Consider the following 70848-nt stretch of genomic DNA (forward strand, 5'->3'; position numbering starts at 1 on the left):
TGTTTTTAAAATAAATAAATTAAAAATTGAGCTCACGACACTTTTTTTTGGAAAAATAACTCCCGCACCTACTGCACCCCCCCCACCTACACCAGTGGTAGCTAGGTGAGGTGGGGGGCACTGGGCGCCACACTGTGGGGCCTGTTGCATGCCTGAGCCATGTGTCTCTCCTGAGGGGGAGGTGGCGGGCAGACTGCCTGCAAGCTCCGCACTGCTTTTTCGAGCAGCGCAGGGCTTGCATCTACCCACCGCCTCAGCTGCCCTACACCTCAGGGGGAGGCTGTGGAGAGGCTCCACACAGCACTCCCTGCCTTAGCTCGCCCCGCCCCTGGCTGCAGGACATGCATACCGCACCAGACACCCTAGCAGCTAGCTATGCCACTGCCCCTGCTACCCCCTTGGCTACACCCATGGTCCTTTGTCATTAGTTCAGCCCACTGGGGAGAAACTGGTTGAGGTGAATAGTAAGGGGTTGGTGAGAAGCCTTGGGGTAGGAGGAAGAGAAATGATATTCCAGTATGCCAGTTAGGATATAGGAAGAACCAGGCTGCTTTGGACCAAGGTGCATCTAGTCCAGCATCCACATTTCAGTAAAGCAAGCCCAAAAACAGGACATGGAAGACAACAGACATCCTCTATTGGTTGCCCCTTCCCAATGCAGTATTCAGATATATAACTTAGAGCAGCGGTCAGCAAACTTTTTCAGCAGGGGGGCCGGTCCACTGCCCCTCAGACCTTGTGGGGGGCCGGACTATATTTTGAAAAATAAATTAAAAAGGAACGAATTCCTATGCCCCACAAATAAACCAGAGATGCATTTTAAATAAAAGCACACATTCTACTCATGTAAAAACACCAGGCAGCCCCACAAATAACCCAGAGATGCACTTTAAATAAAAGGACACATTCTACTCATGTAAAAACACACTGATTCCTGGACTGTCCACGAGCCAGATTTAGAAGGCAATTGGGCCGGATCCGGCCCCCGGGCCTTAGTTTGCCTACCCATGGAGGTTCCATTTAGCTATCATGGCTTTTAAAAATATGCTCTATCCTTGTTGTCACTGTGCTCATATGCATTTTGGAAACTTCTTAAAGAATACCATCTTTCTAATGTCTAGCCCGGTGGTGAAGAAGCTGTGGCCTTCAAGGTAATATTGGACTTCAACTCCTATCAGTCACAGACACCAAGGCCAAAGGTCAGGAGGGAGGGGAGCTTGAGTCCCACATCTGGGGGGTGAGTACAGGCTCCCCACTAATGTCTTAGACAAATAGAAACTGTTCTGATTTCCCTCTCTGAGCTGTCACATGCTTGGCAATTACTCTTCGGGGGCATCTTGTCCTATTACCAAATTTTAACCCAGGTGGGAACCATTTCCTGCTGTCCAGTCTAAGTCTGCTTTGCTGCAAACGGAGCCCATCAACTTCAATCCATTTACTATTTGCCTTGCCTAACTCCCTGTATTAGGTCAAAATTGAGCACAGCCTGATTCAGATGCAGTAAAATTGATTCCAGCTTGCTTTAATCTTGGTGTCATTGGCCTTTTGTAGAAACATTTCCAGAGGGCATCAGCCAATTCACGTTTGATCACTGCCAGGCAGAACCTCAGACAGAGAAAAACAGGATTTATTTCTGAGGTAAAGAGGAAGCAACAGGCTGGAAAAGAATCCATTTACTCCTCTTGGCACAGCTGCCAAGACTGATTTTCCAGAGCCTACAGTGAACTAAGAGATACTTATTCAGAACCTCCAGTCTTCATTTATTGTGCCAGTATTTAAGAATTTGCGTGGAGACCTGCTGTCTTAATCAAGCTTAATATATATTCTAGCTAAATGTCAATTACACACATGTCATGTATTCTTGAAAGAGCTATTTGGTGAGTTAGTGATTGCTTTTTTGATCCTGGATAAATGGAAGATTAACGCTATGTTATCTGAAATGAATGTGGCTGTTCATAGTGGGCCTGTGTCTGGACTCTACCATTTTGGACTGCAAGAAGGGGCTCACATGATGAAATGGCTTTCATGGGGCTTCCAGATTGAAAACAAGCATTTACAGAGAAAGACAGTCTAGAATGTTTGTCTTCTTGACAAACTAGGTCCTATTTGTGGGCCACTGTGGGGATGGGGATAAAATTTGATTCAGGTTTGCTTGAAGCCACTCTTTCCGAAATAATACACAAACTGAAACACAGGTCTGCTCTTCTCCCAGCCAGCCAGGTTTGCATAAGCCAGCCCAGGAATTTCCTGAATTCCCTGTTTGACACAGTTCTATACATTGGTACCTTGGTTTACAACCACAATCCGTTCCAGAGGTCCATTTGTAAACCAAAACAGGTTGTAATCCAATGTGCACTTTCGCCTCCAAAATTTTTTTGTTCGTAATCCAAAAGAAATTGGGTTGTAATCCCAAAAAAAAGGTTGCACATCGGGACACACACTTCTGGTTTTGATGTGTTTGTAATCCAAAACATATGCAAACCAAGGTACCACTGTACTTTAATCCGTATCCCAATTAATCAAAATCCTAGTATTTATTTGTTCCTAGTGTTTGGGGGGGACACCACCCAGTTCTATAACAATACCGTTTCTAAGTTCCAAGGACCAACAGTCACCTTTGGGTGGAAGGGAAAGGGTTATTCCAGGCTAGACGGTGCACTGGAATATCCCTTCCTGTCTTGATTGTGATATTTTGGGCTGGCACACTCACCAGCATGCTAGGTGATCATTCATTTCTTCCATACAGACTCAGCAGAGGAAGGTCGCTTGGAGATGGCTGGCTGATTTGTGATTAATTTTTTCCTCTTCAGTTGAGTTGCTCAGAGCTAGCCCATGAGAGAGAAAACTCTTTAAGTCTTTGCTGGAAGAGGACATTTTTTCCTATACAGTGGTACCTCGGGTTAAGTACTTAATTCGTTCCGGAGGTCCGTTCTTAACCTGAAACTGTTCTTAACCTGAAGCACCACTTTAGCTAATAGGGCCTCCCACTGCTGCCGTGCCGCCGGAGCACGATTTCTGTTCTCATCCTGAAGCAAAGTTCTTAACCCAAGGTACTATTTCTGGGTTAGCGGAGTCTGTAACCTGAAGCGTCTGTAACCTGAAGCATCTGTAACCCGAGGTACCACTGTACCACAGGGGTGCCAACAATAGCTGTCAACATTTCCCCCTTTTTTAAAAGGGAAATTCCTTTATTCTGAATAGGATTTCTCGCAAGAAAAGGGAAAAGTTGACAGCTATGGTGCCAACTTGAATAAAATAGGGGGAGGGCAGGTAAGTCAAACTCCCACATGATTGATCGCATGATATGATGCATGCAAACCATTTGAATGCCAATGCCCATCAATGGAGGGGGGCTGAAATATTTTATTGGAGGGGGCTGAAGCTCCCTCAGCCCCTAAGAGTTGGCTCATATGTTTACAGAGTAGCAGGGAGGAAAGGGAGCAATAGAGAGCTAGCCCACTTATATTTGTGCGGGAGGACAATCTGGCTAAGTTATAGGGAAATCTAGGCTGTTTTTTATTTTATTAAGAGCTGATCTTATAGGGATTATGGAATGAGCTCCCTACTGATAATACAGGAGGCCCCGTCTGTATTGACATTCTGCTGGCTTTTGAAGATGCACCTGTTTGCAGAAGCATTCCTTTCATCTGTCAACCGTAGTACCCTTTTTAATTGCTGGGTGATTTTTAACACATATTTTAATTATGGGTAATTATGTTTTGATGTTTTGATGGGATTGTTTTATTGTGCATTTTAATTATGGATGCTTATATTTTAAGGTGTGTGTGACTGGTTTTTGTACTTTGTAAAACTACTTAACAGCCTGTTTTGGTCAACTGATGGTGATGATTTCCACATTGCACTGATATCTAAAGATTTTTAATGTGTTCGGGAAATCATCTGCAGAACTGTTATGAGCGGAGGGCCCAAATACCTGCTCCCTTTTTGTGTTTGTTTTAAGACTAAGAAAAAGGCCGTGATACTGGGAACTGGGCATCTTTAGCCTGGATAAGAGAATATTGTCGTTGTTTAGTCGTTTAGTCGTGTCCGACTCTTCGTGACCCCATAGACCAGAGCATGCCAGGCACTCCTGTCTTCCACTGCCTCCCGCAGTTTGGTCAAACTCATGCTGGTAGCTTCAAGAACACTATCCAACCATCTCGTTCTCTGTCGTCCCCTTCTCCTTGTGCCCTCCATCTTTCCCAACATCAGGGTCTTTTCCAAGGAGTCTTCTCTGCTCATGAGGTGGCCAAAGTATTGGAGCCTCAGCTTCATGATCTGTCCTCCTCTAGGGATGGGCAAATCTGTCAATTTTCATTTCTCTTTCTTTCAAACTTTAAGGCACCAAAAAGATTGCCATAAAGATGCCTGCCTGACATTTGTTCTTCTTGCAGTCCATGGGGAATATAGCCATCTTCAAATATGTGAAGGTCTGTCGCATGGAATATGGAGCAAGCTTGTTTCCTGTTTCCTCCAGAGGGTATGACCTGAACCAATGGATTCAAATTGCAAGAAAAGAAATTCCGATTAAACATTAGAACTTTCTGATATTAAGAGCTGCTCAGCAGTAGAACAAAACATATTGGAAAGCGGTGGACTCTCTCTTTCACTGGAGGTCTTTAAAGAAAGGTTTGATGGCCATCTGTAAGAGCTTCTTAAGCTGAATTTTCCAGTATTACAGAGGGTTGGACTAGATGACCCTTGGAGTTGCTCCCAACCTTACAGCTCTATTATTCTACTTCCCTTTTTTTCTCTCTTCTTCACTTACAGTCATATTCCCCACATACTCATACTTCCCCACCCGCAAGGAGGAGGCCAAGGCCATCTGCTGGCACATCTCTCTCAGTAAAGCTGATTCTCTAAATCCAGAGTAGGTAATTAGAGTTTCTCGCATACTCATTGACCCCTCCCGGCCCCATGTCTGTCCCTCCCAGCAATCTACTGGCACTTCATATAGTTTTCTTAAGCAAGTGCTTACAAATTACACAGTGGTCTCATAGGATTGTATGTGATGGATGGATTCTGAATGAGGGTCAGAAACAGCTGGGAATATTGAAAGGGCTTTCCCCTAGATGTTTGCAATGTGTCCAAGGCACTTTTACTCCTTTGCGCAGCTTTACAAACTTCTTCCAAGGCCCCCCAAACCCTTGAACCACCTGTAACTGTGTGGAAGATGATTTATTGTTCTTAACTATCACTGTGTTGCCATGGTTATTTCAGGTTAATCCATGCTATTAATTCCAGAAGTCTACAGGAACACACAATTTCATTATATGACGTGCATCTCTCTGAACTCCCACACCACAAACTCAATTAGTTGTTTGGTTTACAGCTTCTGTGCTTGCATTAGCAGCTGCTTAATATTTTAGTCTGGGTTTGGGGCTCCCTCCACAATTGCCAGACAGTGAAAAACAAGTTTTGCCAGGCAAAGGTTTGCTGTTAGGGGAACTCTCAGAGCTGATGGATGAGGTGGTGTGAGCAGAGATTGATTTTCAGCTTCTCCAATTTACCTTGCACAAGTAAGCAGTGTGCCGTGTGGGGAGGAGTTCTATTACAGTGTGGGGAATAGATCTGGACAATAGAAAGGTGGAATAAAACTGCTTATTTTGCAGTTTAATCACTGGTGCTTGAGAAGCAAATGCAAACAAATTGGAATTCTCCACCCAGCCATGGTATTTTCACTCCTTTCTCTGGAGAGGAAGTATCTAATGCTGGAAATTAGACAATTGTAATGTGCTCTCCATGGACCTATGAAGACAGTTCAGAAACTTCAGCTGGCACAGTATGCCACTACCTTGAATGGTGATGGGCACAAATTAGCATACTCATATTCAGTACTTTTTTCTGGGTGGACATAGGGGTACACATACCCATAAACATTTTGTGAATCTAAGTTTGGCCTCATTGAGGGGCAGTATTTCAATATGAGTAGGAAAATTGGAGTACAGTGGTACCTCGGGTTAAGAACTTAATTCGTTCTGGAGGTCTGTTCTTAACCTGAAACTATTCTTAACCTGAAGCACTACTTTAGCTAAAGGGGCCTCCTGCTGCCACTGTGCCGCCGGAGCACAATTTCTGTTCTCATCCTGAAGCAAAGTTCTTAACCTGAGGTACTATTTCTGGGTTCGCAGAGTCTGTAACCTGAAGCGTATGTAATCTGAAGCGTATGTAATCCGAGGTACCACTGTACCCCTAAACATTTTTTCAGGGGAAAGAAGCACTGCTTATATTGATTGCCCCAGTATTGACTGATTTATTTCTAAACCCAATTCAAGGTGCTGGGTTTGCTCTTTAAAGCAGGGGTGAAAAATAGGCCACATTATGCCAGTAGAAAATTGCCAAGGACCTAGTACTGCATCTAGGTCACCCAATGAGCTTCATGGCTGAATAGGGATTTGAACCCTGTACTCCCGGGTCCTAATTCTAACCACTACACTACCACTGGCTCCAAACTCTTAAGATTCTGGGGGCACCACTGACATCACCCCTATTGCCATCTCTGTATCATCCACAATTTTCAGAGGTTAGTAAATGCAGGCAATATACAGACTGGGAGTTAAAAGGACTATTCTTACTTTGGGACTTGTTCAAAGATGCCAGTCCTTTGAAAAGCTGGAAGAAGTGTGCACCATCTGACTGTCACTGGGGCAAGTTCAAATGTTCAGCTGGCCAAAACTGTTGAAGCAATCAGAGGTTTAGGATTTTTTTAAAGGTATTTGTTTTAACCCCAACCTCGATTTAAAGGGGGTGAACTCAAGGTAATATATGGAACTTCGGCCAGAAATAGGAAATACAGTGGGGCTGGAGGAGGTGTGGGAAGCTGATCTGTGATATGTGCCACAGGATGATATATGGCTGAAATCACCAATCAAAACTATTTTAGTTCAGATAAGAGATACATTGTACAAGGTGATAAGCTGGTGTTATACACCAGTACAACTAGGATTTTCTTCCTATTGTAATTTCCCAGGAACATACTACCATATGTGGTGGAGGTGCCCTATGATGTGTTCTTCTTAGCATAGAGCACTTCAGTAAGTATCAGCCACAGTAGATCAAATGGTGGTGATGGATCCAGCACCTGCCCTTTTGTCAGTAATTCCATAGGTCACATTAGGGCTTTTTTAAAAATAAAGATTTAATTATATTTTTTGTTGCTATCAGCACAATTATAAATAGAACAGGGCTGGAGCTATTCCCCACCACTCCAATGTTTTAAATGTTATTGAACAACAGAAACAGACAATACACACAAATGGAAAAGCAAGCATTAACAAGAAATTCAACACGAGAAGCTTTTGATAACACAGTAAAAATTAATTTCAAAAAATCAGGTGTGGATAAAATGGATATGATTATAAAATTACAGATAGGGTTTAAAACACAACTTACATTGTACAATGAGTGAAACAGGAAAAATGAAAAAGTTATTGCCTGACTATAGACTGCCAAAAAAATCATTTGGCTCCACAGGGCAGATCCTTATGTGGCTCTACCCCCATAAACCAACTTCGACAGGTGGCGTATCTCACCTACCTGTCAAAATCCATTGTGCAGTGCTTGGGAATCTCTTGTAACTGAAAAGGGCAGGTTTGGTCTCCCCATACATCAACTGTTGCACAAGAGGGTCAACCCTGCTTTCTCTTCTATCCTTATTTGGGGCCATAACTCCCACTTATCCCATAGTGAAGAACAGACTTAGGATAAACAGAAATGAATAAATTCTAGGATTGAGATTATTTGGGGTGGGAAGGGAGATAGATATCTATGATTCAATATATGTTGCAAAGGAATTCTTTCGTAGTCTGGCCAAGGTAGGGCAATTAAGGGAACAATAGAAAGCCATTGAGGGTCCATTGAGGGGTGTTAACAAGACAAGGGCCCTAGATATTACCAGAGATTGGGGATTTGGGAGGTTGCCAGCAGGAATGCTGACTTATCCCCAAATTGAGGGGACACGGTCACATGATGTGTCACCTGATGCCGCCAGGTGTGCCCCAGATGAGGGCAGGACGCTTGCTCGTCTCAGCTGCTGCCCGGCTCCTGGGCTGTCGGGGTGGAGGCTGGGGCTGGGGCACGTGGAGGGCACCCGGCGATGGCACTGCTCCCTGCTCAAAAATATTGGAGCTGAAGCCCTCTCTGCACCCAATACCCAGTGCAGCTAGTTTCCAGGGTAACTGCTCTGGGGGAGGGCAAGGTGTTTCTGGGAAGAAGAAAGGAAAAAAGGCTGGGATCCATTTTTTGAGGAAAGCAGCCTGAAGGTTACTTGCGCTGCTGCCTCTGGAAAGGTGCATGCTGTGAGATCTAGACTTCCTCCATGCAGACTGAAGAGGCAAATAGGCGAATAAACCCTATTTCTTAAAGCACGACAGACTCTACCGTGTCTTCTATTCTCCAAAGGGACACACACCCTGTAGGCATGCCTCTGATCCCATGCTCTGTTGCCACTGCTTGGCAGAGAGAGGGGCAGGCACCGGGTTTTTGTCAAAATATTATTGACTTTAGAATCCACCCATGACTCCACCATCTCTGCAGCAAGCCTCCACTCCTGTTACACTTTTCTATCACATATGCAAGTTATGGCTTGCTTTTGTTTGTGCTCTGTCAATAGAGTAGGAGTGTAACTCAACACTTTTGTTCAGTTGCCCTGTAGTAGTATCCCAGTGGTTGAAGTACTGATGGGAGGAGGCTAGAAGGGCAAGGAAAAGTGTTGCTGTTGCACAAAATAATTACTGCTCCCAGACAGAGTAATATTAAGGTGGCAATGGCAGGTGGTGGGATAATGCAGCTAATGACTGCAGCATCTGAGCTGCTCAGTGGCTGAAGAATGGATGAGAACGGGTTGTGAACTGTACTGCCATTCCTCAGCGTAATTACAGCTCTGTAACAGTTAAGGGTGGAAGGGTGGAATAAAGCCATTAAGGACTGTAGCAGTAGAACAGAGTGGTAGAATTTAGACTTAGGAAACTGTTGTTTCAACTGTAAAGACACACTGGCGTTTTTTTGACAGAGTGAGGGGAGGGAATTAGTCATTAAAGTTGGTGGTTGAAGATCTCTGAGAGGATTTCTGCACAGTTGCTCTCTCAGCTGGCCAATGAAAATGATGGCACAATGAGGCAGTGTCAGTTGCAGGACCCTGCAGAGGCACTTAGGTTGTTGGGAAACCATTGAAAGGCAGGCACAAAGTAGGCAGAAAGAAAACAAGCCAAGCTTTCAAGAAGAAAGGCCAAGGTCTCTCTAGTAGTCTGTGGAGCAATTTGTGGTTTTATTGTGCTTTTATTAGTTGAAGTTTGGTTTAGTGCAGGGATGGGGAGCATGATCTCACTGGCAGGCCCAATTGTTATCTCCCCCACCCTTTTCAAGCAAAGTGTGGGGAGAAAGTGGCTGCTGTAATACTGGGTTGTGTTTGCCATTGTGATTTTGCTGCCTAGAGTGTAATTCTGGGTTGGTTTTGTGTCGTTACTTGGAACAAGTCAGTCGTTGCCTCAATTCAATGTCTCTGATTTGAGGGGAAGCATCTATCCAAGTTAGTAATAATGAGATATATTTAAGAAGGCCAACATCACCAAACTGTAGATTCCAACTTCTTAATCAGGCCCTAATATAACCTTTAGAGAGCAAGTTGTCCTGTCCCATTTTACACTTCTCTCATAACCATTGAATGAATAGGCTTGCTTTGAGTGTCAGTTCTGGTCAGACTAGAACCAATGAAGCTAATGGAAACAACTAGCTTAGGTCCATTCATTTAAATGGGTCTATTCTGACCAAATCTAGATTACTAAAGACCCTTGGCCACAGTCAGGAAATATGAATGAGGGTGCCCATTCACTTCTGCTGTTTTACTCCCACTGGTGTTCCTCAACTCTCTTAACAATTTGTGTGTTATTATCATGCTCATCAATCCAGATCCGTCAGTAAAGTGCTGCTTTTAACCTTTAAAGCACTGAATCAGGGGTTCAGAACCTAAAGTCTGGGAACTAAACGTGGCCTTTGGGGCTGCTTTGTGTAGCCCTTGGGACTCTTCCTAGGCTACACCTCCTCCTGAGCAAGACCACATCTCTCTGGCCCTACTTGTGCACCAGCCTTGAATGCTTTTGCCTGTCTGGAATATGTCTCTTGAACTCTGATAATGCTTCTTGCTTGCTTGAATGGAGGACAGAGAGGGTTGCATCAATGGGTGTTGATGCGGGACAGGGCATTCACTACAGTAGCACCAAAGTTACAAAGCTCCCTCCATAGCAATGTCCACCACGCTTGTTATTGACTGTTGGATACCATAGTAATGTGGCTTTTTCCCTGGGTCTTTTGGGTTGCCAATAACCTTCTCTCTCCTCCCCCATTCTGATTAATGTGGCTACTAATTAGAAGTTTAAAAAAATTGTTACATGTTTTATACAATTTTGTGAATAAAAATTTGTGTATATTCCAGTACTCACCATGAAGTTATTACAGTAAGTGGCACATTTTAAAAAAATTTTGGGGGGTGGGGGAGGCACTGATTATACTGCTCCCAATATTTTTCTTCTCACCAAATTACCCTTTCCATTCATTATCTTGTGCAGTGAGAGAATTTCTATAACTCCCACCCACGACAGGGAAGTACATGTGCTCTTGATGTCAGTACACATCTCAAATGTTCCACAAAAGGCACCCAAAGTGCATTAAAAAAACAAAATGGGGGGGGGAGACTCCTTCTTTAGGTCGCTGAGTGCCCTTCTCCAGCTTCTTCAGGCTGGAGCTGAATCTGATGTGCTACATACGAAATCCTCTGAAATCTGATTAGCAAAGAGAGCATGTTGGCTCTGTGTAAATGGGGTCATTTCTAACAAGCTGTTAGCACACTTTGCAGCTGCAATATAATCTAGCATTAAACGCCGGGGGCTGTGGACCATGTGTTGTAATGTTTCACACAGACAATATTTCTGCTTCATCTGTTGTTCTTGAACTTAAGCAGAATTACAACCTTCAGACCTCAGGTTTAGTATTTAAAAGTGCTCTGTGTACTGTGTACTGTTTGCAGTTTTTGCTTTTTCAGCTGAAGTACAGTGGTACCTTGGGTTACATACGTTTCAGGTTACATGCGCTTCAGGTTACAGACTCCGCTAACCCAGAAATAGTACCTCAGGTTAAGAACTTTGCTTCAGGATGAGAACAGAAATCATGTGGTGGCAGCGCAGCGGCAGCGGGAGGCCCCATTAGCTAAAGTGGTGTTTCAGGTTAAGAACAGTTTCAGGTTAAGAACGGACCTCCAGAACAAATTAAGTACTTAACCCGAGGTACCACTGTATTAGTTTTCCCAATATAATTCCAGTGCTTCTGTCCCATTTTCTAATGTTCCTTTCATACTGCAGTACCTGTTAGAATTACAGTAGTACCTTGGGTTACATATGCTTCAGGTTACATACGCTTCAGGTTACAGACTCTGCTAACCCAGAAATAGTACTTCCGGTTAAGAACTTTGCTTCAGGATGAGAACAGAAATCATGCTCCGGCGGCAGCAGGAGGCCCCATTAGCTAAAGTGGTGCTTCAGGTTAAGAACACTTTCAGGTTAAGAATGGACCTCTGGAAGGAATTAAGTACTTAACCCGAGATACCACTGTACTTATGTTTAAACCAGCAGCGTAGTGTCGGTTGTCAGTGCTCAGGGCGGGCACATGTGCGTGTGCCGGGCAGGGTGCACATGTGTGGGTGGGTGTGCACACACCGGGCAGGGGGGCACCAGTCCCTCCGGTGCCACTGAAGCTGCATTAAGTGACCCCACTCCCACCAGAGCAAAGCAAGGCCTCCTTAAGCTGCCTGCCCACCCTCACGGAAGCCCAGCCAACTGACAAAGCTCTCGGCGGGTGGATAGGAGCACCAGGCTGGGCCTCACTGTGGTTGCCTGCGTAGGGGCATTTGGTTCACCCCCCCCCCAAAAAAAAGGTGTGCCTGGGACCACGCCCTCCCTGGCACCCGCTTCTTTCTCCCTTGGTTTTAACTGCTGTTTGGTGGACACTCAATAGAGAAAGCTTACACATAACTGGGAATCCCAGGCCCATAGGGGTGCTACAGACAGTGGCGTAGCGTGGGGGGTGCCAGGGGTGCCGGCCGCACCGGGCGCAACTTGGGCAGGGGCGCACTCACACTAGCAGCTCTCTGCCCCTACTAAAATCCACTGGTTAGGGAGCCCGCGCTCGCTCGGCTTGGCGAGGAGGTCGCAGAAGGGGGAGAGCAAAGCCTTCTGCCACTGGCAAAAAAAGGAGAGGAAGCCGGGCGGGCGGGCGGGCGGGCTGGCTGGCTCGCGGGGGTCTGGCTGCGCCTGCTGCTGCCGTTGCCGCTGCTGCCGGGCTTTGACAGCTTGGCGAAGCGGAGGGAGAGGTAATTGCGTCTCTCTTTCCACTGGCCGCCTGGGTAGTGAGCCGAGCGGAGCAGGGAGTCTGGCGAGGGGGCGGGAAGAGACTTTCCCCCCTTTTTCCCACCTCGCCTGGTCAAAAAGGAGAGCGGAGTCTCCTCAGGGTGCCCTCAGGCAGGGCAGGGCAAGGCAAGCAGAGCGAGGAGGAGAGAGAGGGGAAGGGGGGGGGAGCAGCCAGGAAACGACGCGGTGTGGAGGGGGAATCAATTAAGGAGAGAAGCCTCGCTGCTGCTGCTGCTTGGGAGAGTAAATTACTGTACTTGCCTTGCCCCGGGTTAGGGGGCGCAAATTATTTGCCTTGCCCCGGGTTGGGGGGCGCAAATTACTTGCCTTGCCCCGGGTGCTGATAACCCACGCTACGCCGCTGGCTACAGAGTAGGTGAGTGTTGAGCAGGGGTCAGCAACCTAAGGCCCATGGGGTGGAAGTGGCCCACAGAGGTCGTTTGACCGGCCCACGAGTCGCCCCTGAACTGAGCTGTCCGCTCGTGCACTGAGCTAAACCAGCGTAGCGCAGCATGGGGACTCACTTCCAGTGGCGTAGCGTGGGGGGTGCAGGGGGGCCCGGCCGCACCGGGCGCAACATCTGGGGTTAGGGCAAATCCACAGGTTAGGGGGCGCAAATCCACGGGTTAGGGGGCGCAAATCCACAGGTTAGGGGGCGCAAATTACTTGCCTTGCCCCGGGTGCTGACAACCCACGCTACGCCACTGCTCACTTCCGCGGATCCTGAAATCGCTTCTGCGCATGTGTGCAATCTGGTCCATGGAGGAATCTCCGTGGGACCGATCCAGCCCAGGCAAGATAAACCTTGCTGACCCCTGGTGTTGAGTTTCCCTATAGTTTTCCCAAGGGGGGGTGGGGAGGTGAACTTCAGAGCAGACATGTATGGAATTGCACTATTTACAAATTAGTATCCTTCAGTATCTCGCAGGCATTTCACACCAGCATGGTTTAGGCTATATCCAGCTATGGCTTCCCCCCAAGAATCCTGAGAGCTGTATACTGTAGTTTCTTGAGGGAGATGAGAGTTTAAGTGATCTCTATTCCCCCGCCTCCAGCTAAATTTTCATAGTTCCCCTTGCAGATGGATTGTTAAACCACTCTGAAATCTGTAGCTCTCTGTGGGAACTAGGGGTCTCCTCTAACAACTCTCAGCACTCTTTACACACTGTATTTTCCAGGATTCTTAGTGGGAAACCATGACTTTTAAAAGTGGTATGACACTGCTTTCTGATTGTGTTTGAAGAGATCACTATTTTGGACAATTATAATAAATGAAATTAAATTTACAAAGGATATGAATTTCCAGTAGAACATTAGCTATATTATTTGGATATGGATATGGTTTAACCAGCAGACACAAAATTAAAAATAAATTTGGTAACAGCTGCTTGTATTACAATCCGCTATGTTTGGGGAAAATGTATTCCAGCATTAGAAGATGGGATAGTAAGATTATGGGAATTGCCTGATATGGTGAAATCAACTCATATTGTAAGAGTGAAGGATGGAAGACAAGCAGATAATTTATTTATTGAAAAATGAAAGTTTTGTTATGTACTGGTGCAATAAGACGCAAGAATGTTTTCAACCATATATAGGGTTGTAAGCAGTTCAATGAACAAGCAATACACTTTTACATATCCTCCAATATTTCTCCGATGAAAATAAGGACATCACATTCCATAATGATACTTTTACTATTTACTGTATACCCCACACATCTTACTGGGTTGCCCCAGCCACTCTGGCCAGCTTCCAACATATATAAAAACATAATAAAATGTTAAACATTAAAGAACAACACTTCCCTATATAGGATTGCCTTCTGATACGGAGGTGAAGCATGTCTTCTTCACCCCTTCCGCCGGTCACCAGAGGGTCTGAGGCGATGACCTCAAGGGCACCCAGCCCCATATGGACCCCTCAGCCCCCACACTGTTACGCAAGCACCACACTTAACTCCGAACCCCATAAATAAAAGTGCCTTTCTCCTCTCCCTACGTCCATTCGCTAGAATAAATAGACCGGGCGAAAATAAGCCCAAACCGCCTTATGTCTCCCTTTCGCTATACCCACCGTATTGTTTCCATTAGTAGACTGTGTATACAGACATTTTGTATCTCTTGAATGGGTGCATTCTACCCAATCAGAACAATGCATTTCCCTCTGGAATCGAAACTTGTGAACCCATAAAAACTGTCAAATCTCGCTACAATGTATCCACTTTGTTTCCGATGTTAATTGTCAATATAAAATGGGCTGAAATCTTTAAAAATTCATATAAAATCAACCACAACACCGATTTTCTTGCTTTTGGTGCCAATCGGCTCAATTTCTCTAGGACTCCATGACAGCTCCCCTGTCCTCCATAATCCCTCAGGTGAGGTGTCACGTACTCTCAGGAAAGACCCTAATCCCGTCAAATCACTCTGCCAAGCCTTTCCTCCAGGCAATGCCAGGTGGCAGACTATGCATACATGGACCATTGTCTTCTCATCACCGGTACTCAGGATGTGCTTATCTGTGCACATCTCCAGCTCTGCATATTCCCCCCTCCCTCCTCCATATGTTAATCCAGTGTAACCCAACCTCTTCCTAATGTATTCATGATGTAATCTGTGTAGCCCAACCTCTCCTTAATGTATTCATGATGTAACTGTGATGTATTTTGCACTGTATTCTGGGACATGGAGGGAAGTTTCAAAAGTTCATGTCACCCCTTTCTCGCGGTTCAATCTCGTCTTGAACCTGTTGCGCAATAAACTTGGATCTTCTGCTGCTTGCTCCTGTCTCCGGCTGAGCTCATTTTCCTCCGCAGGGACCCGCGGACTTAGTTTGACGAGCTGGGTGGCAGAGCAGCCTCGCACCCAGATTTTACCGTAACACTTCAGACACCTTGAGAGTCAAATAACTCCACACCCTCCAACATTTCTCCCATGAAATGAGACATCCTAAGCTTCTCTAAATCAGGAATGTCCCTGGAAAATAGGGACACTTAGAGGGTCTGCTTTTAGGGTTGTATTTGGCTATGTTCTACTCAGAGTAGCCACATCAAAAATTAATGGACATGAGTAACTTAGATACATTAATTGAAATGGGTTCACTCTTAAGGGAAACTTGAATTGAATACATGGTTTCTTGTTTTTGTGATTGCTGCTGTATTAAACATCAATGAAGCATTCTTATACCGATCTTGCACCTTTATAAAGCAATCAAATTTCTATTTTTTTTTAAAGTGTAAAAGAAAACAAATCATAAAGCAATAATTATTGTGTTGTATAGCATAGTTTTGACCCTAGCACCTCTCTCACTTGCCTAGGGAGCATAGCTGTCAAGTGTCCCTTATTTGAAGGGACAGTCCCTTATTCCAGCGCCATGTCCCGCTGCTGTCCCTTATTGATGGATGTCCCTTAAATGTCCCTTAAATTATGTCCCTTAAATTTCAAAGGAAGCAGCTCCTCTCCCTCCCTCCCTGCCGGCCACGGAGGAGGGAGGCTCCAAATGTGTTGTTTGGCTGTGTTGCTCACCAAATAAGAAGTCTAAGAACAACTGGGGGGGGGGTGGAGCTTGCATGCCTTGTGTGTGGCTAGTTAATGCAAGCTGAGGGGTTTTTTGAATGCTGGATGCCATTTTGTTGCACGTGCTGCTGCAAACTTTGCAGTGCAAAGCCAGGCCGGGGAGTCATCTTAAGTTGAGGCTGCATAGGCCTTGTGGTGCATGTGATTCAGATTCTATTCAGTTGAACCTCTGGTTACAAAGTTGGTTGGACAGTGTTCTCGAAGCTACCCAGCATGAGTTTGACCAGACTGCAGGAGGACAGGAAGACTGGAGTGCCTGGAACAGGTGAGGCCGCAGGTCCCTTATTTTGGCTGCTGATCCCTTATTTTCAACGCTGCTGGTCCCTTATTTTCAAATCTGTAAGTTGACAGCTATGCTAGGGAGGGTATTTCATTAATGGGGCCACCCATTTTTAAGGCTTAAGCAGCATATGAATTTCATGAAATAGATAGATAGATAGATAGAGAGATAGATAGATAGATAGATAGATAAATGCGTTTTCTCGTCCATCTCTCTTCTGAATTACTACATTGTATCTAGAACATACATCCTGTACATACAAACATCTGGAACATATATGTTAGTGTATTTATTTATTTATATGTAAACACCGCTTGATCGTAACGTGGAAGCCAAGATGCTGTAACCAGGAGGTGAAATGCGCTGCGCCAAAGTCCTGTGGGCTGAGCACCATTTGTTATCTCCTCACGTGAGACAGCTGAGTATTTTTAATGCCTGGCAGAGGGTGGAGGAGGGGAAGGACGGACACTCGCGCCTGCGCACTGCAGTCGAGCAATGTTTTGATCTGTGTGCGTGTGGTGAAGGTATACAGTAGCATAACAAAGAGGGAGGAGCAACAGCAGTAAGCGCCGCCCAGAAGCGAGAGGCAAAGCCGGCGGCGAGGGAACGGCAGGTCGGCGCGCGCAACGCCGGGAGGCGGAGTTTAAAAGACTAAAGCTCGAGAGTGCGCAGTGAGGACTTTCGCGGTTGAGGCGTGAGATGAAGTGACGCACGCCACGTGACAACATGGAGAAGGAAAACCATAGAGCGCAGAGATAATTGAAACCCGGCTTTCTTGCTTGGGCGGCTTCTTCGTCAAAGAAGCTTCTCCTGTTAACTTTAATTCTCAGTTCGAAGGGGCGCGTAAAGGGGGGGGGGGAAAAGTCGCTTTCAGGCGAAGGTGGCTGGGTGCACCGCTCCTCACGACGTAGCGGCTAGAGCGTCGAGGCGCTTGCCAACTCGCGCCGGAGGTGACGTCAACGCGCGCCGGAAAAGAGGATGAACAATAGCCAATCTGTCATTGGTTTTGGTTTTTTGAGGAACTAAATCCTGGCACGGCCCCTTCCGCTGACTTCCCCGTCAGGTGACCCGCGTCGCTGGCTGGTCTCCGTGCCGGTCTTTGCCTGAGGGGAGTTGCGAGAGGAGCGGCAGCGGCCTGGTCGTGAAGAGGGAGAGAGCCGACCTGAGCCAGTAGAGCTGCCGGCAGGAGCTGCCGGAGAGCGCCGCGACCGCCGCTAGCCGAGCCGACCGCCTCACCGCCATGGCCAGCCAGTCGCAGGGCATCCAGCAGCTGCTGCAGGCCGAGAAGAGGGCAGCCGAGAAGGTGGCCGAGGCCCGGAAGAGTGAGTGGGCGGGCCGGGGCTGGAGGAGGAGGCGGGGTGGCTCAGTACTCTGGATGCAGTTTTATTCATTTTTATTTATTCACTTATTTATTTGTATTTATTTTTAAATATTTCTTTGCGTTTGTTGTCATTTATTCAATTATTCTTTATTATTTCATATTTCTTTATCCCTTCTTAAATGATGTGTTTCTATTTACTTATTCGTATTTCGTTATTTTTATTTACTCACGTATTCGTATTTATTCTCATTTCGTTATTTTTATTTATTTGCTTTAAATATTTGTTTGTGTTTATTCTTATTCATTCGTATTTATTCATGGACAGGAATTCAAAAATGCAGGCTGAGACAACTATTCTAAAGCACTGAACAAAGGGCTGACACTGAATCAAATTATCGTGGTTATCAATCCAAAGTGCTGGTTTTGACTGTGTGGGCCAAAAAATAATTTTCAGTTGTGGTGTCCTACCTTTGGAACTCTCTGCTCAGCAAAGCTTGTCTGGCTGTGCCACCTCCTATATTTTTGGCACAATGCAAATACACTTTTTAGTTCACTCAAACTTTTCAGGAATTCTTGTTTACCTAATTCTCATGTTATGTTGCACAAAAGTTGTTATCCTGACAACAGTTCTGGGTGGCAAGGCAAGTCTATTGTCCTCCGTATTTTGCAGATAAGCTCATAAGTTGCTAACCTTCAGTATTTTTTTACTAGCCTATTAAGAGAATACTAGCCTATTTCCTTGCTAGCCATGGAGGAGGGAAAACCCCATGCTCTGTGGTCATCACGAAAAGGCAAGCAGGTAGGCAGAGGTGTGATGGAGCTGAGGCACAGGTTTCCCTTCTTCCACAGCTAGTACTGTAAGTAAGCAAATTATGGTGACCAGGAAAGTTTTTATAATGTTATTGGTCTAAGTCAGTATTGCCTCACTAGCTGCAAGCAGCTCTCCAGAGTTTTTGGCAGAGGATCTGAAATGGCACAGATTGAAGCTGGGATCTGCTGTCAGTAAGAACTGTCATCCCTCCCTCAGTGGAGGCAAGGCTGAAACTTTACAGTGGTTGTATGGAAAGCCCAGTAGTGAAAATGGCAGAGAAAAGAACTTATTGTTTCAAGGTTGAAAGGGTTAGCAATTAATAGCCTATGTTTAAGGGGTCTAACATTTGTATTTATGCAGCAGTGTGCAAGGATAAAATGACAAGGGGAGGCCCAAAGCATATCTGTGAGGTGGCTTAGGACATAAAGGAAGGGTGAGGTGAGGCAACTGTTTCTCTGTTGTGCTGAGAGGTAGCTTAGGTTGCTGGGACACATGAGAATAGTGTGGCTTGGAAGGAGATCATAACATGAAGCTTCCTTATGTATAGTTGGCTTTGGTCATTGTGAGCAACAGAGGTTCTACGAAATATTTTTTCAGATCAGATCTCCCAGAATCTGTTTGAAGTCCACATTATGGTAATGGTTTCATAATAAACATTATGAAACATATATCACAAATCACAATGTGTACGCGCAGTAATTACAAAATCACAATGTGGGGAAAACTGAAGCTGGTCATCACTTCTCTCATGATTCTTACCACCCCTGTTGCTCTGCTGCCTCTTCTCTTCCCTGCGGGGGACAGCGGACCTCAAGAACAAGCGCTGAAGAAAGTCCTGGAAACTCTCCTCAGTAATATAGACACCATTAACTGCTTGTTTTAAGTGCAGGTGCCAGGTTGGTAGGTGGTTGAGGAATACACTGGTCTGAAGGGGCTCCAGGCTTCTTGTTGGGAACCCATTTCCCACTTCCTTTTATTTTGGGCTCTCTGTGCTGGCAGGCCCTGCCTGTAGCAGCCACCAGAGCCCTACTGGAGCACTCGCAAGAGCAGGAAGCCCCTTCCACCTTGCCTCCCCCATTGCCCAGCCCTCCCTTTTGAAGGGTTGCTGCCCTCAAATGGGCTCGCTTGGAAGCTATTCCTGGTAGCATCGAAAAATAAATGGCTGTAAATTACTTCTGAGTTTTAAAAACATAAAAATAAACCTTGCCCTCTTGTTTAAGCCTCTTTCCTCGCTTCTTCCCTTCTGTATCCCTGTGGTATTTCTGCTACTTATTCCTACAGCATTAACATTTGAGAAAATGTGCTAAATGTACTTTAAAATAACAGTTGCAACAATATATTAAAGGTAAAAAATTTTTTGTAAGTATGGGACCTCTAAGTAGTAGCAGTTGCCAGGACGTTACCCTGTTTGCCTCTTCAGGATGACCTCTTTTTGTGCAGGGGTTACATTCTGGACCCCCACATGTTAGTGGACCCCCCCCCCCCGTAAAGTGTCCCCATTTAACGACTTTTTGGATCACTTCCGGATTTCACAGTATGCGCAATCACGTATCAACTAGAAACACGTGCATTGGTCATTGCTTGTACATAGTTCCATCCTTATTTCAGACATTGTGATATATTAGTATATCATGATGTTTAGCTGGTGGCATATCATGATGTTGAAAACCAGGCATCGCCCAACCCTAGTTGCGGCCCTTTTCATTTTTAAACTATGTTTATGTAGAATACTCATAAGCTGGAAGCCTAATTAGTGCTTGCCTGGTTTGGAAAGGAGTGAAGGGCTCTAGGACCCCACCAGAGCCCTGGGGCTTTCTTCCCAGAGCAGTCCTGGCAGTTCTCCTGCACAGGGCAGAGGTGGTACAAAATTAATAAGATCCATAACTGAGAAGATCTATGTGCGGGCGCCAGATACTGGCTTCACACAGGCGCCATTTTATGAAAGATTACAAAGTCCGTCCATTTTGTCTGACTGGTAGGGCTGTGGGATGCTGCCAGAGCTCAGGCACCAGAAGCCTATTAATTGCCCAGCTTTCACAAGGAGGGAAGGGCTCTAGGACCCTGCCAGAACCCTGAATTTTCCTTCCCAGAGCTAGAGCGCTACTAGCAGTTTCTCTGCACCGGCGCTGAGCTGAGTTGGCGCATAATTGAGAAAATCGACTTGGGGCGTCAACCTCGCAAAGGCACCATTTTATGAAAGATTACTGGTTCATCCATTTTGTCTGACTTTTGGAGGGCGGTGCAAGGGCTCTGGGATGCTGCCAGACCTGTGGCACCACCCAGGTAAACCTTATGCGAGATCACAGCTTAGTATGTGTAGACTAGGGTTATTTACTTGGGAGTTAAAAAGAAATAAAAATTTCCTTCTCCCCTTCTCTGTGTCCATGTTTCTGTGGCTCTCTCATGTCTGTTTCCCCTGCCTCGTTATGTCCCCCATTTCCTCCTCCTTACCCACGAAGTCTCCCCAATGCTTCCGTCGCCCCTTTGCTTTCATACACATTTGTCCCCTCCAGCCCTATGCTTCCTTATGTGCCTTTTCCCTCTTCACTTTTCTTCTGTCTCACTCCACCCCTACCAGTGAAAATAGGGGGGGGGTGTTTTTGTTTTCTGGTTTTGTTGGTTCCCCCTAAATAGTTTCCTTCCATGTTAAAAAGGAAGGTTTTTTTTTTTTTAAGGGTTATCTCTTTGCTACATAATTTCATCGTTATTTAGACATCTGTGTTTGAAAAAGTGCTGATGTGTTAGGTAGGTTTTGGTGGGTCCTGTGGGGAATGAAAAGGATGGATTGGGGTTACTGAAGAATGTATGTTTATAAGAGAGAAAATGGGCTACAATTACAACATTTAAAAAGGCCGAGTCTTCAGTAGAAGAGGTGTGGTTGTGTGCATTTTGGAGATGCCTGGCTGTGGTCTCTTACATAGGACTGCCATATTTCAAACAGTGAAAATCCAGACAGTTGTTTGGGCAAATGAGGAGGAGGCCACCTTGAGCTCTCTGGAGAAAAGGTAGGTTAGAGGTGCAATAAGTAAATAGTAATAGCCCTTGACTTCTTTCATAGGTGGTCGTGCCCCTTACTAAAATATGAAAATAGCCCCAAAAGGTTGACATCAGATGCCATTTTCCTGGACATTTTTTGCAATTTCTGCAATTTTTAGCAATTTCTTCCCGGACACTGCTTCCAACTGCATTGTTTTGGATATGCTCATGAAATTCTAGGTGTATGGCAACTCTATTTTACAGCAAAGTCCAGGAGGGCAGAGTGGAGGACCTGTTTACTGAAGGAACCCAAACACTGCAGGTAGAACTGGTGTGCCACAGGGGAACCTGGCGTGTGTATGCTTTTTAGGGTCTCTGCAGAACATTTGGCTAATCCTAGTAGAATAGTAGCACAGGAGTGAAGCAACAATAAAGTCAGGAAGAAAAGGCTATCAAGTTTGGGCTGGAGCTTGCTTTTGGCTCCAAGCGCAGCTTCCACTTTTGGATGCACTGGGCAATCTTTTGCATAAGCTAGTTTACTCAGTGCAAACAAATTTTAGCCTGCAGATTGCCAGTTGTTTGTGGTGGGCAGATGGTCTGCAAAGTCATGTGCTGTGTAATCCTTCAATGATTGAACAAAAGCTTGGCATGCACTTAGGGACTTGGACTAGAAACGTAATATGCTGTAGTGTCTTGTCTATTGGGAATCGGGAGCCTTCTGCTCAACTAAAATTACTTTATTTGAATTAATCCACTTTTTTATATATTATTTTTGTGTGTGGAAATACCTGGAATCTTTCCCAACATGACTGCTTGGAGGAAGGAGCTTGCTGGCTTGTCAGACCAGTGGAAGCATGTCATGTGCCCGAAAGACAGTGTAACAAGCAAGTGTCTGGTTAATCTGCATGTTGGAAACTGTGACAAATCCCAAGCCTTGATTAAAGATGTCGCTTCCAGTCAGCCCCAAATGTTCAAAAACTTAGTTGGGTTCACACATCATGGGGCTGGCCTACAAGTGTCATGTTCCAAGTTTCTTGACATGTATTGCAAGTTCAGCTATATATTTTGCGTATCTGTATCGTGCCCTTCTAGGAGGAGACAAAATATTCAATGCAGCAAACCAAGTGTACAAAAGTGTGAGGAAATGTTACACAGCTAAACAATTCTGCTAGCACAAGCACTTTTGGCTGTGCATTGGAAATTTCCCTCCCTGCATGCCCCCTAAATATGTTCTAGGGCTTATGAGGGAGGAGAAATTAACAACTGTACAAGACAACTTCACGGTGGATCTTTCTAGACCCTGGGTGTGTGAAGTGCAGATCTCCCCTTCTGCCACCCTCCCCAAAAAACACACACAGGTGTCTGGGGCCAGTTACTTCCAGAGTGGGGGAACCCAGCAGTCAACCCTGGCTGCCCCAAAGCTGCAGAGGTAGAGGGGGGCTGAGGTGTGAAGCCCAAACCTTTCCTTAGGAAACTCACATCCAGCACCCTACTTGTTTGGCAGTCTGCATAGAATTCCTTTCCTCCTCCTCCAGTTGTGCATTGCAGGGGGTTGGACTAGATGACCCCTGGGGTCCCTTCCAACTCTACAATTCTGTGAGTCTGTAATACAGTTTAATGCTATTTGGTAAACTAAGCTTTGTGAAAAGCTTGAATGAATTGAAAAAAAGTATTTGCATGGTGCCCAAAATACAAGAGATGGGACTACCAAACAAGCTTTCCTAGGCAGAGAGCTCCAGAGGTGGGACACCACTCCTGAAAATTATTTTCTGGATCATGCAAGCTCAAAACCAGCACTTTGGATTGATTGAATATGGAAACAAAAATGGTAACCTACAGATGGTATATCAGTGTTGTGTGTTCCAAGATACCATCTCTCGTTAACATCCTAGCAGCTGCATTCTTGACCAGTTGCAGTTTCCAAACTGTCTTCAAAGGTAATCCTATGTAGATCATACTGAAGTTATCTTCCTGGTTTGTACACAGTGAATATCATCACTGCCCCGTAATTTGACTGCCCTATATTCTTTACCCATGAATGCATGCTTTAGATAATCAAGGCTACCTGTGGCACTCTAAAGATTGCACACACAGTGTACATAACTGTAGTAAGAGACATACACACATGTTATGTCAGGGTGAATCGACCTTTTGGGGCTATAAGTGTGTCTGTGAATTGACGTCACAGCTCCACAGCATTCAAATAAGTACTTTGCTTTTGCCTGTAACTAAGTCATGGCTGAGAACTAGTATGGTGCGGTGGTTAGAGTGTGCTGGATCTGGGGGACCAGAGTTCAAACCCCAATTAGCCACTGGACAGACTTGTCACAGGCCTGTCATTGCCTCCCAGCCTAACCCACCTTGCAGGGTTGTTGCAAGCATAAAATGAGGAGAAGGACAACCATGCAGGCCACCTTGAGCTTTCTGGAGGAAAGGGGGGGCTAGAGGTGCAATAAGTAAATAATAAATAGCCCTTGACTTCTTTAATAGGTGGTTGCACCCCCTGCTAAAATCTGAAAACAGCAGAGCAACTTAGCTGAATCAGTTTACAGTTCTTAACTGCTCCGATATCTGAGCACTTCTGCCTCTCTCTTTTTTTCTCCCCCTTCCCCCCATAAAAAGGAAAGAACCGGAGGTTGAAACAAGCGAAAGAAGAAGCTCAAGCTGAAATTGAGCAGTACCGCCTGCAGAGGGAGAAGGATTTCAAAGCCAAGGAAGCAGCGGTTGGTTAGATTTCCATACTAGCTAAGATTTTCTTTTCACTCCTCTCTGCTCTTCTCTGCCCAGATTTGCTGCCTGCCCCTGTGGTGATTCTTGGAAGTCTGGGATATAACTGATTTAACAGCAGTTATTGGTGCAGAGATTAAGACCCTGTGGCCCTGCAGATGCTGTTAGGATTTCATCTCCCTGGCTGATAATGAGTTGTAATCCAGCAACATCTGAAGGGCACAGGGTCATCATCCCTACAATCTAGACCGCTCTTCACTCAGTGGATATGTCCTAACTTCTTTCTAAAGACAATGGCTGTTGCTGTATCTTAAAGCAGTGGAATTTGAATTTCTTTTCTCCATCCTGCCCAATTTTCGGCCCTAAGGTTTTTTGGGGTGAATGGAATTTTGCAGGGAAGCCACTTTCCTTCACACCATGTGTTATTCAACTTAAATTTTCTGCCTCTTCCCCCCTGTCAATTCATCCCCTAAGCTTAAAAAGTTATTCTAACCATCTGATCATTCTGGCTGCCTTTCCTCCCAGTTCTATGATACACTCTTCTTCGGACCCCCATTCAACTAAACTGGCATGCACTCACACGCATATACATAGAGTATTTATACACCTTTCTAATTTTTTTTTTTTTTTTTTTTTAAAGTTAGGGCTTCTAGATGGAAATGAGGGCATGTTCCTTGTAACTTAATAGTTTCACAGAAAAGGAGAATTGTGTTTGCTGCAAGGTTGAGAACATGTACTAGTCGGGAGTCCCTCTTTGCAACTGATTAATAGTAAAAAGGACTTGTGCTTGGTCACTTTCTCTCACCATTCTCTTGCAGCATTATTTTTAAAATGCTGTCAACAGCAGTTGAAGTTCAGTGCAGTACTTGCTCAGAATATGGATTTTCCAGTCATTTGTACCGACATGTTTAAAATTACAACTCTTATGTTTAGTATTTTTTTTTATTTTGGGTAGCATCTCTCCTTTCATTATACAGTCGTACATCCGCTTACGTATCCCTCTGGTTACGTAAACTTCGGGATACGTAAGCAGTAAACCCAGAAGTATATTTCCAGGTTTTTGCCACGCACACATGCATAGAAGTGCTCTACTGCCGTGCGTGCGTGCACAGAAGCGGTCTCTCCGGTTGTGAAAACCTCGGGATCCGGCTGGACCTCCAGAACAGATCCTGTCCGCAACCGGAGGTACCACGGTATTACAGGAAGGGCATGTTTCAGGTGGCCTTTGAAGCCTGACCACTAGTCCCTCTAGGCCAGACTTGTCTATACTGACTGGCATTGCCTCCCTAGGGTTTCAGACAGGGAGTCTTTGCCATACCTAACTTGGGAATTCAGGGACTGAACCTGGGACTTTCTGAACTTTGGCCCTCTAGCCATGCTTGCTGTGGTTGAAAGGAGTTGGAATTCAGCAGCATCTGGAGGACTGAAAGCCCCCACCCTTGCCTGGAGGGCCACATACACAAAGCTACTGAGATCAGTGGGGCTTAATTAGATATGCATAGAATAGTTCTGGATCGAGGCACTGAAGAATCCTAGAAAAGACATGAAATTCCTTCTGGTATGAAATGTACTTCTCGGCATTACAGCTTGTTGAATAAACTTTCCCCCCCTTGTTGCCTCAGGCTCTTGGTTCCCATGGCAGTTCCACCACTGAGGTGGAAAAGGAGACTCAGGAGAAGATGACCATTCTCCAGAACAACTTCCAGAAGAACAGGGAGGAGGTGCTGACTAGCCTGCTCAACTTAGTCTGTGACATCAAGCCAGAAATCCATCTGAACTACCGCATCAATGGATAGGGTGGGGAAAGTGTTTTGGCATTCAGGAAGTATTAAGCAATACCGACTCTAGCTGTGCCCCTCCTTTTGTAACAGATCTTAACTTATTTCAGAGAGTTGTAGATAATCTTTTTGCCTCTTCTTTCTAAAACCTCCTGAGAACCTTTTGTAGCATTTTTGGAGCTCATCCAAAGATACATATATACTAGTTACATGTCTCAAAAGTGCATTATGATGGAAGGGTAATATTGTAAGACTTGTGATAAGTATTGCACATTCTGTCCCCATGAAGTATTTTAAAGTTAGGAAGGATGAGATCTCCTATGCTATCTTCTGTATACCTCTTAAAACTGGAAATGTGTGAGCCTGGTGCTATGGCCAATGACAAGCTCACACCAGCAGAGGGAGGAAGTTTTGTTCATAAAGAGTTGTGAGTCTTACCGTACAGACTAGTCCAATGACTTGTGACGGTGTGTTTTCTTGAAGTAGATTCTGTTTGAACAGCTATACTCTGTATATCTTCCTGTTTAACTTGAACTAGAATCCTGTCCTTAACAAATTGTTTGAAGAAAAGTAAAAGTCTTACTTAGTCTGTGATTGGATTATAATGTGATCATTTCATTCAATTTATGAATTGCTTCCCATAAAATGTTTTAAAGCAATGCCACAGTAAAAAACCAATTCTGTATACACAAACGAGCAATTCCATATGTAGAAGCATTTTCAGTTTCCATGGAGATACATACTGGGATAAAGAGCATTGTGCAAAAGTCTTGTTGGACAAGAAACACATAGGTGCCAATAAGAATAAGAATAAAGGTGACGAATCTCGGATTTGCAATGGGAAGGAATTCCAAAGAATAGGTGCCATTACACTAAAATGATTACTCCTCTCTCCCCACCCCACCCCACACACATCTGGCATAGGATGCTGGTTAATTGAATGAGTGGGTGGGTGCTTTTGTCATTCCAATGGTGGTATTCTCTTGTAAGTCACCTTCCCAGGTCTGCAGGCTGCCGCAAGAACCAGTTGTGAGTAAGGCAGTTGATGTGACTCTTGTTTTATGTATCTGCTATACCACATCAACTGCTCTACTCTTATCTGGTCCATGCACAATCCAAGGTGTGCAGAATCTCCATAATTCATCTAGCAAGCAGGAGGCATCGTCACAGTTCAGGGACACATTCCTGCACAGCAAAAGCAATCAAGGAGGTTGCACATTGAGGCCAGTGAGGTGGGGTAGCTTAAGAAGGAGCTCAGCCTCAGGTGATTTCCAAAGGGTGCATAGAAAGCCCTGAAGAGCTGATTTTATCTCATGGAAGAAAACTTAATTATCATATTAAAACGTGGCTTAGCCAGTTCATGTCATATCCTACTGAAATCTGGCCAGTTTCAATAAAACAATTAGACTTTCAGACCCTTCGTGAGTTGGGGAAGGAGAACTGTGACATCTCAAACATAATTTAAAGAATGCTTTTAAACTTAGAGCTCTCGTGCTGGCAGTGGTGGAACCTGCAGTTCTCATCCTTGATCAATGGCTGTGCTGACTGATATATTCAGATTGGAGTCTTACAATATTTGAAGAGCCACAGGTTCCCTATGGCAACTGCTGCACCTCACCTGAGCTCTGTGAATTGTAGGGGAAGGGAACTTGCAGCCAAAGGGTCATAATTCATTGACAGAAGGTCTGGACGATATATCAATATATCGCCCAGGACCGGCATCAGGAGTAGACCGTGATGTCGGCTTCACTCAGTGGTTTATCGCTGGTGAAACCACTGCCCACCCCTAATTGACAATGCATCTGCTTTGCATGCAAAAAGTCTCATGTTCAATCCCTGGCATTTACAGGTAGGTCTGGGAAGCTGTCCCTGTCTTAGACCCTGGAGAGCTGCTGCCAGTCATCTAGCTACTAAGCTAGATGCAGCAATGATCAGAGTTGGTGTAAGGAAGCTTCCTGTGTTGGTAAAGTGCTGCTTTTGCCTGTTGCAAAAAGAAACAAAAAGATGAACCAAAGAAGGCCTACTCTCTATCCTAGCACCAAGCAGATGACTGCATATGAGGATAGACTTACTATTTGGTCTCGAGTCATTTCATCGTGCCAGAAGTCTTGTTGGGTGGGGTGGGAGGAGAAGCTCTGCAGAGGTTTTGCAGAAGCAACCGGGAGTTATCACTACTGCCTTCACCCAAGTCAGTGTGCGGTGAAACAGTTTCTGTTTTGCTGAGCCATCTGGTGTCAGCTGAAGAGTCAGACAGGAGTTGCATAAATAACATCGTAGGCTCTTATATCTTTATATTTTGCATTTGGGCAGATGCCAGTGCACAAAATGTTCTGTGTCATTCTAACATCCCATGCATGTTAGAACACAGGAGAGCCTTGCATCAGACTGAAGGTGTGTCTAACATCTTGTTCTGTCCGTCACCAGCTCCCACCAGCAAACAAGCTTCCTGGAGGGGGCTGTCACTGTTATTACCTAGTGACTAATATTCAGAAGCATTCTGCCTCATCCTCATTGAGTTGCTGCTGAACTACAACCAGCATCCTTGGCTCTGCTGGCTAGGCTTGATGTGTGTTCCGAGCACCTGGTATACAGCCATCACCAGTAGCCATTATTTTCCAGAAAATTGTCTAATCCCCTTTTAATGGCATCTAAAAGGGTGACCTTTGCCCCATCTGTGGATTGTGTAAGCAAAATACATAGTAGGAGTGGCAGCTGGGGAAAAAGGGCCTCTGCTGCTGCTGTGAAGTGACAAAGCAGTTGACCAGAACTGTGCATAGAATGTCCCATTCATCTCTCTCTCTCTCTCTCTCTCTCTCTCTCTCTCTCTCTCTCTCTCTTTCTTTCTGTGTGTGTATGAGACAGAAAGAGATCTCATGGTGCCACACGAGATTTTATGAATGGCATTTAATGGTTTGTCCTGTTCCTTAGTGACTTTCCTATTCTGTTGCCGGAGTCAGCTTTCTATTATGGTTCCAAATCTTTCATGGGCCTATATTTGTTCATCTATATATGGAGTTGAGATTGCTAATTGGGCGGTGTGTTCAAAGCCATTGATGGGAGTATGGAGTCATTAGCTGGTAATAAAAGCATGTCCCAGTTTGACCTTACACTGTAAAAAACAATGCAACACCACCTGCTGTCTTTTGTGGGTGGTGGCTCAAAGTAATTTGTTAATAATCACTTTGGATTTTTAAAATACTTATAACCTTGATCACTGATTCATTTAATAACTTCTGTACTGCTTATTATAATATAATCTCTTAAGTGGTTCACACAAGTTACAAGCAAAAAATCTCAAGCAAAAAATCAGTATATCACATCAAAATACAATAAGAATCTAGTAAAACATTAAAGAAGAAATACTGAAATACTTGTGGCCTGTTCCAGTAGCTTGATGAAAAGACATAGTAACCCATGAGCCATGTTCAAACAAATGTTGGCATCTGTCTGTCTCAAGTGTGCCTCGGGGTGAAGTCAAACCACTGGGGAATTGCAGCGCCTGCTGTGGCTGCAGAGACCAGTAATTTATAACTATTGCCTCTTGTGTTGTTTTTGCCGCATTAGCAGCACCAAAGTGAACCTTCTGAAGCCCAAGCCTGGGCAGTGAGTTTGGAGGGCTTGGGCTGCCCAGACGACAAGACCCCCACTTGGTGTCGCCGATGTGGTCCAGAGGAAAGCAGAGCAATACGTTTGGAACCAGACTGGCTGCAGGAGTTGCCAGAAGGAGGTGTACATGGCACCACTCAACTGTCTTAGGGTCTTCACTCTGGATTTGTGTAGGATTTATTCCTTAGTCTTTTCTTCTCCTAAATATGCCCCACAAGGCAATGGGTATATATTTTTCTCACAGTTTACTCCCATAAGTTTTCTCCTGAATGAATATACCTGCAAGGAATTGGAGGTTTAGGATCAGAGTTTTATTTCTATACAGTGGTAACTCAGGTTACAGACGCTTCAGGTTCCAGACTCCGCTAACCCAGAAATAGTAGCTCGGGTTAAGAACTTTGCTTCAGGATGAGAACAGAAACTGCATGATAACGGCGCAGCGGCAGTGGGAGGCCCCATTAGCTAAAGAGGTACCTCAGGTTAAGAATAGTTTCAGGTTAAGAACAGACCTCCAGAACGAATTAAATTCTTAACCCAAGGTACCACTGTACAGGCTACCTTCCCAGGTTGATAAGTCCCATCTGCCGCTCACTTCTCTCTACAGCATATGCAGAAACTACCACCTAGACCATGGGTAGGCAAACTAAGGCCCGGGGGCCAGATCCGGTCCTATCACCTCAGTCCGGCCCACGGACGGTCCAGTTATCAGCATGTTTTTACATTAATAGAATGTGTCCTTTTATTTAAAATGCATCTCTGGGTTATTTGTGGGGAATAGGATTTTTTTCATTTATTTATTTTTTCCAAAATATAGTCCAACCCCCCACAAGGTCTGAGGGACAGTGGACCAGCCCCCTGCTGAAAAAGTTTGCTGACCCCTGTAGACCCATTATTTGTCTCATCCACTAAGTCCACCAGAGCTTGTATTTGCATGCAGGGGAAGTCCCTAACTCACCAAGGGTTTGAGAACCATTGGACAAAAGGTGAGCAAACAACCCCAGAAGGAGCATGACGGCCTTCACCAGAGGTACTACACCTCTCCTAACCCCAAACACTGCATTCAAGCAATAAACTCTGGTTAATCTTAACTATTGCTGTTGAAACAAGCCAGCTTCACAATCCATGGTTTGAATATGGTTACTTTCAAACTGGTCATGGTGAAGACCAACCATACACTCCAACTTATGAAGCAGATTGGGGCAGCTGGTGTTGCGTGTGCGACACATGGCACTTGTGTTGCTTGTGTGTGCGAAGTCACTCGCATGCTGAGCACCCTCGGCGGTGCACGTTGAGCATCCCAAGTGATGAGCGCTGAGCAGCCCAAGCACTGGCTTTTCCTGCTGCTGAAAGAGGCCCTGGCTTCTTCTGGCGTCGTGCAGAACATAGTGTGTGTGATGTCCTGTGTGCTGAGTGTCCCGAGCATTACATGTGCCGTGCACAGTGCTCAGTGTGACATTGGGAAGAGCCAGGGCCTCTTTCAGCTGCAGCAGGAGGAGGAGGAGAAGCTGGCCACAGAAGCCACATCTCAACGTTCAGCCTCCCCTCCCTGAAATACTATTCAGGGGCTCAAAGAGCTCAGCATCCACCCCCAAGGTGGCACCCCTAAGACCAACCAGAGTGTGTTGGTGACAAGCTGTGATTAATGAAAAACAAGCCAAATGAGGCTTTCAAAGGAATGGAGAGACATTGCAAAGCTGGCTGGAGCTGTGTGAGATTTCACTTAGCTGCCATATAGCAAGTCAGACAATTGGTCCATCTGACTCAGTGTTGCCTCTTGCTTATCTGGAGGGAGGATATAAAGTTCTGTGCGAATGTGTGTATAAACTACAGTAAGGCACAAAGATAAAATTTACATTCATTGTTCCATCCATTTTTCCCTCTGGCCCTATCCACCACTGACATGTGGACCCCAGTTGGTTTGCCCAGAAGGGAATGTGGCTCTCAGGCTGAAAAGGGCCTCCCACTATGATTTGTGTGTTGTTAAAGCACTGGGAGCCAGAGGAGAGGGAGCTAAAAATAACACTACTGATTTCATATGCAGCCGTTCACAGAGGATTTAAGAGTGCCCAGCAAGAGGCGACAGGAGGCCCTGAAAAAGATCCAGTAGAAAAAAAGGTGAGGATTTGCAGGCCAAGTCTCTTGAAGCTGATATGTGTCTCCTGTTAAGGAAGCCATTGATTTTTCTTCTATGTTCAGCCTTCAGACAATAATAAGAAAAATCTGTAGAAGGGCACAAAGTCAGCACAGCTTATCCACATTACAGAACAGCAAAAAGCTTTGACACAGGCAGATAAACAAGTGCTGCAGAACTTTGCCGGATGCTTGTAGGTTTACAATGGTTGCTTCCAAGCAGGTTGTAAAGGAAAAACTGAAATGGTCAGAGGCATCTTGTTGACATAGATTAATTACAGATTAATTGCCACAATTAATTACAAGATAGCAGCTCTCCTTGCCATTTAAGGACCCACTCAGAGGAACCCTGCCCTTCCAACCAAGAGAGATTGAGAGCCGTAATCTGTATCTTCTATACCACTTTAGGCTACAAAGTGTGGGTGAGTGGGGAGGAGCCAGTGTGAGAAGAGGATGCTGGACTAGGTGGGCCTTTGGCCTGATCCTACAGGGCTTTTCTTGTGTTCCAGTCTGTGTTGTTTGGAGAAATATGAATTAGGTAGAATTGCCTTTAAATCTGACCTGAACTGAACCATTCCCCAATCTCTACCCAAGTGTCAAAATAAAGAAAGATAAAGAAGCAAGAACTACATAATGAAAGCTCCAGATGCACCTGTATGGGGGAAGGAATACCACAGTTTAGGGGCTGCCACAAAGAATGCCTTTTCCCAGGCTGCCACCCCCTTAATGTACGAGGGTGGTGGAACTATCAAGAGGGCCCCTTTGGAAGCCAAACCACAGGATTTGAGGAACACATGACTGCATTCCTTTGCAGTCACTAAGCTTGCTTGCTGGTCTGAGCTGAGAAAAATATTTTGGTCGGCATTCAGCAAGACTTTCCATATTTTTTACCTGCTTCCTCCCAATCTAAACAATCCTGCAATTCTATGGAAAACTTACAGCATTTTGATCTTTGACGCTCCTTCCTGGTTGGAAGAGGACCAGATGTTTATGACGGAGTTCTGCACAGCAGTAGAAGGAGGCAGCAATGTAAGCGCGCGCGCTCGCTCGCGCTCTCTCTCTCTCTCTCTCTCTCTCTCTCACACACACACATTTTCCATAGGTTGTTGTCTTTGTTTTTTACTGCAGCTCATGAAGATGCTGACTCATGCACAAGAGACCTAGATTATTTTAGTGATGAAGGAGAAGGGAGTGTACTTCCTACCCTAAGGGCCTTCTGAGGATGGAAAACTAGTCCAACTTCTCGTTCATAATTCCCAGCAAGTGGTTGAGTAATGGTTGGGTGGATGGTTACAAGAGAGGTGATCAAAAATTCACAAGTTTTTCTTGTTTCTGTTTCTGTTGGGTGTATTGTGCAACATGCCACTGATGCAATCATAGCGGGCTAGGTACAAGCCACATAGAAAAGACAAGCGAAAATGAATTTAATAGTATAGAGCAGTGGTTCCGAAAGTGGAGGTAGGAGGTGGGATTCCCTAGGGCCAAGGAGGGTGTGTGTGTGTGTGTGTGCGCATGCGTGCGTGCGTGCGTGTACACTGGAGGTGTAAATGACTACCAGGCATGGAAAAGCTGGTAAGACTGGATGAAGTTCATCAGTTTGGTTGAGTTAATTAAACTGGATAGTTTTAACTGGATTTTGAATGAACAAAAGCTTGCTGCTTTGAATGTCATTGTGATATTATCTTCCTTAGTGGCTTGTGCACACTGCTATTCTGAATAATGCTCTTTATAGGGTAGAGGGCACTGGGGGATGAATCCATGGAACCAAAGGACCTTGAGAACCAAGGGTATGCAGCCCATATTCTTTCTTCATTTTTTGTACAAGTGGGGTCTTGTGTTTCTGGTTTGCAATGCATAACAAGCCTCACAAGTGAAAGAGTGCAGACTATGGATTGCACCGAGGGCTATGCAACAGATTTGGGTGATGCATGACCCAGAGCAGCCATATTTGGGTGACTTCGGTACAGCCATGGATCGCTACAGATTGAGTCAGATGGCATCCATGGCCATGAGACTATGGGATGTCAGACAGGGAGGATAGGCAGGCATTGGGTGGGAAACCCCCCACAATAACCCTACGCTGACCATGGGCTGTGTCTTTCTGGGGAAAGGTAGGTGCCTGCCACCTGCCATTCCTTCCTGCCTGAGACCTGTTCTGAAGCAGCAGCACACAGGATCCATCAGTGGAGGCATCAATCCTGCGTGGTACAGGGTGCTCCTTTGCAAGAGACCTCCATCCTGAGCAGGAGTTTGCAAAAGAACATCAAACAGTAAGTGGCTCCAGAGCCAATGACAGGCTGAGCTGGCTAATTCTGATTTTGTCCCCATCCTGAGTTCTGCAAGAGCAACACTGAGAATAATGAGGAGGGAGCTGATAGCTAAGACCACCCCCTGGCTAGTAGTAAGGATGAAGGCAGGCAGGCAAACAGATGGCAGCTGTCTGATTGGGAACAGACCATAGTTGGTAGGGGAAAGTCCCATTCACTCCCATGGACTAGTCTCCAGTGGTAGAGCCTATGTTTTAACTCCAGGGAAAACCAAGCAAAACCCTGAACAGCAGCCAGTGGAGTCTGGTCTAAAAGGAGAAATGGGTGCTGTTCCATCAGCCTCATTCTGTCCTTAGTCAGGTGCCACCTGCCTTTCTTCCTATTTACAAACAGTCCAGCTGATGGACAGTTAGCTTAGCCTGCTCCTCCTTATTCTCAGTGCTGCCATTATAGAGCTGTGAAAAGAATAGGATGAGATCAAATCTAGAATGAGTTATCTCTGTCTGTCATTGGCTCAGGCTCCACCTAGTGCTGGCTTCTCAGCCTTCTTCCCTACCAATCTCAATGGGCACCAACCACTGCTGACAGCAGCTCTCTACATTGCAACATTTTGTTTCAGCCTCTCCTCCCCACTCACGGTACCTTAATGACTTGTACATGTTTGTGTATGTGTGTTTAGGTGCATGAATTGAGAAAAAAAAATCAACAAAGAGAAAACAGCAGAGAAGACAAAACATTGACAGGCTGAGTTTCTGAAAGTGCAGCAGAAAAAGAGGGCCCTGTAACTGGATTCTGACATAACTTGCATTTTCCCATGGTTTGCAAATGCAGGACCTGTGTTGCATACATGCATGGGCTTCTTGCCAAGTCTCATTCCACCCACTGTTGATGAATATATAACATTGCTTCAGATAGTGACTCAATGAAGCTTCATGAAAGGAGGAGGATGTGAAGTAACAGGGGCAGAACTCTGCTACAGATCTTCTACTGAGAGCTCAGACAAGTAGGTTTCCATCTCAGGACCCATCTTGAGCTTGCTTGGCCTCTACTTGCAACCCTCGACCACCTCTCAGATCAGATATCACATGATTAGCTTGGTGTTTCCTAGGACAGAGCAACTTCCAGGTGGAAGATGTGGATGCAGAAAGCTAGATTTTCCATCTGATTCTGAAATTCTTGAGTGACACTGCTCTGCAATATGGCTTGTTGGAAAAAGCAAGTGGACATGTCTAAGGAAGACGAATTACCATTCTCCGTGTCTTACTGTCAGACCCAAGGGGAGGAACATTCAGACTACTGGAAGGAAGGTATGGTAGATGAATGCACTGTTGATTGCCAAAAATGAGGTGTAGAATAGTCAACACACACTGAACTAAACATGGGTCACATTCAGACTGTCAGTGTTTTGCAGGAGGGATTAAAACTCAAACAAGGAAATTTAGATATGTGCAATTGCGGCTGATTTATAGGTTTGTTTTCCCAATGTAGCAAATCCACTTTAGGAAAAGAAACAGATATTTTGCGGTTAGGTAAGTGAAGGAGAAAAGAATGAAATAAATGAATGAATAATTGGAAGACGCTTAAACACTGCACAGGCAAATCAGGATGAATGAAGGGTGAATGCTCATTGTTGTATAACCACAAACCAAACAGAATGAGTTGGATATAATTTATCCTCTGTGCAAGCTTTGAGCAAGCAACAAAGGCAGATTTAGGAGAGTGCAACTGGTTTAGTTGCAGTGGGTGCAGAGCATGGAAGCGCTATAGGGGGTGCTGTAACTATGATGTAGAATGGAAGGCCACTGAATTTTGGCAATGCACAGGGCACCACAGGAATTTGAGATCACAAGGTATATGTCATTGCAAGCAAATCAAAATGAATACTCAATGAATAGCTTGTCTGGAGGAGCCCATAGAAACTATTCGAGAGAAAGAGTTTCTATCCATGAATTGCCTTGTGTTGATATTTAGGTATATTTTAATGCACTGTAGTGTCTTTAATGGACTGGGCTTCACCAGGTTTCACATTTAAACAAATGCAATTTAAAATATAGTTACCAGATTTTTTTCAAGGAATCCAGGGACACTTTTTTTTGCCGGGGGGGGGGGAATTTCATGCTTTATTTTAGGAAAGGGTCTGGGGACGTCTGGTAATCCTAATTTAAAACAAAAGAACAATGTGGTAAAATTTATGGCAGCCTTTGCACAATCAGTTCAATATGATACTTCAGTGATGTCTTTTGGAGGATCAGTAGGCTATTCCCCCTTCTCTGCTCCAGAAATTGTTGGACAACCTTTACCGTCTCTTTTCCTTCAAGGATGATGATAACTCCATGGTACAGCAGTGTGCAGATTATTGCATACAGATAATTGTCCCTGGTACCTCCAGCTATAAATGGAGTGTGTGCATTATGGTTGAGACAATACTTCTGCCTGAGAAATAGCCTTCCTAAACCTGAGACGCTCTAGATTTTTTGGACTGCATCTATCATTCGTAACCATGCTGGGTTGGGCTGATGGGAGTTGTAGTCCAAAACATCTGGAGGGTCCCACGTTGGGAAAGACTGCCATAGAATCAAAGAACCATAGAGATGGGTGGGATATTGGAGGCCATTAAATGAATCCCCACACTATACAGTGCGGGGTCTATGGCACAGGGTGTAACTACAGCACCTGCATGTATCATGTTTCCTTTGCATTGAAATGAATGGCTTGGAATAATGTACTAAGAATATATTCTATAATCTACATGATTAATTGCTTAATTTACTTGAGTTATGCAACTTCACTACAGCAGAACAGAGAGAAAAATAACATAGTTTTTGGAAGAAAACCAATTGCAGCAGAACTGATTGCTGCATGCGATGAATACAGAATGCCCTCTGGCTCTTTCCTGATTCTATTGGGACCACAGTTCCCTTCAGCCTAAGCCAGCATGGCTAATGATCAAGGATGATGGGGGTGGAAGCTGAACAACTTCTGGGAAGCTGTCCTATTAGCTGTCCAGTCAAAGAATCTATGAAGCTGAATCTTTTCTTTGGAAGGGCTGAAAGCTCAGCGACGAGGTCCCTGCTTTCCACACAGAACAATTTCCATCCTTAGCATTTCCAGTAGGGATGGGGGAGAAATTCGATTCAGTTCACACTTAAAGTCACACATACGTAAACCACAGTTTCCAAAATGATAAGTTAACTCAAACACAGCCAGCCCCCAAAATTTGCACTTTATGGAATTTCACAACACAGATCTCAAACTGAGTAATGCAGACAAAGAAAAATTGTACCCTGTGCATAGAAGTGCATATATTAGTGAAAATAGCCTCAGTCAGTTTTATTGCACATAGCCAAAGGCTGCTGCAATGTACACAGAATTATTTGACAATTAAAAGAAAATATACTGAATTGATAAAAAAGGACTTAAAACATTTACATTATTAAAACATTGCATACTCTAAACAAAGCTATGAAAATACCCCAATGTACAAATAAAAACATTAAACAATAAAATTCATAAGCTAAAATCATCACATGGTCACTAATGTTAAAAACAATATCAATTATTACAGTGTGCAATTTATACTCAGAGTGTGGTGACAAAGATAGAGCATAGCCTGAGGTAGATAGATAGGATCAAATAAATTCATCACCTTTACAGTTAATGGCTACCTTGGCTATATAATTTGCTCTAATTTTCCTAGCAGCAGTTGCAAAAAGTGCTACCCGCCAGGTCACATACTTATCTGTGTCTGCAAGGAAATATAAAATCATGTCAAGGGGGTTCTGGCCAGGGGTAGTGAAAATAGCATGCAAGTATGCATTTATCGGGGGAAACGATTTGTATACTAGGAGAAGTATGTACAAAAATGCAAATGAACTTTCATGAGAATTATTATTATTATTATTATTATTATTTGCAAACTGATGTGGAAATTGGAGAACTGAGCTTTAGACAGGAAAAATGTGAAACAAACTGACAAGAGTTGATCATCCCTATTCATGGCTAATCAGAGATTAAACTCCAAATCTCCCAGGCCAGAGCAATCTACTACAGGTTACATATGCTTCAGGTTACATACGCTTCAGGTTACAGACTCTGCTAACCCAGAAATATGACCTCAGGTTAAGAACTTTGCTTCAGGATGAGAACAGAAATCATGCAGCGGCGGTGCAGCGGCAGCAGGAGGCCCCATTAGCTAAAGTGGTACCTCAGGTTAAGAACAGTTTCAGGTTAAGAACGGACCTCCAGAACGAATTAAGTACTTAACCCGAGGTACCACTGTACTTACATGGACAAATATGTATCCTCAGAATCCTATATTCCTAATTTCTAAAGGATCTCTGGTTGTATTTCTGGGAAGGACTCATGCATTAAATACTTGAGAGATGGTTCTACTTAGAGGAGACCAGAAGATGTCCAGAATGGTACATAGCCAATGATCAGAGATCAGGGGAGATGTGGTGCAGAACATTTGGAGAACACCACATACTTTCTGGGACCATTTCCACACAAAGCACATGCACTGCTATGAAGTGATAGCCACTCCACAATGCTTATACTCAGTCTTCTTTACTGTTGCCTTCCAGATCTTCACAATGGGCAAATGCTTATGGTTCTCACAGCTCACGAGTCCTGTTTTTCTACGTTTTTTGATATGAATCTTTGGGTAGAGAGATTGAAGACCATGGGAATTCAGGTGAGGGTTGCATATATCTTGTTGAATCATGCAGAGATAAAAGCCACCAGATGCAATATAATTTGATTGTGCAAGGAAAAAAATCAGGATGAACCAGATCGCAAGAAGTAATTAGTACTTTTAGTACTTTTTGCTGCTATCCAAGCGTCTTCTTCTTCTTCTTCTTTTTCTTCTTCTTCTTCTCCTCCTCCTCCTTCCCCTCCTCCATTATTGCAATTGTTATTTTGATTCCAAGCTGTCAGCTAAACTTATTTCCTATTGAAATTAATGGGGCAGTTGGAGGCAGCAAAGCTTCTGAATACCAGTTGCTGGAAAACACAGGCAGGGTGAGTGCCCTTGTGCTCAAATCCTGCTTGCAGGTTTCTCACAGACATCTGGTTGGCCCCTGTGAAAAAAGGATGCTGGATAAGGTGGGCCATTGGCCTGATCCACAAAGTCTCTTCTTATGCTCTTAAGCTCTTATGCTTAGTAGGACTTTTGACTTACCTAGGACCCTCGTACCTACGGGACCACCTCTCCTGGCATGCCCAGCAGAGGACCTTACGGTCCACAAATAATAATACTTTGGAGGTCCTAGGCCTCAAGGAGGTTAGACTGGCCTCGACCAGGGCCTGGGCCTTTTCAGCCCTGGCCCCAGCTTGGTGGAATGCTCTGTCACAAGAGACCAGGGCCCTGCAGGATGTGACATCTTTCCGCAGGGCCTGCAAGATGCAGCTGTTCTGCCAAGCCTTTGGTCTGGGCCCAGTCTGACTCCCTTTCCCCCATGAAACCCTGTATGTAAGTGGCCCCCTTGGCGCTTTCTATCGGCCCATATGGGACCAGCACGAGTGACCAGGCCTGGCGAACATTTAATATTCCGACCCTCATGGCTGTGATTCGTGGGTTGCCACTTCATTTTATATTGATTTTACTGTCATTTTGAGCTGTGTTTTAATCAATTGTTTGATTTTGTGTTTTTAATGTATTAAATATTTGGTGTTAGCTGCCCTGAGCCCGGCCTTGGCTGGGGACAGCAGGGTATAAATAAATTTATTATTATTATTATTATTATTATTATTATTATTATTATTATTATTACCTAACTAGCCCTGTTGTTTCCAAGATTCAAATGGAAGCCAAGTTTATCCAACTTAGTTTAAGGCATTTCTTCTTCTTCTTCTTCTTCTTCTTCTTCTTCTTCTTCTTCTTCTTCTTCTTCTTCTTCTTCTTCTTCCTCTTCCTTTGTTCACATTAGTTTTGTGAGGGAGTGGGAGGTGTGATGGTGTCGTGGTCATAAAGAACAGGAGGAAGAGGAACGACATGAGGCGGAAGATGGGGACAGGGTAGGCCCAAGACAGTCTGGCATCTGAGGTGAACCCCAAAGTACCTCTCTCCCTCCCACACACACCAGAGAAGAAGGGGGCAGTGGAGCTTCCCATTAAGATCAAGGGAGGGATAAAGATCTACAATGGGAACAAGGCAGTGAGTCAAATCAACCTTACCAGACAGCTGAAGTGAGACTCAAAGGCTGTTGTTTGGGTGTGTGCCCTGAATCAAACCAGGCAAGTGCACAACCCAGGGGGCAACCCCTACCATTTTCTCACTAGAGGAGCGAGGAGACCAGCAATGCTTCCTATTTGCAGAGAAGCTGATGTGGAGGTAGCACTGTGAGGCAGGAGGCTGCTGAGGAAGCAGCAGAGCTGGCTTCCAAGGAGTGTACCACAGCCACCCCTGCCACTGTAGCAGCGGCCAAGGAATTCCTTGGAGGCTGAATCTGTCGCCCCTGAGGATCTGCATCTAAGGTGGTTGCGGCACTTTGCCTCACGGGTGGGCTGGCTTTTGGTGAGGAGGAAGAGGAGGCAGAATGGTAGAGGAAAGGGGAAAAAATCGGCAGAAGGGATAGGCTTGATCCACTTTGTGGGATAAGCAGCCCTTCACACATTTCTTAGTTCCAATTGTTCTTCTTGGCCACAGTCCAAAGCATGGCAGTGAATTTATGCTCACTTCATGCTGTTATGGGATCGTGCCCATTGCATTTGGGCATACATCAAATGACCATGCCGCTGTTGCTTATGCAGGTGACAGCTGACCAGTGGAAAAAATTGATTCAGTGCGCAGTGCTAGAGCCAGAGGTGAGAAAGCACCTTTTCTACAACTCCAGAGCGTTTGCGATCTCAATTGCTGTGGTAAGCACCAAATTGCTTCAGTGCGAGTTGGGGCATGTAGGTTTGCTAGGGTCTAAAATGACTATATATATATTGCAGGTGTGGGGAACCAGAGGCCCATTGGTCAAATGTGGCCCTCTAGACCTCTCTTCTTGGCCCACAGAATTCTCCTCAGGAATGTGCCCAGTAACTCCAATTATGCTTTTTGTTTGCATGGCTGGAGAAGGGGTGTGTGAGTGGGTGTAGCAATCAGACAACTGTACAAAGATAAAATTTGCATTCATTGTTCTGCCCTTTTTAGCCTCTCTCCCCCACCCCCCACCCCACTTCTGGCACTTGGCTCCCAGAAGTCTGACCAGAAGCTAATTACGCCCTTGGTTTGTAAAAAGTTGCTCACCTCTATTTTATTAGATAAATATTGTGTTCCTCCTTTCAGGTTTTCTACGTGACCCTCTGGATCAATCTTTTTTCCACCCTGCAGATATATTCTGTAGCACAACCCTGGGAAATCAGTATTTTGGCCACTGCAGTTGCCCTAGTGGCTGCCTTGATCGTCAGACTCACAATTCATCAACATCAAAGGAAGGTAAGACGAGTTGAGACATGTCTGCAGTTATGATTTCCATGATGACCAGCAGGTATTAGGGATTCATGTTCAGATAATCACAAATTAAAACAGAACCCAATGGAGCCTATTCAGTTCAACTTTCATTCACTGAAATAAATGCCAAAAGCAAAGCCTGAAAAGCAAGAGGAGGTTGGCTCACATCTTGCAAAGCAATTGCTTTAGAGGGTGCCTGCGCATTACAACCCCATTTGTTGCACCCACCTTATCACAGTCCTAGCTGGAATTGTTTCCACTGTCAGCTCAACTCAGCTCCAATCCTCCCACCCTGAAGAGTTATAGCTCAGCAACAGAGAACCAAGTTTTTCATGAAGAAGCACCCCAGCATCGCCAGGTGCAGCTGGGAATACTCCCTGCCTGAAATCTTGGGAGAGCCACTGCCAGTCAACATGAACAATACTGAACCAGATGGACTGATGGCCAGATGCAGTTATAAGGGTCTCTTATAACTGTGTCTGAACCATTGGTCCACCTGTTCCTATCTTTTAAGTGGGAGAGCTCTAACTCAGTGGTACAACATCCGCTTTGTATGCAGAAGGTCCCAGGTCCAATTCTTGGGCAGGGCTGGAAGGAAACTTAGGCGAGCCAGTGCCACGCAGTGTAGATGATACAAATCTAGATGGACCATTGACTCAGGAGAAGACAGCTTCTTATAAAAGGTAAAGGTAAAGGTACCCCTGCCCGTACAGGCCAGTCGTGTCCGACTCTGGGGTTGCACGCCCATCTTGCTTAAGAGGCCGGGGGCCAGCGCTGTCCGGAGACACTTCCGGGTCACGTGGCCAGCGTGATGAAGCTGCTCTGGCGAGACGGCACCAGCGCAGCACACGGAAACGCCGTTTACCTCCCCGCTATAAAGCGGTACCTATTTATCTACTTGCACTTAGGAGTGCTTCCAAACTGCTAGGTGGGCAGGAGCTGGGACCGAACGATGGGAGCTCACCCCGCCGCGGGGATTTGAACCGCCGACCATACGATCGGCAAGTCCTAGGCGCTGAGGTTTTACCCACAGCACCACCCGCGTCCCACAGCTTCCTATAAGGAGCCACAGTTCAGTGGCAGAGCACCTGGCTGCATTCAGAAGGTCCCAGGTTTCACTCCAGTATCTCCAGGTAGGGATGGGAATGTCCCCTGCCTGAAATCCTGAAGAGCTGATGCCAGTCAGTGTATACAATTCTGTACTAGATGGACCAATGGCTTGATGCAGCAGAAGGCAGCTTTCTATGTTCCCCTTTGAAAATTGTGGGGAATGACTGTTAAACCAGCTTGTTAAACTGCCTATGCCCATGAGACTGTGGTATGGCTTCCCTCTTGCCTCCACTGGGCATCCTGTGGTTGAGACCTTTAATGCCCTTCCTTCTCCTTCTCATTTAACAGCTGAATGTAAGTACAGACATGAGACTAGCCGCTGCCAACGAAGCTTTCATGAAAAACAAATTCCTGGTGGGGTTCACAAATATGCCAGAGAAGCAATGTAGTGTTCCACAGGTATCCTTTTTCAGATTGAAAGAATGCCAAATCTCTGTATGTCAGGGAGAACTGAAGTTTCAGTTTTGTCACTTAAGAACTCACCCTATATTTACCTCTGAATATAATGATATAATAAAATAAGGGTGGGGACCTTTTGCTGACGAAGGACCTCGTTCTCTTCTGGGCAGCCTTCTGGGGACCACATGCTAGTGGTGGGGGAGACCAGGGGCAGCCATAGGTAGAACAACAAATGTAAATGTTTGCCTTTGCAAAGTTGGCTAGTTTCTGCACCTGCTCACCCACTCCGCTTTAACCTCAATCCAGGCAAGTCAAAGGCATTATTGGAGTTCAAATATGCATTCCAGCCAGGTGAACACTTGGGGTTGTATCCAATGTAGTGCTAAGTCTTTGTGGTGTCTTTGTTTGTTTTTGAGTCTAATAATCAGGTCCATGTTTATTGAAGGCTTTTTTGTTAAAAAAAAAATTAAAGCAAAAGGATTACATGCCGTTAAACATTTAAAAAAGAAAAGATGAATCAGCTAACAAACTTTTCTTTCCGCTTCAGGTCAATACTGTTCAGATGGCGTGGGAAAGGGAGAGGGGGGGAATCATGATCAAGAGCCAATGAAAAAACAACACCATCCCCAAATGGAGGGTTGGGGGAGAGATACAGGATAAAGAATACACATGCCCTAGCGACTGCAGCAGGAAAGTGTTTATGGATGCTTGTGGTCTTTGTGAGAGAGCCTGGAAAACTAGAATAAGGAAGAAAAAACTAGTGAACCAAATTGGCTACCAAGTGGCCATTTTTGCTCTGCATTTGAAAATATTTTTGCAGACCCTTTAAAGATGTTCCCTGGAAGTTGCCCAGTGAAAAGCAGATTGTTAGAAGATGTCACACACAGGAAAGGAGTGGATCTTGGTTTTAAGATAACCCCAAAAGATCCTTAGGCGAAAGCAACAATGGGAATTTAAATAACACCAGTGTTGCTCAGTTCAGTGCTAAAACAAATCATATTATAAAGGAAGACTGGCTGTAATCATGGTTATCTTGAAGGGTTGGAGAAGATTAAAAGTCCTCTTTGGCCCCATCCCAAGGAAAACAGTGTTCCATCTTAAAAGAAAATAAAATAAAAGTTTGCTATGTACTTCTGCAGCTCTGGAGAGAGTCCAGAATTAGCAGGACCACCCCAACGAAATTGGGTTTAAACACACAGCCATTTATTCCTCCAGCCTGGATATGAGCACTCGTAAGTTGACACCCCAAGAATTGGGTTCAAGCCACAAAGGCAACAGAATCAGCTGGAAGAGAGGAACCCAGCCCTCCCACAAAATGCAAGAGAAAACGTTTGGTTATGCAGTCATCTCACTCTCTGCAAGCTCCTGAAGTCAGGAGGAGAAAAGGTTCTAGCAACTCGAAAGAAGACATGAGAGTTGGCTGTAAATATGGGGTGGGGTGAAAACAAAACTGTGGCTGAACACAGAAGCTTCACATCAAAGAAAAGGGCCTATCCAAACAGTGACAACCCATTTATGGGCCAGAGGAATCAGCAATCTGACTCACAGGCGGCCAAAAGGCCAGGCTGGGCTGAGAGCCATTTTTTAAAAAAAATTAAAAATGCAACGCTCAATTATGAAAGAGAAACCAAAACACCCCTAGAAATTAAGTAAGAGAGTGGTTTTAACAGGACAGTGGCCAGACCCCTGTGGCAGCTTCTGCCTGACAGAACTGGATCCTGCAGGCAAAGGAAGGAGGTCTCGTGGGGTTCTTCAACATCTTGCTATCAGCAGCAAACTTCTTGGCTCAAACAATGGCAGGAGCCCCACCGATTCCCATGAACAACTCTTGCATTTCTCAGAAAGGCAGAGGAAGAAGTTCCCCATCGCATGTGTCTGATGACGGCATGAAGCTCAGGCTGACTTCAACACCACACTCTTTGATTCGGAGTTTCCTGGTACAGAAAAGCTTGTACTGAGCGGGAAGGAATGCAGCAAACCAGAGTGGAGTGTGGTTTCCCACTGAAAAGTCTACTTTGGCTATGAAGGGGGAAGGAGGTGCGAATGATCCTGCACATCACAAGACCCCCCACCACAAATGGGTGGCTGTGAGAAACCAAGGTCCACAACAGACAGAATGTTTCAAAATTAACTGGTTTGTGTCCGGTCACTAAGATGAAGTAGCCTTTTGCAGAAAGGCTGGGAGAGGCTGGGTGGGAAATCGTTATTGGAGAATTCTAGAGGGAGTTAAAGACACATAGCAGTACATTTGTTCCACTGGCAAAATGTTTTGTACCAGCTGAACATTGTTGTGCAAGAGAATGTACCTGTGTTGCCCAATGAAGGTAAAGGTAAAGGGACCCCTGACTATTAGGTCCACTCGTGGACGAGTCTGGGGTTGCGGCGCTCAACTCACTTTACTGGCCATGGGAGCCAGCGTACAGCTTCCGGATCATGTGGCCAGCATGACTAAGCCGCTTCTGGAGAACCAGAGCAGTGCACGGAAACGCCTTTTACCTTCCCGCCAGAGTGTTACCTATTTATCTACTTGCACTTTGATGTGCTTTCAAACTACTAGGTGGGCAGGAGCTGGGACCGAGCAAGGGGAGCTCACCCCGTCGTGGGGATTCAAACGGCCGACCTTCTGATCGGCAAGCCCTAGGCTCTGTGGTTTAACCCACAGCGCCACCCGCGTCCAATAGATTGCCCAATAGATGGCACAATTTATTGCACATTGTTTTTCCACTATTCTAACTGTCATGTTGGATCCCTCTGTTGCACAGCGTTACAATCTCACCCAACTGCTGGCACAGGAGCTCTTGTGCTAGTAGACAGAGAACATTGGATACAGCCCTCATGGTGCAAAGCAGGGCCAATGAGGTGTGGCCTGGAAAAAGTTCAAAAGGAAAGATAGAGAGGCTTGGAGAGTCACAATCAGCCTGGGGCCTGAGGCTTCTCTCCAGCTATAGCTTAACATCATACATTGTTTACTTGCCATAATATATCCAGTACCATAATTTGTCCATAGGTGGTGGTATTGCTACGAGTAAAACAATTAAAACAATCTGAGCTCCTTCTTACTAATGGGTGTGAATAAGTAGGCAACATCAATCCTTTTCTCCAGTAAGCAATATAGAGAGTTGCAAAGAATTTCATCATTTACCATAATTTGTGCATGGCTGGTGGGAACATCAGATATAGGGCTGTTTTCCTTGACTTCCCCCATCAGCTCTGGTTTGTTCATTTTGACGTGGGGCCATGCCTTCAATTCTTAGCAGACTCTCTGGCAGAAATGAAGAGGAATGAGAAGGTGAGTGATGATTGGAGGGTTTTTGTTTTGTTTTTAGGCAGAAGGTTTCCAAGGAAGCCATGCTGCCGAAACTGTTAGTGGCATTGCTGAAAACAAACAAAACAAATAAATTAATTTGAGCTCCATCTTCCAAATGGGTGTGAATAAGCAAACAGCCATCATCCTCTTTCTCAAGTCAACCATACAGAGAATTGCCTGCAATTATATCAGGCACAGAAATATTCTTCAGAATTACCAGAATCCAGCTGATGGATGTTATCATGCTTTAAACAGCCACCACCACCAAAGTAAGACACTGACTCATTGCTCTTAAAACTAGGTTGTGGGTTATAACAAATTAAATATACAGAATTCAGTCAATGGAGTCTGTTTAGTCATTTACGGTAACTATTCCATTTGGGACAGGTGTCTATCATTTTCATTAAAGGTGTCATTCTAAAGTTAGTTAGCTAGTTAGTTTTTCAAAAAAGAAATTCAGTATTTTTGCAGAGTTTTTGAAATAACATCACTGCTGGATCACACTGAAGAGTCTTGTTTAGTAAGACTGTGTCCAACTCCTCAGTTTCTACCCCCCCAGGATCTGGGGACCCAGTCCAGGCAGATGTGGAGATCACTTAGCCTGGATCTGGACCTGAATCAATTCAGGGAACAAGGCTGAAACCCAAGTAAACATAAAGGCACAAGGGGGTGGGAGAAGAAGATGTTGCATCTCCTTCCCCTCTTCATGGCTGAGAGCAGGAGGGTACAATTGACTGACACATATTACTGCTAGGCTCCTTGCTTTCTCACGGTAGCAGGCACGCCAACTCCAGGAGACAGAGATGTCATCAGCCCCCTCAATATTCCTTAACAGGGGATGCAGACCCCAAATATTGAGTGGGTGGAGGAGGTCTAGCCGAGCAAAGCACAGCATCAATGGAAGGCTGCACCAGCCTGCGCAGTGCCAGGAGACACTACAGGGACCAGGGCAGCCTGGTGTGAGGTTGCACCAGCCTGCTCAGCATCTCCTGAGACTGTGGGGACCAGCGTGACCTAGCAGAAGGCTGCACTAGTCTGCATAGTGTCGGGAGATGCTGTGGGGACAGGTGCGGCCTGGCGAGAGGTTGCACTAGCCTGCGCAGCATCTTTTGATGCAAGCAAGGACCAGCACAGATTGTAGTAGGCTGCTCCTGCCTGGCATCTCTTGACACCATGCAGGCCGATGCAGCCTTCCTCTAGGTTGCAACGGTCTGGCCTGCACAGAATAGGGGGCGTGTGCAACATGCGCCAACCCACCCAATGTTGGGGGCAACATGGTGCCTCTGCCTGGTAGACACCAGGAACCACCGGCACACACACACACACACACACACACACACAATATCCATCTCTATTTTCTAAGTTCTGGTTCCCTGTGTAGCCAAAGCAGTCCTGGCACCAAATCACCATAGGAATATTCTTCCATCAATTTGCATCCTGTTCTGGGTCACCCCATGTTGCTTTTTCTTCAATTCATTTATGTCCAAATAATTTCCTGACAGATTGTGCTCAAGATCAGTTCAGCTGCCCCCAGTGATGATCCCCAAGTCATTTCTTTATAAAGTAATCTCACAGCAGTTTATTTTCCCAAGTTAACATCCTACCCAGTCACCTAGATCAGTGTTTCCCAACCTTGTGCTTCCAGCTGTTTTTGGACTACAATTCCCATCATCCCTTGCCACTGGTCTTGCTAGTCAGGGATGATGGGAGTTGTAGTTCAAAAACAGCTGGAGGCACAAGGTTGGGAAACACTGACCTAGATCACCATCCTCCTCCCATTCAATCCCCCCAAATTCATTACTCACTTGGAACCAAAAGTGGCACTTCAACAAAGATTCCAGGTTGTATCCAATGTTAGTCCTGCATAGGGTAGACCCATTCATAGGTGCCGAGTTCTGCCCAACATTTTTTTTTGGGGGGGGGGCTTGTTGCATGTGTGTGACGTCACATGTGATGTCACACACATCAGGAGGAGGCCTGATGTCCTCTGCAGCTGCGGAGAGGCCCAACAAGGCCCAGCTCCTCAAGTTAGGGGGAGGCTGCCATGTCCCCACATACTTTGGGGTGAGGGCTGAGCTGTCCTCAGCCCCATAGAGTTGGTGCCTATGGACCCATTGAAATTGTTAGACATGACTTAGTTCTCTTAATTTTTATGTGTCTACTCTGAGTGGAACTTAGAGACAACCCTCAGAACCCATGCTGTCATCCTTAACAACATTCATATTCATTTGTGTGATTATGGCCATATTCACGCCATCCATTTAAAGCACTGTGATACCACCTTAAGCGGTCATAGCTTCCCTAAAGACTTATGGGAGCTGTAGTTTGCTAAGGGTACTGAGAGTTGTTAATTTATCCCTTCCAGAGCTACAATTCTCAGAATGGTTTAACAATCAATCCTGCCTCACAGGTAACTCCTGAATATTGTAGCTTTGTGAAACACCCTTAACAAATTAGAGCTCCAATAATCCTTTATTGGAAGCCTCAACTGTTGAAAGTGGTAGCATAGTGCTTTATGGATGGTACGAATGTGGCTTATGTTGCTACTGAATTGTATCTAACAAATTCCTAGCGAAAGCAGAATGGTTTCTGCTCATACAACAGAACTTCTGTTCCCTCTCCTGTCTCTGCATGCCCTCAGTGCCACCTGGACCTTCAGAGCAATTTTGTGTGTCAGGACTCACATGGAGAGAGGAGACAGGAGAGGAAGGGGAAATTCCATTGTGAGAATGGAAGATAAAACCATAGAACTGTAGATTTGGAAGGGACCCAAAGGGATTCAGCTGATCATTGTTGCTGTTAGCTGATTGCTGCAGAATGTGCTTTTCTGGGTGATGCAGAATAATATCGCTGTCCTGCAAATCTGCTCCTCCCGGCTCCTTTTCAGTCTGCTCTGAAGCACAACCTGAAAGAACTCTGCATTGTAATAGAGACTCCCATCGTTCCAAGTCAGGAAAAAGGCCTGGGAATTTCTTCAGAAGATTCTGAACTGCTGCCCGAGAAAAAGGACAGCAACCAAAGTGCCTTGGCATACCGCGAGTTCCTCCAGCTTGTCCCAGATGGAGCCCCTGAGGTAAGAATTCATTGAAGGAGTCCGTAAAAAGGTTTGGTGTTGGAGGAGAACTGAGGTGGATCTTCACCAGCCTCTGTACTCAGCCAGCCCATACCTGCCTGATTTCTTACTTATAAACTGTCCAGAAGGTGGCACTGCCTGTTAGTTTCTTTCTCCTCCTTAGTCTCAAGGTTGACCTTCTAGACCTCAGCAGGGGAGGAGGCAAAACTAGAACTAGTGCCTCTATCAGTCATTGGCTCCAGCACCACCCTACTTTTGTATTCTATACCTTTTGTCCTACCAGTCCCAAGGGGGCACCAGGCACTACTGCTCACTTATAAATGTTTAAGAAATATTTAAAATAAAATGTAGTACAAATGATATATTATTATGCCTTTTAAATGATGTGGATAAGCAAGGGACATTCAAGGAATATTTGAATTCTTAAAGGAATTTTTAAATATATATATATTTTTAAGTCAGGAACTTTTCAAGAAACTTTTAGGACACACCTTTTGGTTATTTTAAGTTGTTTTAGACTTTGTGTTTCAAAGTTGTAACCCACCCTTGGACCTCACAGTGAAGGGCAGGTACAACTAGGTTACTGTATATATTAACACTAGCAAGGGTAATGCACATGAAAGTTTGGAAAGGTAGATGTAAACCTAATAAGAATTAATGATGGAAATGATGGAAATGTTTAAGTTGACAATAATGTTAAATGAAATGGGATTAAAAAGCTGTTGAAGGCTAGTTGTGCAATATAGAAGCAAATTGCTCAGAATATCTGGGTTTGGAGAAGGGCCACAGCTGAGTGGTAGAGCACCTGCTTTCTGCATGGAAGGTCTCAGGTTCAACCCCCAGCACTGGGAAAGACTCCAGTCTGAAATTTTGGGGAGAGGTGGTTTATTATGACATAAGCCAGGGTTGGGGATAGGCCAATCTTGGCCTGTGAGGCCATTATTTCAGAAACTATGCCCATTGATAGTGGGACGCGGGTGGCGCTGTGGGTAAAACCTCAGTGCCTAGGACTTGCCGATCGCATGGTCGGCGGTTCAAATCCCCACGGCGGGTGATCTCCCATCATTTGGTCCCAGCTCCTGCCCACCTTGCAGTTTGAAAGCACCCCCAAGTGCAAGTAGATAAATAGGTACCGCTTTATAGTGGGAAGGTAACGGCGTTTCCGTGCGCTGTGCTGGTGCAGGCTCGCCAGAGCAGCTTCGTCACACTGGCCACGTGACCCGGAAGTGTCTTCGGACAGCGCTGGCTCCCGGCCTCTTAAGCGAGATGAGCATGCAACCCCAGAGTCGGACACGACTGGCCCATACGGGCAGGGGTACCTTTACCTTTACCTTTATGCCCATTGATGCTATTCCAATGGTGGGAGGGGTTTGATTCTGAATTGGCTGCATGCATCAGTTACTCTACTGGGAACTGGCACACATAGCTGAAGCAGCAGGGTTTAATCTCCGCTCACCAGCAGATGAGTAGGAATTAAATCCTGCACCATTGGGCTGTTCATGCCTCTTCCCCTACTGGAAACAGTCATGTGCAGTCAAAGCTCAGTGTTGGGCTGTTTGAAAGCCCTTTTGCAAAGAGCCCTGTGCTGTTCAAAGAGCAACAAAGTTCTGGTTGCAAAAGAGCTTTCATACAATTCCACACTGAGTCCCCATAGTCAGGGCTTGAGAGTTCAGTATAACCTGGTACCATATTAATGTCAGATGACTGACAGGTAGATGGCCTCTGGGTTGGGGATATAAGGATTTGGCTTGCTGGTCAGAAAATGTTCTCCACTTCTAGAACAAACTTTCAGGGACAGCACATGAAGTGCTATTTGAGCTACAGATTGGTGTAGGCATCACTGGGCTAGATGGACCACTGGTCTGACTTGGTATAACAGCTGCTTCCTATGGTCTTACATCATCAATAAATATTGATGCTTGACTGATTTTAGGTGATGGCCCATCAGCTATTGGCAATCTTCAGTGGCTGTTACATCAGACTTCTGGTCAGTGGTCATCTCACAGAGGTTGCTGCAAGACGACATGTATCACTCAACCACACCCCATGCCTGTGCCAATTCATCGAGACTACAGTGCTGGCAAAGAGATCCTCTTGGTTCAAGCTGAGGTGACCAGTGGTGGATAAAGTGGCCCTTTGCATTATGCACACTATTAACCAGAATGGAGACCTAGAACTTGCAGACTGGGGGAAACATTTCACGTGGTTGTCTGAATTGGCCACAGTGACACACACCTTAGTTATGCACTATTTGCATTGCTGTAACATGCTGTACATAGGATTGCCTTTGAAAAGTGCTCAGAAACTTCAACTGGCTCAAAGAGCTGTCAGATTGCTGTCCCGGGCTGGTTATATGACCTATATGGATTAGGTCCAAGCTATCTGAAATACCACATTCCCTCATAAGAACCTGCCCAGGTTTCAAGAGCTTCAAGGGAGATCTTTCTCTTGGTCCCACAATCCTGACAGGCATACTCGGTGGGGATGCAGGAGAAGACCTTCTCGGTAGCTGCTGCCAGACTCTGAAACTCCCTCTCCAGAGAAGCCAGGCTGGCTCCCTCCTTGTGGTGTTTTCTGCTGACAGGTAAATTCTTGTTGCAATAGGCATTGGGGAGCTGAATGCTTTTGAACTGCTAGGTTGGCAGGAGCTGGGACCGAACAACGGGAGCTCACCCCGTCGTAGGGATTTGAACCGCTGATCGGCCCTAGGCTCTGCGGTTTAGATCATATAGTTTTAATTATATTTTATTTTATAAAATGTAATTTTAATGATTAGTTTTTCTGTGATTTTAGCTGTGTTTATTTTTTATCAGTAAGCCTCCTTGAGTACCTGCCAGGCAAAGAGGTGGGTTACAAATATAAAAGTAGCCACCATCATTGTTCTCCATATGCAACAAGTGTCCAGCAGTAATTTTCTGCATTTTTGTCATCTCCTTTAAGGACCTACTGTGAAATGAAATGAGATCAGTGGCCTGCCTAGCACAGTACTGGCAAAATTTCTCCAACCTCCTGTGCAGACATCCAACAAGCCATGTCAATAAGAGATGGTCACAAATCGCTTGTGCGATTTTGCAATATTTTGCTTTCCATGGCTTCTGTTGGGTAACAATAGTGGAAGACATTCCGTTGCGAAGAAGGATCTTGTCTTTCCTGTTGCTGCAGCAAGCCAGGCAGGAAATGATGTGTGCAGATGCAAAAGAGAAAACTGAGAGATCCCCCTCCCCACACACACATAGCGGCATAGCTTCCAAGAGAAGCAAAAGCAGGATAAAGGGACAATAATATGTTTACCCTCCCTCTTTTGCTCTTTCTGTGTGAGATAGTTGCTTGGGATCCCCACCTACCCGCAACACACACCTCACGGTTTCCTCTCCTTGGAGACAGGGGTGAAATCTACTGCTGGTGATTTTTATGACTGGCTAAGCAGAGAAGATAGACAGAAGTCTCTCAGTCATTGGAAATGCAGTGATCTTATTGTGTGCAACAGAAAGAAGACTGCACCATAGCCTGGGAAGGTTTTTTGGGTTCAGAACCTTTTCAGGGCTATGCCCTACTTTGGCCATAAGAGTAGCCTCCCTGGTTTCAGCATTATTTCACTTTCCTGGGCCCCTTTTGACAATATAGGGCAAGATATTTCCCATGGGGCATTCCGTTGCATTTTGGTTTTTTCACTTGCAAAGACCCTGACTCTTGAGATTCTTCAAGCAGAAATATCAGGGGGTCATGAACCCATGACTGTCATTCCTGGAAGCATGAGCTCTTATCCATGAGCTATCGGTATATCACAAACACTTCCCACACACGGAGTTGAAAGTGTGGGCTGAAGTGGACTTTATAGGTTTTCCAGACCACCCTGTGATATTTGCTGTAATAGTCAAGCTGTACACTTGTCATGCGAAATAATGCAGGCTATTTCACCGTACTGTAATTGCGCTTTTGCAATGCAACTCATAATTTTCGATGGGGAAAATAAAAAACCATCAAAGACTAATAACAATATAACATAGCTTTTAATTAGTACAATTTCCTTTTCATTTCACTTCCAATTAAATCATTTTATAATTTTATAACTATCTACGGGCATCACAGGCAGAGGGTTTTCAGACACATTCATCTCCGCTGAAAGAGGAGTTTGTGAATCTGTCTTCATTATGGTCTGTGATGATGCAAGAGGGTGTGGACTTGCTGACATCATAGTTGCTTGAGGGGAAGCAGTGCAGGATCTTGTCCCAGGGAAGACGCTCCTTGTAGGCTTTTAGCGTCATCTTCTAATAGGCTGACTTTGGACGGGAAGGGTACATGTTGCTGGTGGCTCAGCTCTTCCAGATGAGGCGTGTCATGTAGTTACTTGTACAAAGGGAGGGAAAATTAGAAGCAATTAGTAGCCAGTTTTGGCTGAATTTGGGATTCAGCTGAATCCCATGGTTCAGCTGCCTTGGAAGCCCCCCCCCCCACTTTGTTCAAGTATTATGAACTATGGAGGGGGGGGGAACATTCTCCCTATCCACTTTCTCCACATAATCTCATACACTTCTAACACTCTCCTCCTCTTTTCACCTTTTTTTCTAAATGGAAAAATACAAAAACATTGCAAACTTCCTTCTCATTGGGAGAGCCTCCAGCTTGGGAGCCAAATGCAGACCTCTAGGCCTCTCTAGCTGGCTCTTGCAACTCTTCTCAGGCAGTAGCCCCTCCCCCCAGTTCCCCCCCCCACCTGCTTTGAACTGTCCCTGGGGATTTTTCACTGGCTGGGATACAGTCACTGAACTATGATATCACCTCTTGCTCTCCTAGAGCAACAGTTGTCCAGAAGGTAATGTGGCCCTCAGCCTGAAACTGATTACCCACCTTTGCTCTAGCCCTTTGTCTTCTTGGGTGGGGGGGTGGTTTCCCCCTTTATGCACCTTTTCCACCTCTGCTACACATCTTTTCTAAGAGTCCCTTTGGAGAATGGCTATTTTTGTCATGCTTCCCGAAAGCATCTGATCGGCTTCTGCTTTGGAATCATGCTGCTGGACTAGAAGGGCCTTTGGTCTGGTCCAGTAGGGTTCTTCTTAACCATATGCCCACAGCTGCAGGGATTGGAAACTTATGGCCCTCCAGACATTAAGATTCCAACCCCCACCAGCTCCTGCCAATGACCAAGGCTTATGAACAACACCTAATTCCCCATCTCTGCCACAGAGAGTCTCCAGTTCCTCCTTACCTGGTTTCTCATTTGCCTCCTGCTGTTGCTCCTCTTTGCTTTGACAGCAGCAGAAGCATTCCCTAATTTTAGCTGCCACATAGCCGCAGGCTGTAGACCATGGAAATAAAAGGAAAGTCAGATGGGAATCTCTGCATGCAGTCCACATAACTCAGCTTTCAATTTTTGAAAATGGGGGTTTGCAACAAGAGAAGAGTTGGGTGCAAAGAAAATGTAGAGAAGGGGCTGTTGCAGTGCTGGGATAATAACATATGCCCTCTAGTTTATCTTCTGCTTTGCAAAGTGCTCCTTGTGAACTATTTGTATGACATGATCGAGCGACTGTATTGATTACTGTGAATGGACCCATTCATAATGATTAAGATGTGACATAGCTTAACTCATGAGAATAAAATAAGCTTGACAACTCAATGGCTGGAATGCTCTCTGTAGTCTTTGTCACACCCATCAAAGTTTGGAGAAAGTGCTCAGCAAAATTTTTGATTTAAGCAGAGGGAGTCTGACAGCTGGAGGGTTTGTTTTGTTTAAGACAGAATTAAATAAAAGTGGGAGTGGGGCTGCTACTGTTGCTTCTTGAAAAGAAGATGCAGGATTGACAGTTGTGCTGTGTGCTTTAGAACTCTGATTGCTTTTAATATCTTCAGCACGTTTATTTGTAGAGAACAAAATGCAACAACAAAATATGTACAAGAGGAAAAAAATCACTATAAATTTCTTGCATACCAGTTCAACTTGAGGAAACAGTCTCTGTAAACTGATGCACTCTGTATAGGACTTCCTACTGCCAAAAAAACCATTGTATGACTCAGTCTTTCCACATCTCTTGTTTTTATTAGCAATATGTTCCTGGTCAGCCACATCTAGATAGTTTACAAAGCCAGACTTCCGGTGCTAATCACCATGGTGAACAGCAGGTCCCAAGATAGCGGACACCGGCCATGCAGCCAATTAAGGATAATGTGAGAGTAATTGTCCTTGCAAGCCGGGGGTTGGGGGGGAGCTTTCACTCGCAGTTCATCTGATACCTGCTTCTCACTCCAATGGAATGTGGGGGGCAGGGACACTGAGTGTATAGCACTGCATGTATCGGAAACTCTGCAATGCAGCCACCATGAGCGGAAGTCCTTCTGTTTTTTAAGATGTATCAGAATTTGGACTTAAGAAGCAAGCATGTTCTGAATGAAGGAGACAAGATAACCTGCTAAATGAACCAGCCACTGAGTGCAAAGGTCTCAATCTGGAGAAGATTTTCATCGTTATTGGATTGGTATGTTGGTAGAGAGGAGCCTTTGTTCTCTCTTTAAATATTCACTATGCCATTTTATGTTTTGGCAACTCTTCACCAAAGAAAAATTAGCTACTAATGAAATGTCATTAATAATGGATTGCAAATATTAATGGAATGCAAGAGGGAATTAACAAGAACTTTATAATGCTTATAGATTAATTCAAAGAACAGAACTATGTGGAAACATTGGGATGTTGGGTGGCAATAGTCCCTAAGGAGGACTCTAACTTTAATTTATTACGGTGCTGGCGAGATATCAGCTTGTGATCGGGCGGGAAAGAAATCAAAGAAAATGCTGGAAGTCTGCCTGGAGTAATGGGCAGACACCAGACCTCTTTTGATTTTGGGAAAAGCAAGATGGCGAGAGGCCTTTACGCAGCAAAAATGAGTCCTTGGAGTGGGGGGGGGGGATGCCGAAAATGATTGAGTACAGCAAGAAAGGAAGGACGAACATTAAAAAAAAAGCATTCCACACAGAAAGTTACAAGACTTAAACTCCTCTTGCAAAATAAAGGCAATGGAATAAATACAAACGAAAGTCATCACATCAGTGTTTGTTAAAACAAAGGATCAACACTGGAAATGTATTGTTTGGATTAAATAAGAGGATTGGAGTAGGCACAAGGAATAACAGCATCTGCCAAAAATCAGAACATGGGAAGTCATCCAAAATGTTTAATTTGGAATCGGATAATTGGCTCTTTTAATTGTATTATGATTTGGTATTGTATTAATGTGGTTTATATTGGATTCTTATTAATTAAAAATTAATAAAATTAATAAAATTTTTATTAATTAAATTAAATTTAAATTAAATTAAATTCTTATTAATTAAAAATTAATAAAAATTAGATAGTTTACAAGGCCACACCTAAATAACAGTTGCGGTTGTGATGATGGGATGCTCCATCATTCCATTTCCTTATGGTTCAGTGAGTTCACTCTGCTCAGCATTCCAGGCTTGCTGAAATCATTTTTAACAGTGGTTGGTGGGGCTGTAGAGACAAGGCAGCACTATTTGCCTGGCTGCCCAACAGCAAGCGTCACTTCCAGTTACTGAGAGGTAGAGGGAGTGAGGTGCGGGGAGCTCAGCAACATGCAAGCATGACGGCGCCCCCAGTTCAATCCTCTTGACTCTCATCCCACTAGGTAACCAGCAGCAACATCTGGCACTGGAAAGTCAGGCACCTTGATTGTGCCACCTGCTCCTACCTTTAATCAAATAATAATTCCAGAATTGGAGCATGTGCATTCTGCAGCAATTTTCACTTCACATGCTCTACACATAAATGCTGCAAATGAGCAAAGACATGGCTGCAGGTACAAAGTCCTATGAGGAATTGTTGAAAGAGTTGAGTAGGTTTATCATGGAGAAGAGACAGTTAAGAGGAGACATGGGGAGAGCTGTCTTCAAATATCTAAAGGACTGTTGGTCACACAGAAGGTGGAGCAGGCTGGGGTCACATCTGCACCATACACTTAAAGTGCTCTTAGAACACTTCAATAGGCATGCTTTTCCACAAAGAATGCTGGTAACTGTGGTTTGTTATGGGTCTCCTAACAATGCCCAGAATGTTTAACAAACTAGAACTTCTGGGTCGGCGCCATCGCCGAATGGCGGACTCCCTCCGAGCTCCGGAGGAAGTCTGCTAGGTAGGGGTCGGGTCCTGCCGCGCCGGCGACGCGGGGACCCTCAAAAACCATGGGCGGAGATGCCCATGGACTTGGTGACTCGGCGGGCACCGCTTGCGCCCCCCCGACCCGCGAAGGAGCCTTTTTAAAGGCTGCGGAGCAGGTGACGGGGTGTGTGTGTGTGTGGTGCTATGAGTCCACTGCTTCCCCTGCCTAGCGAAGCCGCATGCCATTCGGTGGAGAGCAATGACTTCTTCTTTGGAAATTTCGGATTTAACTAAAAAGAACAACCCGTGAGTAAATTTATTGGACTTAAAAGGCAAATTTGACTTATGAATTTGGAGCGAGCGGGGGCGGGGTGCAAAAAGGAAGTCCGCCCCCCCTTTTGTAGATGGTTTAATGCAAGGATGTGACAACTAAGATCGAGAGATGAACTTGCTTATTTGAAAAAGAAAATTTAACTTCACGAAGGGAAATTACAATTTGTGCTGGAGGAGAAGATTGATTTGTGGAACTAAAGTGCAACCCCCCCGGGAACCGGGAACAATCCGCTATGAGAGGCTGGCGAAGAGACACAGAAACTTTGACAGCTGTTAAAATAGCTGTCAAAGCAGGGAAATAAAAGAGAACTTTGTTACGATGGCTTTGTCGGTTAGATTTGCTACAATTTGGACATAAACTATTGGAAATAAAGGCAACAATTTATTTGACTTTTGGGTCTGACTTTGAAAGAAATTAAGTTACTATATTCCCTCTAGAGGGAGGATGGGACATTGCAACAGCAGTTGCAAGTGGAAAAACACTATGAATTTGAGCAGGATTTGTTATCTCTTGGGAAAGCTGCAAAAACGAAGCATTATTTTGTCTACAGAGGTTTCTATACTAAAGGAGACAATGGATTTATCTATTGAAGAAAGGAAGGGACTTGACGTAAGTTATGTTCCTGAATAACAAAAGCCTCTGTGGAGAACAAGAAGTTTCTGAGTTAGAAGGTTTTCGCAGCAGAACAGGAAAAAGCAACCTGAGGAATAAGAGCTGGACTAAATTTGAAGTTGGAGAATTTGGAACATCTAGACTTTAAAAGGATTAAGAAATAGAATTAGACTTTTAAACATAGAGGTCTGGATGGAAGAAGAATGACCTTTTCTGAGAGTTTCTCTGAGATCGGACTTTCTGAAATTAAAAGCTAACAAAAGATGGCAAAGTGGAGCTGAGACATAGACGTGGATGCACCAGGCTGGCAGTAGACAACTGGATGAACTTTGGGGATCGGAACCGGGGAAAAGGGGGGGGGGAGAGATTTGGAATTCAAAGGCTGTAAAATTATATATTCTTTCTTTCTTTTCTTTTTTTTATTGTCTGTTGTTTGAAAATAAGGGAATTCGTGGGAGGGAAATGGGGTCGATCCTAGGGAATTATATAAATGGTTAATTAAGAAAAATAAGATAAATTAATTTGGAACAAATGTGTTATTTAAAATTATAAATACGGCTTTAAAATCTGGGGTAAGAATTTGTGGAACCAATTTAAGAGAAATGGGGTACAAAAGGGGGAGGGGGGGGAGTCCGGGAAAGATGCTATTGAAATTAATTGTAAACTATATCTGTCTTTTCTTTCTATCTTTCCTTTTTATTTTGGAAAATCTTAATAAATATTATTTAAAAAAAAAACAGAATGTTTAACAAACTATAGTCTCCAGAATTATTTGGGTGGGGGAAGTCATGGCTATTAATGTAGTATAGGAGTATGTGAGAGGAATGTATGCATTAGGCAAAACTGCGTATAAGCATGTGTGTATTCACACCCCAAATGGTGGTTTTTTAATGCTCAAATGGTGATGAATTTGCATGTGGATTTAAATAATGGAATCATTGAGGTGGAAGGCACCACAAGGGCCATCTAGTCTAACCCACTGCAATGCAGGAATCTTATGCCCAATATAGGGCTTGAACCCATGGCCCTGAGATTAAGAGTATCATGTGTTATCAGCTGAGCTATGCCAGTGGCAAACTGATGTGGAAATGTAGAAAACTGAACTTGGAAAAATGAGGAACTGAGAGAAACGGAAAATAACAGATTTTCCCATCGCTATTGACAGGACACATGCCTTGCTTACAACAGATGCCCACTTCTATCCCTGCCATCTCCAGCTAAAACATAGATGAGGTAGCACAAAAAACGAAAGACCTTTCTCTGCCTGAGATCTGGGGAAACCATTGTCAGTAGCGGTAGATAATTGGTTTTCAGCTGGATTTCCAAGATTCACCACCAGGTTATGGCCTGATCTAAGGGTCTCTCAGCAGCACCATAACCACCATTCAAATGCATGGTGAAGAAAAAGAAAAAGGACAAGGAAAAAGCTCTATCGATCAATATTAGATCTTAAACCATTTTATTAATAAGTGTGGTAATGGGCCTAAGAAATATTTAGGCACAGTTTTTTACAGAGGCATTTGGCAGGATAAATTGTGAAAGGCTGAGGATAAAACTTTGGAATTCAAACATGGACTGACGTTTGTGTACACTTAGCGAAATATTACGCTCTAAAACAGGAGTGAGGGCTCATCCATGCATACCTTTTGCCCTGTGCTTTTTAGGCACAGGTCCACACTTCCCAGGTCTAGGTCTCAGTGCTTCATTGTTATTACTTTTTGCCCTGTCTATTTAGAATTCCTAAAAAAATATTTTATGCAACAGCTACAATCACATAAGGTGACTACCCGGGTAGCAAATTGTGAACAAATTTTAGCTTTTGATATAATTCTCCAGCTTCTTAAAAAGTGGACCCTAGATTAGACCCGAATATATACAGGGAGAAAGGTTTGGGGGGATTCCATTCCCAACAAGCTCTACAGGCAAATCCAGAAATCATTGTTCTCTCCAGTTACATTTTCTTAAATCAACATATGTAATGGAGAATTATATAACAGTTTATTTAGAAAAGTATTTCTGGCTTTGCATTCCAAGACAGTGTCTTCACAATATTTAGAGGGACTATAGCAAAATATGTACAGAAGTGAGAGCTGGACCATAAAGAAGACTGATCACCAAAGAATTGATGCTTTTGAATTATGGTGCTGGAGGAGACTCTTGAGAGTCCCATGGACTGCAAGAAGATCACACCTCTTTGTTCTTAAGGAAATCAGCCCTGAGTGCTCACAGGAAGGACTGATTCTGAAGCTGAGGCTCCAATACTTTGGCCACCTCATGAGAAGAGAAGACTCCTTGGAAAAGACCCTGATGTTGGGAAAGATGGAGGGCACAAGGAGAAGGGGGTGACAGAGGACGAGATGGTTGGACAGTGTTCTCGAAGCTACCAGCATGAGTTTGACCAAACTGCAGAAGGCAGTGGAAGATGGGAGTGCCTGGCGTGCTCTGGTCCATGGGGTCACAAAGAGTCGGACATGACTAAACGACTAAACAACAACAAATAGCAAAATACTGATGGAACAGTGATTTGCATATGTGATGCTGCAGCAGTAGAATATCTTTATCATTATTTACTGTTGTGCTCTTTGTATTCTGAACCAAAGGCAAAATTTATTCTGAATTTTTCATGTAAGATACCTGATAGTGATGATCAAGTGAAAATCATACATTTGCTGTCTGATTCTGACAAATTTCTGAATGGGTGGTTTAATAGGATGGTCTAATGCATCAGGTTTTTAACCTTTGGTGTTTCATTTTATTTTACCTTTTTATATATTTTTTGGTATATTTTAATGTAAATATATATTTTGGTCAATGTTGGTTTTTTAAAATATTGCATGAGTGTATATATTTTTTCTGTGGTTGATTTGACCATGATGTTTGAACCAACAACAATAAGTAATAAACCAGAAAAAAAACCAAAGTAGGTCCTCAGAAACATGTTTGGGTTAAAGGTAAATATCAGGTTGGAATGTGTTGAAGGCAGTAGACTACAGAACCTAAGGAAGGATATAAGTTCCTCCCAGAGTGCTCCTGAAATACTTCAATCTGGAAGTAGTTCAAGGAACTGGCCCCTGGTTTTTAGTTTGGATTAAACTCTTCACTCTGACAGAGAATTGGTGCCTTGAAGCAGCTGTGTGACCCAGCAAACACACATCCCACCCTTCTCCCTTTGTCAGGGGAAAGATTAAAAATAGATCTACGGGGACAAAAACCGCAGCTGAAACACCAGCTCCTCTTTCCCTTTGATCTCAGGTACTGAAAAAGCTCTTTTGTAACCAAAAGTCATCTGGGCTTTAGATAAAGCTGTTCTTCACTTACCATGAGCAATAACTCAGGCCATGTTTCCTGTGGGTACAGATGGGTGCGCTCTCTCTCTCTCTCTTTCTTTGCAGTCAACAGGTCTACAGCAAGAAAGCTGTTGCCACTTATTTCCTCCTTCTGGTAACACATTACATCGGTTCCTCACCAGAGGGCGTTGCCCCAGTAACCTAGTCACATGTGGGTGACAGTTAGCAGGATAGGTGTTTTGTGACATACAGTTGCTCTGTTTGCTTCACTTTAGGGTAAGGAGGAGAGGGGATCTGGTTTTGTCTGTGAAGCTTTCCTGTGTGAGTGTTGAGGGAGTCAGCTGGTGGGGGACTTACCCAAAGAACCAACATCTGTCATAACTCAATTGGTGGAAACACTTTAAAAATCCAATCTTACCTGTGCAACCTGTTTATTCAGTGCTAAGTCCTATTTCTCCCCAGTGCAGAAATGTGTTAGCAGCTGCAGCCTTTGACAGATTTCACACATGCCATTTAAAGCTAGTTTGAGCCTCTCTCTCCTCTCGGGGACTTTATTTTATTATAATTTTTTTTATTAAGAAATTTTATTAAGAAAGAAATATATATATACAGTAGTACCTCGGGTTACATACGCTTCAGGTTACATACGCTTCAGGTTACACACTCCGCTAACCCAGAAATAGTGCTTCAGATTAAGAACTTTGCTTCAGGATAAGAACAGAAATCGTGTTCCAGCAGCACGGGGGCAGCAGGAGGCCCCATTACCTAAAGTGGTGCTTCAGGTTAAGCACAGTTTCAGGTTAAGAACAGACCTCCGGAACGAATTAAGTACTTAACCCGAGGTACCACTGTATATAGAAACAATCAGGAAGCAATAGTACAAGGCTGAGTAAATCAAGAGAGGTAAGCACAGAAACCTGTCAAAATAAATGGTGCACAATCAGTGTTATGCAGTACTTGAGCTGTAGAAACAACATCAAACTAAGGTCACCTGCAACTGTACCTGTATCTATTTACAAAATCCTCTGAAGACCATTAAAGAAGGTGGCTGTACAATGAAAGAAGGTGGATATACCTTCCCACATAGCAAGTGTTTCACCAGTGATTTGAACTGAAGGCTTTGATTAGTATTTCATTGCCAGTCTTCTATCCATTATCCTTTCTTCACCTAAAGTTGTATACAGCTGTGAACAACATTTTAACATTTTCAACACCTCCTTCCTGTAGGTGATGAAATCTGTTCATTTAGAAACACACACCCTGCCACCACCTGTATTGTCAATTCTCTGCTTGTGGTGAAACAGATAGGTAAAGTAAAGGACCCCTGGGCATTAAGTCCAGTCAAAGGTGACTATGGGGTTGTGGTGCTCATCTTCATTTTCAGGCCAAGGGAGCCAGCATCTGTCCACAGACAGCTTTCCAGGTCATGTGGCCAGCATGACTAAACCAATTCTGTTGCAACGGAACACCGTGACAGATGCCAGAGCGCACAGAAACGCTGTTTACCTTCCCACTGCAGCGATACCTATTTACTCACACTGTCATGTTTTCAAATTGCTAGGTTGGCAGAAGCTGAGACAGAGCAGCAGGAGCTCACCCCATCGCATGGATTCGAACCGCCAACCTTCCAATCGGCAAGCCCAAGAGGCTCAGTAGTTTAGACCACAGTGCCACCCACGTCCCGGTGAAACAGATAAGATTAGTGGAAAACCGCTTCATTTTCATCTATTTCCTTCACTACAGCTGCCCTTAAACATTCTTTGCTGGAAACTTCTATCAGATTCATTCAAGCCAAGACTGCATTCTTATTCTCTCTCTCACACACACACCCCTTGAACTAACAAGGCTTTCCATCAGTCTTGTTGGTTTCACTGGACAGCTGGTGAAGGTTGGTAGGGCAGAGTAGAAACAGGACTGTGCACAGGCTCAGCCCGAATCCTGGACTGAATATGGCCAATCGGGGTCAACTTGAAATTCAGCCAGAGTGGGTTGAGGGAACCCAAGATCTTGCCAGGTCAGATCAGGTCCACCTGGAACCATAGGAGCCAACTTTTAGGGGCTGAGGTCCCTTTGTCCCTCCCCCAAAAGGTGATGGGCATTTCCATTCAAATGGTATGTGTATGCTGTGTTTTGTGATCAATTATGTGGGGTGGGGTGGGGCTTACCTCCCCCCCAATATTTTATTCAAGTTGGCACCCCTGCCTGGAACAATCCTGGAACCAAGAGATGTGGGGCAACCTGGTAGCAATGAGAGGGTGTGGTGGAAAGAGACACACATCGGCAGCCTGCAGGTGCCTCATTCTTCCTCCTCCCAACTACATGATCAGTTTTAGGCTTTAAAATGGAGAATCTTCAAACTGGTTTAGGGCCAGAATCTGGCTTGGGTTGGCCCTGGATCCAGATGTGGATTTGCAGAACCCTAGGTAGAAAGATACTCTGTGGGACTACATCTGTGTCAAATGCAGGGCAATCTGGACAGAAATATCTGGAAAGGCCTTCTGTAGCTGTAGCTGGGAACAGGATAACTGGTAAATTGTGTTGATGCTCATTGACTGAAATGAGGGGATGATTACTGGGTAATGCTTTAAATGTGCACTTGATGTTTGTTCAGGATTTCATCAGGAAGCATTGCTTAACCATCTCTCTAGAGACTGTGTTGCAAGACCTCACAGAGCAATTTCTTAACAGCTTCTTTATTTTTACATGTCTGCTGCTTGCTTAGACTTGTTACTCACAGCAGTTTTTGTTCAGTTGTTCTCATTTGTCAAAATTGAGTGCTACAGAGATCATCACATGCCAGTTCTCCAGAATTCCATGTGCTCTCCGGGAAAGCCCTGTAAGAATCTTCATTCTCCATCCACTAAAAACAAAGCAACACTTGATTATAGCAGGCTGCACCACATTGCAGATATTAATATTGTGCAGTTTGAAGCGACTTGGATGCATAAAAGCTGACTCCTTTTGGAAATAAAAATTTGTCAAGACCCATAAGTTGAATTAAATCTTTACTCGCAGAATTTTCTTCAAAACAATAAAAACAGTAAATGATACATCCAAAATATCCATACAATAACTTGTGCAAGTCCAGCACAGCTTCTTAAAAATAACTTTAAACAGGATTGAGATCATACAGAGGTCATTATAGCATGAGGTTGTGTGCTTCTGGAGAGCTTCATTAACACCCTTTCACAGAGCCTAAGGACCCTTTCAAAATGGAGATTTGCAACAATACTTTTGTTTTGTTTGTTTTTTAAATAAATTTTTATTAAGGTTTTAAAGGTTACAGAAAAATAAAAAGTAAACAATCGAAGAAAGAAAAAGAAAAAACAATACATATATAAAAAAAAATCACCAAAAACCAGAAAAAAGAAAAAAGAAAAAAAGAAATAAAAAGCAAGTCAAACCTTTATCTCACTTACTTTCACTTATTTCGTTGACTTCCTCACGCCTCCCATTTTTGTATTCTGATTCAATTAGATATTCCACCAAATCCTTCCAACTTTGTTTTTATCCTAATAATTTATCTTAACATACTATAATTCCCCTCTTTGTATTCTAATTCATATAGATATTTCAGCAAATCCTTCATCTTAATTTTATCCTTATATCTTATCTTAATATACTGTGATTTTCCATTCTTTCTTTCACCAAATAACCATCCACTTTTACTTTATTTAATCTTATTTCCCATTATGCAACAATACTTTTGTCACCCTCATCTAAGGTTAAGCACTCAAAGTGTTACCTAGCAGAAAACAACAATAGCCAATTATCAAGCCATCAAGGAGTTCAGAGACCACTTAGTATACAGTCATAGCTCATGTTACTTCTGCTTCATTGTTATGTTCAGGTTACATCCCACGGCGACCCAGATGTACTGGAAAGGGTTACTTCTGGGGTTCTCCACTTGCGCATGTGCAGATGCGCAAAATGACATCATGTGCATGTGCAGAAGTGGCGAATCGCAACCCGCGCATGCGCAGACGCTCCTCCGCAGGTTGCGCTCTTTTCATGTTGTGAACGGGCCTCCGGAATGGATCCTGGTCGCAACCAGAGGTACCACTGTATTCCAGTGGAATCGACCCATGTTAAACTTTTTCAGTAATTCACATTTAGACATTCCACATTCCAGTGTCAATTAAAAGATTATACTTAACACACCACACTTGCGCACAGGGGCTGCTTGTGTGAGGTCTGTGTTACAGAGGGCTGATTGGGACACAAGAAAAGTTCTCAGTGGTATCTTGTATCCTTTGGCACTGGGGCGGGGGGGGGGGGGAGGAAGGGAGGCCAATAGTAGGTGGAGTCACAGCCAATGGCTGACAAAGGAACCATGACTGGTTGCAAGTAAGAAGCTGTGGAAGGTAGGCTGAGGTTGGTGGGGCAGTGCCCTTATGAACTCGCCTTTGCTGAGAATGCTGCTGAATCAGACCAAAGGCCAACTTGTGTTGTGTTGCTATTTAACTATATGCCCAAAGCCCTGCTTTGCTTGGCTTTGCAAATATTACAGAAGATAAAAATGTGAAACAAAACCTTAGTATCTCAGAAGTATTTAAACCAAATACATTTGTGTTCCTGCCATAGAGTCAAAGAGAATTTCCTACAAGAATAACTGAAGATCAAAAGTAGATACTTAAGTACAGTAGATACCTCTGCCTTATAAGGGTCCCAGGGTGCGGCAAGGCAGGTGGAAAAGTTTGCCCTTGATGGTTCTTGCAGGTTCTTATAAGAACGTAAGAGGAGCCTGCTGGATCAGGCCAATGGTCCACCTAGTCTGGCATCCTGTTCTCACAGTGGCCCAACAGATGCCTGCAGGAAACCCTCAAGAAAGATTTGAGTGCAAGAACACACTCTTCTCCTGTGGTCTAAAGCAACTGATATTCAGCAGCATAAATACCTCCTCCTTTCTACCTCCTGATGTACCTACCACACAGGATCAAATCCTCCTGCTCATCAGCTGTTAAGTGAAGTTTTCAGTCATGTGCAGTGCTGGTTGTTGCTGTGAAGAAATAGCACTGCACAAGGTTTTAACCATCCACTGGTGGCGCTGTGGGTTAAACCACAGAGCCTAGGACTTGCCGATCAGAAGGTCAGTGGTTCGAATCCCAGCGACGGGGTGAGCTCCTGCTCCTGCCAACCTAGCAGTTTGAAAGCACCTCAAAGTGCAAGTAGATAAATAGGTACTGCTCCGTTGGGAAGGTAAATGGTGTTTCCATGTGCTGCTCTGGTTCGCCAGAAGCAGCTTAGTCATGCTGGCCACATGACCCGGAAGCTGTATGCTGGCTCCCTCGGCCAATAAAGTGAGATGAGCGCCACAACCCCAGAGTCGGCCACGACTGGACCTAATGGTCAGGGGTCCCTTTACCCTTTACTTTTAAGCAGGAGGATTTGATCCAGTGTGGTCCTGGGTGCTGCTCCTGCTTTTAAAAAAGCTGCTTGCAATGGGGCAGCACGCCACAGGGTCAAGCCTACCTGCTCCTGGTTGGGAGACAGATCATATGTTGCAGAAAGGGTTCTGAAAACCCTCAGCCCCACCTCCCAAATTGCCTCAGGGAAGAACTGTGCACATGGTTACTCAAAAGGTGCCCTGCACACGCCTCATTGCAATGAGCAATGCGCAAGCAATTTCCTTGACGATCATCACTTGTTAATTGTGATTAATCATTAACCTAAATAATCAAGGGCACCGACTCGCCCCCCACATTGCGAGGGCGCATCACATGATTCTTCACGTCACATGTCATGTGAAGCATGCCACGCCCACCTAGCACGCAAGCGCTTGTGTGCAGGGTCGGGACACACAGGCATCCCGCAGCCATGATGCCAGTGCTGGCGCACATAGTGGGGAATGGGGAGCATGGAGCTGGACTTCGTGCTCAGCCTCCTCCTCCCCATGTGACATCGGCGGGAAGAAGGAGGAGACGGAGCGGGCCACAGGATTTGGTGGGAGCCCAGCTTCCTCCTTGAAAAATGGGGGGGGGGGTGAAGACCACTCAGACCCCACCACTTGGCACTCCTGTAAATAATAGAAAGGTCTTTGCATGTACAAAGTCCCACATTCAATCTGTTGTATCCCTGGGTCGGACTAGGGAAATTGGGAGAACTGCAGCCAGTCAGTGTGGACAGTATTGCCCTAGATGGAAGTTAGTGTGCCTGAGTATAAGCCAGCATCTTACATTCCTAAATGACTTACAAATTTGCTGCCCTTTCATGGTACCTCATGGTAAGGACGCTCACTGGAAGAACAGATTGTGAAGCTGAGGCTATAAAAACTTTGGCCACCTCATGAGAAGAGAAGACTCCTTGGAAAAGACCCTGATATTGGGAAAGATGGAGGGCACAAGGAGAAGGGGGTGACAGAGGATGAGATGGTTGGACAGTGTTCTTGAAGCTATGAACAAGAGTTTGACCAAACTGCTGGAGGCAGTGGAAGACAGGAGTGCCTGGTGTGCTCTGGTCCATGGGGTCACGAAGAGTCAGACACGACTAAATGACTAAACAACAACAACAATGGTAAGGACGCTGGTGGCGCTCTGGGTTAAACCACAGAGCCTAGGGTTTGCCGATCAGAAGGTCGGCGGTTTGAATCCCCGTGATAGGGTGAGCTCCCGTTGTTCAGTCCCAGCTCCTGCCAGCCTAGCAGTTCAAAAGCACACAGTGCAAGTAGATAAATAGGAACCGCTCCAGCGGAAAGGTAAACGGCATTTCTGTGCGCTGCTCTGGTTCGCCAGAGGCGGCTTAGTCATGCTGGCCACATGACCCGGAAGCTGTACGCCGGCTCCTTCAGCCAATAAAGCGAGATGAGAGCCGCAATCCAAGAGTCGTCTGTGACTGGACCTAATGGTCAGGGGGCCTTTACCTTTACTGGTAAGGCCAGACTGGTTTTCAAAGCAGTAATTTTTTAAAAAAGGTATCCCCTATGTCCAAAGGAAGCATTAAAGTCCAGAGTTCCATAGAAACCAGAGGACGCCGGCCTACAGTTGCATAATATGTCCAGATATTTCAGGTTCAAAATGCAGCGTCTCATGTGCTTATTCTGGCTGTCAAGGATGTCCTGAAATTCTGGGGAAAGGCTCCCGGCCCTCACAGATTGACCTAACCTCAGTAAAGTGCCGATTTTCGTTTCCACTGTACCATCTTAGTGAAGCAGTTTAGTTGTTCCAAACACATTTTCTCCATGACGCTCATTGCATCAGGGTTGTCAGGAGGACTTGAAGTGAGTATGTGAGAAAGTGCAGAGGATTAGACAGGAAGGTGACAAGTGTCCTGACTTATGAAAGTGATGAATTATTCATAATCGCTCTTACAATTAATTCAGGAACTTCAAAGGATTGTTGGTGTTGCTGAAACAGCAAACACTTCTTTTCTTTTCTTTTTGCTGAAAGTCATGACGAGGTATTATGACACTGCTTTCATTATTATTTTTTAATCACATGTCTGGGGAATTTCCTAGAATATCCTGTTGTACTACTGAATTTGAATGTCCTGCTCCTGTTTCCAGAAGGGTAGCCATGTATAGCAAATGGCCTCAGAGGACCTTAAAGTAAAATAAGAACAGATACAATGTGAAATGCCACCAAACAAATAATTAAACCTTAAATATCTAGATCTATATTTTGACATGTTTTGTTTCTGTCTGTTCTCTGTGGGTTTGGACACCTCTTAAAATAGCATAGTGAGATTTGTCATGATGGTTCCTGTTGTGGAGCAGATTTGAGGTTCATGTTTGGATAGAAGCATATGCCATTTTGAATCAAGATGGTGGACTGAAGCTTTCAAGCCTACATTGATTTGCAGGTCCAGTCAGCTTCCAGATGCTGGAATTCCTGCCCAAAGAAACCAAGACTCCTTGGGAATAAGGGGCTATTCATGAGGAAGCTCCCTCTCTTGAGTAGACAACAGTCCTCAGGGAATCCAGATGGCCTGCACAGCTGTACTCTGGGTGGGGCTCCAGAGTTCCATGATGAAAAACCTCCAGTTCCTAGCAGAGAATGCTGGAACAACCTTGTATGAGCTCCTTGGCAGGGACGTCTTTACCATTGAGAGTAGTGGTGCAGTGAGCCAGGGTGCCAAGCAGTGGAGGGGGCCAGGCGGAGAGTCCAGGGAGGGGAAAGCAGGGAGGTAAGCAAGGCGGAGCAGGGGCTTGGTGCCTGTGCGCCTCCAGAGTCCGTCGGAGGCACTAGGACCCTGTTCCGTTCTGCAGCGCCAGGGTCATCCCTCATCCCATCTCTGCTTCCTCATTTAGCACTTGATCTATCTCCCCGCTGACTGAGTCTACCGAAACCTCGTTATCTTGTTAACTCTTTCATAACCTGGATGAAACGTAACAAGTCAATGTCAGAGTGTTTCCGAAACCTGCCGACTCAAAGCCTGCCAAAGCCTCAAAACTTTGGAAATTCATATAAAATCACTAGTTCCACCGATTTGCTTCATTCCAACACCACTTAATACCTTTGGCCAAGGACTTCAAACGCCATCAGTTCCTGCCATGATCCCTCAGGTGTGCAGTCACGTACTCAAGCTCTCCTGGGCAGCCCCGTTGCCACTGTGGAGTGTTCCTTCGGCTCACTGGGTCCTGCCTGGTGAATGGGGCTTGGGCTACAGGGCACATACCAAACTTTCTGTGGGATGGCCGCCCCTGGAGCCTTTTCCAGTGATTGCCCGTTTATTTATTTCTTGGAGTATTTTAATCATAGTATCACAGAACTGGACGGTTAGAAGGAACCCCAGAGGTCTTCTAGACCAACCCCCTCCAGTGCAGGAATCACAGCACAAGAATCTCTCACAAAACACATTTGCTCCATCTTCCCTGTGAACAGCCGTACAGATACAGCAGAATAACAGAACTATTCACGGAGTTGGAAGGGAACCACCAGGGTCATCTAGTCCAACCCCCTGCAATGCAGGAATATTTTGCCCAAGATGGGGCTTTAAACCACAACCCTGGGATTAAAAATCTCATGCTTTACTGACTGAGGTATATCTAAGTTTAGCATTTTCTCTCTCATTTTGGTGCCAGGTGAAGCTATGCCATTTTGCTTCGACAATTTAAGACCAGGAGTGACTTGTCAGATTTTGGATGGCCCACATGCATCTGAAACTACATAAGTGCATATATAGGTGCATTGTTAATCATCATCATCATCATCATCATCATCATCATCATTTATTTATACCCCGCCCATCTGGCTGAGTTTCCCCAGCCACTCTGGGCAGCTCCCAATCAAGTGGTGTCAGCTCCCTAGAAAAAGGTCAACAACTTTGGGGTCCCCACCCTTAAAAAAGTTATGGGAAGCGGGGGTGGGT

The 70848-nt window shown here is 44.7% G+C and overlaps 2 protein-coding genes and 4 long non-coding RNA genes across 9 annotated transcripts; 3 read left to right on the forward strand and 3 right to left on the reverse strand.

Annotated features, from left to right (window-relative positions):
• The first annotated feature begins 17263 nt into the window (after positions 1 to 17263).
• ATP6V1G1 (ATPase H+ transporting V1 subunit G1) lies at positions 17264 to 26460 on the forward strand. The gene is made up of 3 exons (XM_081847819.1): positions 17264 to 17575; positions 23984 to 24084; positions 25711 to 26460. The coding sequence occupies exons 1-3, from the start codon at positions 17494 to 17496 to the stop codon at positions 25882 to 25884; spliced, it is 357 nt and encodes a 118-aa protein (XP_081703945.1). The 5' UTR covers positions 17264 to 17493; the 3' UTR covers positions 25885 to 26460.
• LOC309333867 lies at positions 17586 to 23973 on the forward strand. The gene is made up of 2 exons (XR_014152731.1): positions 17586 to 18472; positions 18505 to 23973. It is a non-coding gene; the product is annotated as an uncharacterized lncRNA (long non-coding RNA).
• LOC309333899 lies at positions 25884 to 29783 on the reverse strand. The gene is made up of 2 exons (XR_014152770.1): positions 27267 to 29783; positions 25884 to 27236 (listed from the first exon to the last, which is right to left on the reverse strand). It is a non-coding gene; the product is annotated as an uncharacterized lncRNA (long non-coding RNA).
• A 4793-nt stretch (positions 29784 to 34576) lies between these two features.
• On the forward strand, positions 34577 to 51817 carry TMEM268 (transmembrane protein 268). Of its 3 annotated transcripts, XM_081847745.1 has the most exons (9): positions 34579 to 34872; positions 34978 to 35176; positions 38453 to 38562; positions 40620 to 40727; positions 41143 to 41292; positions 42706 to 42816; positions 46025 to 46105; positions 49011 to 49196; positions 51130 to 51817. In XM_081847745.1, the coding sequence occupies exons 2-9, from the start codon at positions 35068 to 35070 to the stop codon at positions 51307 to 51309; spliced, it is 1035 nt and encodes a 344-aa protein (XP_081703871.1). In that variant the 5' UTR covers positions 34579 to 34872; positions 34978 to 35067; the 3' UTR covers positions 51310 to 51817. The 3 variants fall into 3 exon arrangements, with proteins under 3 accessions (XP_081703872.1, XP_081703871.1, XP_081703870.1); XM_081847746.1 differs by having other exon boundaries at positions 34577 to 35176; positions 40620 to 40673; XM_081847744.1 differs by having other exon boundaries at positions 34580 to 35176.
• LOC309333878 lies at positions 35198 to 48092 on the reverse strand. Of its 2 annotated transcripts, none has more exons than XR_014152747.1 (3): positions 47929 to 48092; positions 45959 to 46078; positions 35198 to 35365 (listed from the first exon to the last, which is right to left on the reverse strand). It is a non-coding gene; the product is annotated as an uncharacterized lncRNA (long non-coding RNA). The 2 variants fall into 2 exon arrangements; XR_014152748.1 differs by lacking the exon at positions 35198 to 35365 and adding an exon at positions 38768 to 38947.
• A 1370-nt stretch (positions 51818 to 53187) lies between the features above and the next one.
• On the reverse strand, positions 53188 to 61719 carry LOC309333856. Its single transcript, XR_014152705.1, has 3 exons — positions 61574 to 61719; positions 54403 to 54492; positions 53188 to 53543 (listed from the first exon to the last, which is right to left on the reverse strand). It is a non-coding gene; the product is annotated as an uncharacterized lncRNA (long non-coding RNA).
• Between the last annotated feature and the right edge of the window lie 9129 nt (positions 61720 to 70848).

This window comes from Podarcis erhardii, assembly GCF_964252035.2.
Source record: "Podarcis erhardii genome assembly, chromosome: Z".
In the NCBI taxonomy this organism is placed as follows: Eukaryota; Metazoa; Chordata; class Lepidosauria; order Squamata; family Lacertidae; genus Podarcis; species Podarcis erhardii.

Bases quoted from the DNA above. Each gene is read 5' to 3' on its own strand.
- ATP6V1G1 (XM_081847819.1), top strand. From the start codon at position 17,494: ATGGCCAGCCAGTCGCAGGGCATCCAGCAGCTGCTGCAGGCCGAGAAG. The intron at 17,576-23,983 runs GTGAGTGGGCGG...CCCCATAAAAAG, and splicing joins GGTGGCCGAGGCCCGGAAGA to GAAAGAACCGGAGGTTGAAA. The intron at 24,085-25,710 runs GTTGGTTAGATT...TTGTTGCCTCAG, and splicing joins TCAAAGCCAAGGAAGCAGCG to GCTCTTGGTTCCCATGGCAG.
- TMEM268 (XM_081847745.1), top strand. From the start codon at position 35,068: ATGGCTTGTTGGAAAAAGCAAGTGGACATGTCTAAGGAAGACGAATTA. The intron at 35,177-38,452 runs GTATGGTAGATG...GTTGCCTTCCAG, and splicing joins TTCAGACTACTGGAAGGAAG to ATCTTCACAATGGGCAAATG. The intron at 46,106-49,010 runs GTGAGTGATGAT...GCTCCTTTTCAG, and splicing joins AAATGAAGAGGAATGAGAAG to TCTGCTCTGAAGCACAACCT.